At 35.9% G+C, this 72,089-nt stretch overlaps 1 protein-coding gene, 1 long non-coding RNA gene and 2 other non-coding genes across 4 annotated transcripts; 1 reads left to right on the plus strand and 3 right to left on the minus strand.

Moving 5' to 3' along the window:
• Positions 1-23,508: 23,508 nt before the first annotated feature.
• On the minus strand, positions 23,509-23,581 carry TRNAV-CAC (transfer RNA valine (anticodon CAC)). The gene has a single exon. It is a non-coding gene; the product is annotated as a tRNA-Val (tRNA).
• Positions 23,582-23,646: 65 nt separating this feature from the next.
• On the minus strand, positions 23,647-23,719 carry TRNAV-CAC (transfer RNA valine (anticodon CAC)). Its single transcript has one exon. It is a non-coding gene; the product is annotated as a tRNA-Val (tRNA).
• Positions 23,720-40,027: 16,308 nt separating this feature from the next.
• LOC149666691 (uncharacterized) lies at positions 40,028-41,202 on the minus strand. Its single transcript, XR_016368280.1, has 3 exons — positions 41,161-41,202; positions 40,999-41,076; positions 40,028-40,148 (listed from the first exon to the last, which is right to left on the minus strand). It is a non-coding gene; the product is annotated as an uncharacterized LOC149666691 (long non-coding RNA).
• Positions 41,203-55,858: 14,656 nt separating this feature from the next.
• LOC149666692 (uncharacterized) lies at positions 55,859-57,689 on the plus strand. Its single transcript, XM_089841720.1, has 2 exons — positions 55,859-57,195; positions 57,267-57,689. Exon 1 carries the CDS (start codon positions 56,063-56,065, stop codon positions 56,627-56,629), a length of 567 nt encoding a protein of 188 aa, XP_089697846.1. The 5' UTR covers positions 55,859-56,062; the 3' UTR covers positions 56,630-57,195; positions 57,267-57,689.
• Positions 57,690-72,089: the final 14,400 nt, after the last annotated feature.

Below are 72,089 nucleotides of genomic sequence, written 5' to 3' on the forward strand. Positions count from 1 at the left end.
AGAGCTTTCACCAAAGGTTCACGCAATTGCGCACTTTCTTACCTCTTAGTGTGAATCAATCACCTTTTAAACCCTTAATTTACAAAAGTTCTGATATAGGTGTTCCCTAGAAGTATAACGTTAAAGATAGCTATGTTGAAAATTATTTTAGGAATTAAGTTTCTTAAACCGACTTAACTATAATTAACGTAAAATACTGACTATTAAAATAATTAATATCACTTATATTTATTTAATTATTTAAGATCAACTTCTTTCTTTGGAATGACAAAAGTGAGAGTTTATATAGAACGAGTAATGAAGATTGCATCTGAATCGAAACGGTACACGCATATCAAAGTTAATATATAGCGAGTAGGATGAAAAGATATCTTACAAAACGATAATATTTTCTTTTTGCAGAATATTAAATGGAAATATTTTAAATATTTTTCGGCATTACGATTCTTTTAGTAGTTGTGTAGCTATAAAGTTCTGTTTCATCTCAGACACACAGATACGTCCAGTATAATACCTCTCCGTGACGTCATCGTCACTCGGAGAGATAAAAACCTGTGTCAAGGGGAAATTAAAGTATTTTTTATGAATTACTCTAATTCCAAGAAATTCCAGCATATTGAACTCTTCGAGAATTATTTTCCAATGATTGAAAATTCATAATAAGTATGAATTCTTTCAAATATTTAGTATAAGGTAGTCCAAAGCAATTTTTAAAATCTTTGGGATATTTTTGGAATGCTTCACTATGCAGGTAGAATTAATAGGTGATTTCCCTCTAAGGTCATATCAAAAACCTTTCACTTAAAAAAAAAACACCATATCAGCTAAATAGTGTTAAGTCAAGCCCAAAGGTGTTTATTCGCACCATTCAAACAGATTTATATTAAAAACACTATTTCCGTTTTTAAAAAATTGATAGGGGTCAATTAACATCTAAAGGTGTTTATACGTACCAGTGAATCACCATTTCCTTAAAAAATACCTTAAAAGAGTCAACTAGCTCCTTTTTAAGGAGAAAACACCATCTCAGCTAAAAAACACTCTAAAAAGAGTGTATAAACACCTCGAGGTATTTCCGAACACCCATGAAACACCTTTTTTTCTAACAGTGTACGTGAACTGACAGTCGCATTGATAATTCAATTAAATCGCATTTTTCTATACCCAAAACGGGCCAAAAGTAAAAGTAAAAATAAAACTCCAATTATTTTAAATTTTTTTCTACGCACGAAAGTAGAAGTAATATTTACACCAGTCAAATGTGGGCTTGCAAAAAGGATACGAGCCTTACCAAAAAAAACCAGAATAGTTTTCTTCTTCGCTGCGCTTGGGCTATCAGGCAGTAATAGTGCAGCAATGAATCCAATATATATAAAAAACTGCAACTCGGTAACCAGCTGGCTAAAATAAAGCAGAATCGGGGTCAGCGCTGCCTCTGCTAATTGTAGTCCAGTTGAAGCCCTCTCACTGACTATTGCCCGTACGAAAATTTTCTATGAAATTTCCATAAAAATATATAAAATTCAATAGAGTGTAGTGCGTAAGGGGCTCTATTCCAATTGATATTTCTATTGACTTATCTATATACTTTCTATATCTTCATTTTATAGATTTTATATAAAACAAAACCATGCGTTTTTCTGTAAGTGTTATGTTAATATTCTATAAGCATATTTTATTGAAATTTTATAAATTATTTTTTAACTTATTTTCCACAACTTTCTATACGATTTTTGCTAAGTTTCTATTAAAGTTTTAAGAAAATCTTGTAAAGGCGTTTGAATTGTGAATCTACTGTTTTCTACAATACCTTAATGGAAAGTCTATACAATGTGTATATTGTACAATTTATACAGTTTCTTAACATAAATTTATAATATGATTTACTTTTCTACTTAACGATCGCTCCAGCCCACTTTCAGTTCGCTACACACTGTAGAAACTAGATGTCTAAAAATGGTTTCTTCATGGTTTAAACTAAAACATCATACCAGTAATAGTTTAAATTTAGGTGTATTATGGTTTGAAAATCGATTCAGTCAAAATTAACCATAAATGGTTTGTCCATAAAGCTAGATTAAACCAACAATGTTCTGGAATTATGTTCTACTATCAGACCCTTTAACTAATGTTCTGCTTTATAATAGAGGATATATCTCGTTTTGTGTTTTATTTGAATTTTTACGTTCGATGTGGGGATTTCACTTCCTTGAGCTTTTTGTGCACTTTGCTTTAGATGAAAATTATACATAATAATACAAATACATACAAAATACGCATTTTTTCGCATCTTCCTAATTCATTAGACTTAAAAATCAATCCAATATGTTTTTGGTGTGAGTTTTTAAATTCGATTTTGGGATCCTTTTTCTTAATGACTTTGGAAGTTTTATGCGTTTGATGAAAACTCTTTTCCAAATGGAGATGTTCAGTTCTCTGCAGAAATTACTCAACAAACATTACTTCCTGGAGTCAATGATCGAAATTATGCAAAATTTTGAAAGAAAAATTGACAAAATTACTATAAATGAGGAAGTTTATTGCTTATGTAGATTCCGAGGAACCACTTCAAATTAAGAGTGTAGTCCCACCCGAAGATGTTAAGGGATACATTTCTATCGAAACTTACAAACGCACGTCAAACGAGCCATCAAAGTTATAGGCAATCTCAGAATTGGACAAAAGGCTGACACTATGGTGCCCATTATAAAAATGATGGATGTTTTGAGGGTGACCAAGGACCAGGTTCAACTTAAACCTAAACAATGGGTTCGATTTAAAAGAATTATCTATAGACTCGAGTTTTTGATATATACCTTTATAATTGAAATGTATCATTCATTCCATATTGTATGTAATTTTAAATTTTTACATCTGCTATGTGGCCCCTCGTTCCAACGTTTTTCCATAATTTTTTTCGATTAAAATACGTGAGCTTCGAAAGGTTTAGGGTATCGCAAGTACGTTTAATTTTTGATATCTACCTATTTAATTAAAATTTACAATACATGCAATTTTTTGTTTCATTTCGACTTTCTTCATCCGGTATTAGGACCTCTTTTCTAAGGGTTTCTCATTATATTTCTTATTAAGGTGTCGTACAACGCACTAAAATTTACCTATCATTTTTTGATATATACAATTTTCTTTGAAATAAAGAGAAAATTCAATTTTGGCTTTTTAAATCCGCAGTGGCAATCTTAGTTCCAAAGATTTTTCATGTTCTTTTAGTTTCTATTAATCTAGATAATTTCTTAAGTTATCAAGTAATGCACTATGTAAGAATCGTAATCCAGATATACATCTGTTTTTCTAAAATGAGAATAAATCACACTTTGTGTTTTATTTTAGTTTTTATATTTGATATGGGGACCTTTTTTCAACTGGTTTTCGTGGTCTTGCTTTAGATGAATATCACACTTAATCAAGCCAGGTATTTCTTCTATCTTCCAAATTCCTTAGACTTAAAAATCAATCGAAAATGTTTTTGGTGTTGAGGTTTTATATTCGATTTTGGGACCCTTTTCTTCATAATTTTTAAATTTTTTTTGAAAATCATTAAATCTCCTAAGGTACAACGCACTGAAAATAGCCTCGAATTTAATATATAAACATATTAAATTGAAATTTAAAATAAATCCATATGAAATGTTTTTTAGTATTTGGATGAAACTAGATAATTTCATAAGATTCTGAATTACGCAGTAAATTAGAATCATAATTTAGATATAATGTTTAATTGAAATCTAGAATAAATCTGGATCTGTTTTTAACTTTGACTTTTTACCTCCAGAATCAACGGTTTTTAGTTTTTTCATAATGCTATGCACAGAAATTTGAAATTTTGTTTCAAAGGTATAAAACATATAATATATTGTCTTGTATTTTCAATATCTTATTTACTTGAAATCCAGAAATGTTCCATCTCGTCTCTAACTGTTTACGTCCGTTATGCTGATCGTTGTTCCAAGGGTTTTCATATGTTTTAAGATTAACTAAATAGATGGCCAATGGTGTACTTAAAATAGGCTAAAATTTTTGATATATACCTCTATTTTTCAAATTGAGAATTAATCCCTTTTTGTGTTTAATTTTGACTGCTTATACGCGTTATGAGGACCCTTGTTATAACGGTTATACAATTTTTCGTCAAAAATTTCACGAGCTATCTCCTATTACACTTAAAACCGCTCGATTTTTTGAGGAATATCTAAAATTATTATTATTATTAATAAATCCAATTTTATGTTTAACAATTTTCATGTGGTTTTTTTCTCTGTTTAAAGGGAATTACAAAAGTGATAATAGTATTCAAGTGTATTTATAGTCTAAAAAGTATATCTGTTATATTTACGACTTAATAGTGTTCTTTCCTAAGGAAAGTAATTGAATGTATAAAACAGAAGCATTGAAAATTAAGAGCTAAAATTGAAAGTCGTTAAGGCTCGCCATAGAAATTTAAGGCGCGTTAAAAGCCCGAAACCAGATTTTGAACATGCAGCTAAAGGCTTGATGCTCGATAAGAAACTCGAGACTCGGCTCGAAGCTCGAAAACCGAAAAAAGAGAGGCGGGAGGCTCGACTCGAAACCAAAAAATCAAGACTCGCACAGCCCTTATATATAGTGCATTATATATCAAAAATCTTAGTTACGACACCTAACCAAGTTTACTATTATTCAACCAAAAGAAAAATAATGAAAAAGCGTTAAAAAAGGTCCTCATAGCGGATGTAGTAAGTCAAATTTAAACAGAAAATTTTATTTATCACAAATATCAATTAAACAGGAAGATATCAAAAATACGAAGCTATTTCAACTTCGTTATACGATATCTCAAGAAATCGCATTATTTTCACCTTAATCAAAAAACATGAAAAACCGTTGGGTCAAAGGTCCCCGTAAAGGGCTTAAAATCCAAAATTAGACACAAAATGGTGTAAATTATAATATTCAATTAAAAAGGTATATATCAAAACTTTTAGACATCATACCTTACGAAGTTTACTATTATTCATCCACAAGGAAAATGACAAAGAACCGTTGGAAAAAGGGTCTCCACAGCGAATGTAGTAAGTCAATTTTAAACTCAAATTTTATTTATCACAAATTTAAATTAAACAGGTAGATATCAAAAGTACAAAGCTCTTGCTACTGCGTTATACGAAACCTTAAGGAATGGTATTATTTCCACCTAAAGTAAAAAAACATGAAAAACCGTTGGGTCAAGGGTCCCCACAAAGGCTGTGAAAATCCAAAATGAGACACAAAATGTTGCAAATTATAAATTTCAATTAAAAAAGTATATATTAAAAATTTTACATACGACACCTTACGGAGTTTACTATTCACCTGAAAAATAGTTTAAAATGGGTGATTTTAAAATTACAATTCAACGGGAATATATCGAAAATTGATTTTATTTACTTACAAAGACTACTAACTAGAAACATAATGAAAAACCGCATGAAAAAGGCTCCCCATGATGGATATAAGAGTTCAAAACTGAACAAAAATGAGGTGTATTATGCATTTCAATGAAACAGGACCGGTTGATATCAAATATTCGAGGCTCTTTTAATGTGTTATACGATACCTTCGGAAATTATCCAGTTTTTATCTAAAGCATAAACACAAAACCCATTGGAAGACGGGTCCATATAACAGGTGTAAATAGTAACAATTAGACACAATACTGGATTTTATTAACATTTCATTTAAACAGGTTTACATCAAAAATTGTAATCTTTTTTCATGCGTTTTGTTGAGGAAGTTTTTTAATATTCAAAGAAAAAAGACGAAAAATCGCCATCTCGGGTATGAAAATTTCACAGTTAAACTCAAGATGAATCATAAATTCTTCAAATTTTCCTTTAAAGCAAAGAAAGTGAAAAATTGTTGTTACAAAAGTATTATAGATGTAATATGTCAAATGAAACACAAAATAGAATTTACTCACAATATCAACTAACTAAAATTTCGAAGAGATCCGTCTAATAGATTATTTTATAAAAGGTCAATTTGCTAAGGGTGGTTTTCATTAACATAAAATTAATCAGCCTTTTTGGAAAAAAACCCGAAACTTCCCATTGAAATAACATGGCATTTTTATAAAAAAAAAGCCAAATTCTGGACCGTATATTCCAAAACTTATAAATTCCTTAGGATTCAAAACGTTTTTAAATGAACATAAGATCTTTATATTAGGTCCTTTTCTACTTTTCATTCAGAAACTTTTATGTTAAATATATTTAGTTTTAATTTTTCAAAAATACCTCGAATTACGATTTTTTCAATGATGCCCTGTTTTATTAGAAATTGACAGCACGTTCGAAACTCGCATTTTTTAGCGTTTAGTGGTTGAAAACAAATTTGAGTAATTCTATATAAAGTTTTATGGATGAAATACTCCGTAGAAAGTTAAGTAAGCTTGAATCCAAGCGCTGTCTGTTCGCGAGTCGATAACCTCGGTTGAAATCTAATTAATTTTCTTTAATAATACAGTCTATGGCATTAAACTAAGGAATAACATTGATTTCTTACTGATTAAGACAAACAACGAAATTCTGATCATAGGGGACACGAACTGTAACCTCAAGGCCACCACGCTATCGGCAAAGGCAAGACTACCTCTCAAGACACTGGGGAATTTCATACAAATGATAACATCCCCGATCAGAATTACCCTAAACTCAAAAAGTTTGATTGATCATATTTATGCAAATCACCCGGAACGAATCACAGAGGCATGTGGAGCATCTGACCATGGATCATAAGGAAGAAAATGAGTATAAAACTGCATAAAAAATTACCTCGAAGTTCGTTCTAGAACTCCATACAAAATTAAACAAGGTTAAGTAATTCATTGACAGCCCAGAAAGGGGCCTACAGATGTTACAAAATGAAATAATTGACCACCTGGACAAACATGCCCCGCTAAGAGAAAATATGTATCTACTAAAAGCGCCCCGTGGCTAACCTCAAATATAAAACATCATATTCACATAAGAGACAAATTCAAGACAAAGACAAGAACAGTAAACCATGCTCATAAGGAAAAGTACCAAAATATGTACAGGAAACAGACAAACTTGGTCAACGCTCTTATCCATAAAGAGAAGACAAGATACTTCAAAATTAATATTGGAATCGGCAGTAATGAAACGACCAATATTTGGAAAACCATTAAGCCATACCTCAAGCAAAAGAATACCAAACTTATAACGGAGATGGAACACAAGGCCAATAAAAACAAAGATCCAGAAACTGTAGCAAACATGCTTAACGAATGCTTTGTAAACATAGCAGGGGAACTGCAAAACATGAAGAGTGTATCAAGATGATAGCTAAAGCGCAAAAATTTGACTCACTTACATTTGCCAGCGCAAAAGCTAATATTACGTCTCTGCAACATAATTACCACCTAGAACTGCTGAAATTCATGTACAGAATAACAATTAGTTATTACCCTGACTTTATTCAAGGATGGTTTCAAACAACAAATAATAACGTAAAAACTCGTGGCACAACAAATAACTTCCATACGGAAAACTTCTCCAGATATAGAAATAAAAGCTTGAAGCATAAGGGTATAGAGCTCGGGAATAGACTCCCAATGGACATCAAACAAAAACAATCTTATTAACTTGTTATAGAAAAGATAAACAATTATTTGAACAATCTTACTAGTCTTGAGTAATAGCAGAAAAATTAGAGCTTTTCTCTTTTTAATTTTTAATTTTAAAATCTTAACTTAAAAGCAGGACACTTTTGTAAATAAGAAAATTCTTAAAGGTATATCCTAAATAAAAGCCTATTATTATTAATATTATTAATATTATTAATATTATTATCATTAAACTAGATTACTGATTAAAGGAAGTTGAGCTAGATTACCGATTGCAGAAAATTAAGCTAGATTACCGATTGCAGAAAATTAAGCTAGATTACCGATGGCGGGTAATTAAGCTAGATTGCCGATTCGTAATAATTTCCTGTTAGTGTTTAAATTTCACTAACCACATCTGCTATGAGGATCCTTTTTCCGACGTTTTTTTATAATTTTTCATATGGATGAATAATAGTAAACTTCGAAGGTTGTCGTGTCTGAAATTATTTAAAATCCTTTGTAATTGAAATTTATAATTCACACCATTTTCCGTCTAATTTTGTATTTTTAAATCCTTTACGTGGTCCTTTGAGGCAACGGTTTTTTCATGTTTTTTGCTTTTGGTGAAAATAATGCGATTTATCTAGATATCGTATAAAGAAGTAGAAATATCTTCGTGTTTTTGATGTCTTTCTGTTAAATTGAAATTTGAAATAAATCACATTTTGTGTTTAAATTTGAATTACTACATCCGCTATGGGGACCCCATTCCCAACGTTTTTTATTATCTTTCATATGGATGAATAAAAGTTAACTTCGAAGGTTGTCGTGTATTAAATTATTTAATAAAAACGTTTTACTTGAAATTTATAATTTACACCATTTTGTGTCTAATTTTGTATTTTTAAATCCTTTATGGGGACCTTTGAGCCAACTGTTTTTCATGTTTTTTGCTTTTGGTGAAAATAATGCGATTTAATTAGATATCGTATAAAGAAGTAGAAATATCTTCGTGTTTTTGATGTCTTTCTGTTAAATTGAAATTTGTAATAAATCACATTTTGTGTTTAAATTTGAATTACTACATCCGCTATGGGGACCCTTATCTTAACGTTGTATTATTATTTTTCATATAAATGAATAATAGTAAACTTCGTAAGTTGTCGTATCTAATATTGTTTAGTCGTTTTATATAAGAGCTAGTTAAGATAGCAAGTATTCATGTGCTTATCTTCTCAAAATAAAGAAAACGGTGCGTTTGTGTTTAATTTTTATGATCATTGTTAAAATACCGCTTTTATGGGGCCTTCACTCATACCGGAAGTAGTAGTGTGTGCTTTTTAGTTCTTGCGAGGACCGATAAGGGGGCGCTATTATCAGTCCGTGTGTGACACAAAATCGGCAATGTGTAATTTACCGCCTTTGAGGGGACCACCTTAAAAACTAATTTTAAGCAATTAAAATCGAAAAATAATTAATTTGAGCATATGTTTTTTTTGGGTTTAATGGGGACCGGGGTGTGCGTCCCCATAAGTGACTACGGTCCCCACAGGATTGGTGTGTTTTCTAGTCGCGGTCCTCATAAGTATAGTAATGCAAACACACCCCCACAGACACGTCGAAATTAGAACCTCTCCGTGACATACGTCACTCGGAGAGGTAAAAATTAATGTTTCGGTTGCGACACTCAATGAAGTACGAGACGATTGGTGTTCATAATAGAGGATAACAACAAGGAAAGCTATAATGCGATCCATTTAGACCTCAAATCCCTAGAACTGCGAAGATTATTTAACAGAAATCGTGGTTTCAGTTTTTACCTCTCCGAGTGACGTATGTCACGGAGAGGTATTACACTGGACGTGTCTGGGGGTGTGTCTGTGTGTCTGTCAGACCCAACGTGACCGCGTTCGCAGTTTACAAATCGGAGCAAACAAATACCCGATTTCCGAAACGCGTTCGCGGTTTACGGAAATTGGCCATTCATCTACCAACACCAGTCTTTACTAATTGGCTTCTATGGACCACAATCTGCTAGTCTTTGTCCATCCCACATGGACACTAGTCTGTACTTGCTGGCTTCCAAGCACCACCATCTTCTGTTCTTCGTCTTTCGTCTATACCTCATAGACACCAATCTGCAACATTGGCTTCTAACACCACCATCTACTGGTCTTTCGTCTATACCACATAGACGACACCAATCTGCAACATTGGCTTCTAACACCACCATCTACTGGTCTTTCGTCTATACCACATAGACACCAATCTGTAACATTGGCTTCTACTCCATCATCTTAAGATGTACGCGGCGAGCGGCTAGGGTTACGAGAAACGTCTAGCCTCCCAATGGCAGGGCTTCCACCACAGGTTCACGCGAGTGCGTTTTTATCTATTATTATAATGGAAACGAATCGTATATATACCCCAAAATTTGAAGAAAGCGGGCAAGAGGGGTACCCTTCATTTTAAAAGGTCAATATTAGCAAAGTTTCGAAAGATAATAGGAACAACTTTATTTTAAACGATTTAACTTTTTTTAAAGTTATTTACTGGCGATTAAAATAATTAATATAATTTATATTTAATTTTTTATTTAAGATAAACTTATTTCTATGTACTGACACAAGTGAGAGTTAATATAGAAGGAGTAATGAAGATTGCATCTGAATCGAAACACTACACGCATATCAAAGTTAATATAAAGCGAGTAGGATGAAAAGATCTCTTACAAAACGATAACATTTCCTTTTTGCAGAATATTAAATGGAAATACTTAAATATTTTTCGGCATTACGATTCTTTTAGTAGTTGTGTAGCTATAAAGCTCTGTTTCATCTCAATATTCCAAGAACATCTTTTGATATTAGCATTTAAAATTTGGTGTTTACTTTTTAATTCATCTTTACTACATTTATATATAGTGTAAACGTAACTTTTAGCTTCATTAAATAATTAGGATGTTAATACTTCATCTCTCCATACGTGTTGAAACGACTGGGTCTATGAGATAAGATAACCAAGATTTTAATCAGAATTGACCTGTTTCATGTTCTCTTATAGGAGGTCTTAACGGTTCAGAGTGAGCCGAAAGTTAAATACACATTTAAGTGATAGATATTAGGGCCTCATTAGGATCATTGAGGATACGCAGGAAATTATTAAACGCTTTAAACTTTACAAATGATCATTGCAATATCTCGCCGGTTAGAACTAAGTATTTCCGGTTTGTCTCATTGGCTGGCTGACCGGTGTTTGGAAAGTAAATTCGACTCGGCTCGGAGAGGTTTATTTTGGTTTCCCAACTTGTTTAATCATGCTTTGACTTACGTTCTTGCACCCTATATGTGCACATACGCTGTTTTACCGCGGACTTTAATCTGATTTTACTCTCTTTCGTTGCAAAAACTGAATGATTTTAGGTAATTAAGCTTGACTAACGATTACAGTTAATTAAGCTTGACTAACGATTACAGGTAATTAAGCTTGACTAACGATTACAGTTAATTAAGCTTGACTAACGATTACAGGTAATTAAGCTAGATTCACGATTACAGGTAATTAAGCTTGGCTAACGATTACAGGTAATTAAGCTAGATTCACAATTACAGGTAATTAAGCTAGATTGACGATTACAGGTTATTAAGCTAGATTAACGATTACAGGTAATTTAGCTAGATTCACGATTACAGGTAATTAAGCTAAATTCACGATTACAGGTTATTAAGCTAGATTAACGATTACAGGTAATTTAGCTAGATTCACGATTACAGGTAATTAAGCTAGATTCACGATTACAGGTTATTAAGCTAGATTAACGATTACAGGTAATTTAGCTAGATTAACGATTACAGGTAATTAAGCTAGATTAGCGGAGTCTACCCATTCAGCCGAATACCATTGGAACGAATCCCATTCGTTCGAAAATTTCTAGCCAGTATTTTAAAATCTAGCCCAATGGCGGTTTTCTATTAAAAGGGAATATTTTCCCATTCAATCGAATCCCATTGGAACGAATTCCCTTCAACCGAAAGTTACAAGCTAGTATATTAGTTCATTTGATTTCGAAGTGGTCTGCGTCCCACCGTGGTCTAGTGGTAAAGCGTCGGATCGTCACGTAGAAAATCTTCGTTCGAGTCTCCATCAGGAAGGTGAGTTTACTAAAATCGAATTATAAGTATAATTCTGAATAATCGATAGTAATCGAATTTAATTTCCTTGCAGGTGCTGAATTTACAAGGCGAATTTATAATTCAGCAGTATTAAGGATTTCACAACGAGAAATATAGCATTGTTAGGTTGAGTTACAAATTGGATGTTATAGCTGGGGTATTTTTTTTTTTTTTTTTAGGTTAGGTTGGGTTATGTTAGGTTAGGTTTGGTTAAGTTAGGTAAGTAATATTTTATAAATCATTTAACAATGTTACGCCTTTTCCAAAATATTGATGTTTAGCTTCATTGACTTCTCAAATAATATGCCTTTAGTTAAACATTACTGTTATGTTAGGTTTGGTTTGGTTAGGAGGACGTCTCTTCCTCTTTGGAGTGGTTATACTCTTCAAGAAAGTGTATCCCTTATGGAATGAAAAAATAAATAAATAAAACTATCAAATTCTACTCTATTTGAGTATTTTTGGGTATGCAATATTGCGTTAATTGGAATAGGAGAACTGGGAATTGGGTTGAATGAGTTTTGGGTAAATACCATGGGAGAGATCTTCTTGCTCCAAGGGACTAGAAATTGGGTCTGTCATGAAGCCATTATTGTTTGGAGACTGCTTTAATGGCTTGTCTTCATAGCGAGGACAATATTTAGTATCAAAAATATTCTTTTCCTGTAATTTGTAATACGCTTTAACCCAATCCCCGTGAATTTCAGGGTTATCAACCGTTTTAACTTCGGAGTCATTGTAATGAACCCAGGTATTTGCAAGTAGCCTAGCGAAAGCCACATAGTGACTGCTACTTCTGTTGACTTCTCCACAGTGGACTACGCAACATTTCAATTCATACCGAGCTCCTAAATATTCTAGGAGAGCGGTCGCTCTCTTAGATAAGACTTGATACCGCTTCTAATGCTAAAGGAGGGTTCTTTGATTGGCCGTAACGTTTTTCGTATTGTGTTTGCTTAATTAAAGTGTGTAATTAACTTTGGGTCCACTCCAGACCGTTAAAGCCTCGATTTCGAGGCAGCAGGATTTACCTGTTCCAAGCTTAGGATACTGAGCTCGGTGCCGTGGAGATGATTTGGCTTAGTAAATATATCCATTTTGGTCTAGCTAAGTTAGGATCAAAACACATTTTGAAAAGCAAAAATTAACCAAAATTATCGTAATATTGAGTTAAAATTGTCTTTACTAGCTACAGAATTACATTCTGCCTCGAATTATCAAAAATATTCCCCACATTTTCATTTTATTCGATGAAAAACAGAGAAAATTAACTTTGTCCAAATACTATTGTTAGTACAATGTTGCATAGATCTGAACACAGTCCATACTATTATCTACGTTAGTATGTTGGCTGCATAATTTTCTAGTTGCCCCAGTTACTAAAGAAACCCCAAAATTACGCGTGTGTAAAAACTCTATCTTATATCGGTTCAAACAAAGGAACAGTCTCACAATGGATATAAATATACAGTGCGATGACCAAGTAATCATTTAATCCAGAAACAGTGATTAAAAAAATGTGAAATGGAAGGCAACGTGGGCTCACCTGATTGAGGATCCTTGCAGTCAGAAAAGGAAGCGGTGGAATTAAAAAAGGCAAAATCGCTGAGGAAATCAGTGCGTGGAACAGTCACGACCATAGTGAACAATTTAAACAAACTTAAAGACGCGCGGGAGCCTAAATACGATGACATAGAGGACCAATTAAGCCTCCTGACAATAAAACAAATTGTGTTGGAAAAAATAGACACCCAGATTTACGGGTTACTGGGCAATGAATGAAGATGAATTAAAAACTGAATTCGATTCAGTGGAACACTACCAAAACGGCATCAAGCAGATCCAAGGGCAAGTAAAAAGAACTCTTAAAAAAACCGGAATAGTGCTAGAAGCAAAGGAGTCGTCGATAGCGTCAGTGGATTCCCATAAAGAACTAGCGTCAATCCTTTCGGCCGCAAGTGAAGCAAGACTACCACCGTTAATCATACCAAAGTTCGACGGAGATATAACGGAGTGGCCGGGATTTTGGAGCCAATTCAACGCCCTCATGGATAGAAAGAAGCTACTCAAGGTAGAAAGATTTGCTTATTTAAAATCTTATTTGTCGTGACCCGCGGTTTAAAAGTATAAAAAATATGAAACCCTCGGACGAAAATTATGACGAGGTGGTTGAAATGTTAAAAATAGATTTGATAAAAATGAAGTAATATCTCATACTCATATAAGAATCTTGTCGAAATTAGAACCTGTAAACAGTTCAAATGATTTGGTCGGTCTGAGAAGGCTATATGACGAGTGCGAAACTAATATTAGGAGCCTTAGGTCATTAGGACATAGTACGGCCGAACACGGCCTCTTTTTGTGTCCAAAATTGATAGGATGTTTGCCCAAAGATATCACGCTAAAATATACCAGGCAGCTGGGAAGGCAAGGACAATGGCATTTAGATGCTTTGCTAGAATTTCAACAAATTGAGTTAGAAAATAGAGAAACATGCGAATTACTGGCAAACTGTCAGAGCAACCCAAGAAATAATCACGAGTTTAGAGACAGAAATAAGTACAGATCTCATAAATTCGGAAAAGGGATAAAGAACAATTTCCCTCAGCTAGCCTCCGCGGCAGTATTTTCTACCCAAATTGCCCCTAGAAACACTTTCTGCATGTTCTGTAAAGTTAACGGACATACTACCACAAACTGCACCCATTTCACGCTCGAGGAAAAGAAACAAATGGTCGCGGAAGCCGAGCGATGCACCATCTGTTTGCGATACGGACATAGAGGCTCACAATGCAACTCAAGATATCATTTTTGCAAAATTTGTAAGAATGACCATAATGCAGCGATTTGTGACAAAAATCAGGTTAACAAGAAAAAAGAAGGTCCGCCAAACGCTCAACCTCGCGAGTCGCGAGAAATTAGCAGCCAAATAGTAGCTTGCAAAAACACCCTCCCAGAAAAAGTGGAGATAAGCACCCAAATGGTGACTTTTAAGAATGCAGTACTACTACAACCGCTAAGGCAGTCGCGAAGAATCCATGTAGTGGCGCGGGAGCCTAAGTCAGCTGTCTCCTAGATCCAGGAAGCCAAGCAAGCTTCGTGAAGGAAGAATTAGCGGAAAAATTAAAATTGCCAGTCGTTGGTGAATGTGAAGTACTAATTCGTAGCTTCGAAAACGAAGCCCCAGTCGAATCGGTCAGAAATATAGTCAGAATAACGCTCGAAAACGCGACTAAAGAAAGCGAAATCGTGGAAATTCTAGCGGTAGAAGTACCCTATATATGCGAAGTAGTCGCGTCAGAAAAAAGTGAAACCGTCAAGATAATACAGCGGCAATTACAAGAAAAGGGGTACCATCTCGCGGACGAGATCCATCCCAAAAGGCCCAAAAACCAAAGTACGGAAGTAATGATGGGGCGACTACTACTGGGAGATAGCCACCGGAAAAGTAGAACGCTTCTCAAGAAGAATTGTCGCGGTCGAAACCATACTTGGCTGGGCAATTCAAGGACCAGTACAAATAGGAAAATCGGCGGTGGGAAGCTTTGCCATAAATGTAATGAAGGTGTCCTTGTACGAAAAAGATATATCAAGGGCGATTAAATCGTTCGCGGAATAAGTAGCAATGGGCAAAATGGATCACCCAGAAAATGAACCCTCCAAAACGGAAAGGCTAGAAATATTCCAAAACGAAATAAAAATGCAAGACGGAAGATTGTATTAATATAGAACCAATGGAAATCATGTATCGAACCTAAAATCCTATATATGGAAAAAAAGGCTTTTATTGATCATTTTTGTTGCAGTTTTAAAAGAAGATTCCCCATATTTGTATTTCCAATTGCACATTTCAACAAGTCACGAAGCATTACTTAAACAAAATATTTAAAATGACCTTCATTTTGCATATTCTATTCTAAAAACGTAAGTGTTTCAATTTAAACTTTAGTTATTGATTTATTCGTTACTACCCCTTTATTGTTAAATCACAATTATTGATTTATTCGTTACTACCCCTTTATTGTTAAATCGCAATTATTGATTTATTCGTTACTACCCCTTTATTGTTAAATCACAATTATTGATTTATTCGTTACTACCCCTTTATTGTTAAATCACAATTAAATGTAGTAAAATGTGCTATGTTCTCCACATCATTTAACGAAGAGTCAATTAAAAAATGTGCCACTTTAGGAACTAGTAAGCCTATTGGTGATTCTACGGTTGTATTTTTATCTCAGTGATCCGTCTTTAATGTTTCGAGCACCCCTATGTATTTAAGGGAAGATGCCACGCAAAAAGAATTAAGACAATAAAACTGTAACATTTTAATGGGTAGGAAATAGAGGGTCAACATATTCTTGTGTTTCATTATTATTTCTCCAACAGTTCCATAAAAGTTGGACATTTACATACATAGCTGGAGAATATCCGAATTCGAGTATAAGATAGCTAACAATTTACGGCATACTGACAAATGTCAAGTTCAAAACTGGGAATAAAGATACATTTTTGGAGTTCATGGACGTAACTGGTTCGGCCTCCAGTTTTACCGCTCTCCATTGTCGAAGCAGTCTTCTTTCATATATCGCCTTTCAAGATGCTCAATATCTTCTTGATCTCTTCCAACCAACAATCTTCCTCATTGACATCATTTAACCTATCTGTGATCCCTGATGTTTTATCCAGTTATCTTTCCTCTGCTGTGTGGTGTTTCGACAGTGAATGAAGTTATTAAAGTACATTGTCCCTGTATTGCTATCTTTAATTTGCTAAAATAAACCTGTTAGTAACAGAAGAAAATGAAGAGAAATTCCTACTATAGAGGTCAAAAATAGTTCCCATTCGGGTTCATGTCAAACACGTCATTACCACAAATCTATAATAAAAGAAAAGCATATGAATATTTCTACTTGTTAGACATGTGTGCAACATTATTTACCAGTTGAACATTAATGCAATAGTTGCTTAATAAAAGGTAGAAGTATTTCTTTCGCTGTTGGTGCTTTGATTATAAAATAGGTACAGTTCATGGTGCCAAGTGCCAGGGAAGATGGCTGTGACAGTCATGGAATATATATTATAAGCATATCGAATCAGGCTTTCATGACCCATAAGGATTAGGCAATCATATTTGTATCAAAACACAATTATCTTGGTCATGGCCAATGAATGGCGAAATACCTTCGCTATGGGATGGTGGTGCCTCATTTCATGTTCCAATCATTTACTAGCGTGCCTCTGTTGCTTGAAACTTATCTTACAGAACCAAACAATAAGTAAATAACAGAAACAATAAAATCTTTCTTTACTACTTACTACAGTCTACAGAGGACTTTCTTCGTCATAAGCCTCGGTATAAATCCTTTTCGACTTCGGGCAGAGTTTGACTTCATTTTCCCACAAAACAAAGGCATATTTTTTAAATTATAACAACGCAAACCCTTATATTTTGTAAACTAACAGTATTTAAAACAATAATTTAGTTGTCTTTCTTTCTAAAGTCAACAACACCAAGAACAATATAGTCCATTACCTGCCATTGCCGCCATTAGCAACGACGAAGTGTAGTCTGCTAAGTTCCGGTGGAAAAAGAAAGCAAAAAACCGGTCAATTAACCGATTCATGATGCTGAACGGTTTGCCGAGTTCTAAAATTAGTACTTTGTATTTGGTGTATATTTTGACACGTGTCAATGTCGTCTGCTCGAAAATTTCAACCTCTCACAAATCTTTAGTGAGTTTTGCCCCAAAACCGCCACCGCCAATGAAAAGCCATAAGTTCGATCCTGACCGACCAATCAGCGAGCTTAAGTCTGGGGGAGGAGCATACTTTTTCTGCAGAATGCGGCCCCTAGCGGCCTAGCTTTTTGGGTGCTAACAAGTTACGTTGATAAATTTCAAACGATTGCTTTTATGTGGAAAATTCCTAATTTCATAGCAGACGACAGTAAGGCAACTAAAATTAATTACTTTGGTATTTCATCCGAGCTTGAACACCTTTATTTGGATTTGCTAATTATCTATAACACCCTTAAGAACAAATACTTTGTTATCAGGTCGAATTTTCATCTAAAAAATTAATTTGTATAGACTAATGGCACTCCATGTTATTTCCCCATAGAGCTTAATACAGACGAATGCAGAGGGCTACCATTCCCCTATTTTAGTTACTTTATGTAATTTTAGTCTCATATAGTGTCTGTCTTTCCTCTTTAAAGATTATTAAAAAGGCTGATTTCCAGCTCCCATTTGTTTTGGAATCCTGTAGTCTGCTCAATGTTATGCTAGAAACAGTTACATAGCCTAACCGTGTTAACCCTAGGTTTTCTATGCTGTATTTGTTTTCGAGGTTTCAGTGCGAAGCGGGCTCTTACGTCCTCGGCAAGGATGCGATTATTCAGGTCTCAGTATGTGAATAATCAGGGAAGGAAATGAGGTTTACTTGGGAGGTGACGGAAGGGTTGTGGGGTCAAGTCACCTCCTGCGGACACGGGGCAGTCAGCACCTATAGGGTAGGATCGCCGACATGTGTCGTATTCCCTCAAACTTTGCCGCCCAGAAGCTTGGCTTACAGGAGTGCGCCACACTCCCGGCTTTTATGCTGCTAAAGCCCCGACACTTTTGGGGGCCGAAAGAGGGGTTCCTTGTGGGCGAGAGAATCTCGTCTGGCCTTCATTGGACGCTTTTTGCAGGTCTTTTTGCCTTTTCTCCTTAAACTGTCGCGATAATAGCGTACAAAGGCTCAAAATGTCTGTCCAACACTGAATTCAGTCAATTCCTCTTCCATTTCTTTATCACTGCGACAAGAAGTATGTATCTTACTCCTGGAGAAGAACGTGTTTGATTATTTTCAAAGCTCTTACAAAATATTACTGATAATTATGTTTCACATATTACAATATGTGTATTGGATGGAATGCTTTTCTTTACGAGTTTCTGTCTGCGTTTTTTCTCGGCTTTTAAGTGAAAGAAGCATGGAGTTATTAAAGGGGATATGAAAATGTAATATTAATAACGGAGATTGAACCCGCCAAATTCAGTTTGCACTTTGCAGTATAAAAGGACCGTCCATAAACTACGTCACGCAAAAAATGGAATTTTCTGACCCCCCGTCCCCCCAAATCACGCTGCGTCACGTTTTCTAACACCCCTCCCCTGAAAACCACGTCAAATTTCTTTAAACCCCCCCAAACAACTATGATTTGTCTTAAGGCCCTTTCAGACGATCCAACTTTTTGACCCAGCTTGATGGGTCAACTCGAGTTGAACCAACTAGTTGGATCGTGTGAATAAAAGCTGGATGAGTTGAGTCACCAAAAATTGGATCAGTGATCCAATTTTTGCTGACTCAACTTTTTGATTTCATGTCTTCTTCAGCCAATCAAAATGCATTACAGAAAAAAAAGAAAATAAATAATAATACCTAATAATAAAAAAATCGCGGGCTATTTCACCAAGGAAGGTGGCGTTTAGAAAGTTCCATTTGGATATTGAAGTGTGCTGTAGGTGTCTGCTGTAAAACTGAAGCTGCTAAACGGGGATTCGGGGAACACTATTTTATTTAACAATAAATTTAATTTTGCCGAACTTGAATTGCAATTTTGCAAATGAATTCAAAGCAGAAAAAGGTAAGTAAACGTTCAATAGTATTTGTTATCAAAATAAAATGGTACTAGAATAATTCTTTATTTTTTTAGACAACCTTCCACTGGACAACAGAAAAAACTAGGCTCTTAATAGAGTTTATTCAAAATAATGAGTTTTTGTACAATTGCAAAGATGAATTGTACAAGGATAAAGAAAAAAGAGAAATAAAGTTTCGAGCAGAGCTGTGCTAATTAATTAGTTAGCTAATTGAATTTCTAATTAAATAGCAACATTTACTAATTGAAAATGGTAATTGAATTTTAATTACCTTAGTGCTAATTGAGAAGTAATTCTAATTAATTAGTATGAATCGGAAAGGTAATTATCTAATTAAAATTTAAATAGATTTAGGATTAACTAATTAGCCAATTGAATTTTCAATTAATCTTTTACGCCAATTTGTTGTAAAAAAAATCGAGGAATTAACTCTTGATTCATCTATTTGAATATGAAAAAGCCTTATTATATCAATGAGGAAGCCTTAGTGCTACTCTAAATTTTTCAGCTCCTCAAACATGAGAAATTTCGTAGTTCGCAACTGCCCCATGTCGAAATTTCGACTGTTTTACCTACTGGAATTAATAGCATTGTGCATGTATTTACTACTCAGGAGTCCATTATAGGAACTGTGGCAAGAAAATGAAGAAATGAGACAAATTTTAACATGACGGTAGGCTCGAGGCTTGTCTCATTTTTCGAGAATAATTCATGGCTTCCGTACCCGTTTTTCAATGGCATTAAAACATTAAACTTTGCATTACCAAAGTACTAAATCCATGGGCACTTTTAAACTTTCATGTTTACTTATGGTTGCTTTTTTTGACCTTAATTAGACAAGTAATTAATTAGAAATTAGTAATTCTAATTAATTAGTTTGATAAATTAATGCCTAATTTCTAATTGAATTGAATTAGTTTCTATGTCTAATTGCTAATTGGCTAATTAATTAGTTCACAAATATTTCCCTAATTGCTAATTCTAATTCAATTAGTAGTCAGCTAATTAGCACAGCTCTGGTTTCGAGATATCTCTGAAATTATCGGATGTTCAGGTACATTCTTTTTTTTCAGTGTTTGAGACACTCCTGTAGTTATTTAACAAATTTTACTTATTTCATTAATAGTTTACGAGGCCAAAGACAAGTGGCAAAAGTTGCGAACATACTACAACAAAGAGCATACCAAGACCAAATGTAAAATAAGTGGAATGGGGAATGGGAACTGGGACCCTATTCTCTAAAAATCTAAATCATTTGGACGATGATCCAAATCTAAATGGGAACGTTTGGATCGGCTCCATTTGGACAAGGTGCTTAAAACTGTATTCTCTAACCCAAATCCAAATCGACATTTGGATCTCCCGCCAAACCTTTATCCAAACCAAATGTACGTCACTTCCGCTTTCATTACATAATTTTACTTAGCGTTTATTGGTCAATTCTTTTGCAGCATTTAATATAAAAAGTAAAATGTTTTTAAGCCTTGGGTTTTTGCATGTTAGATTGTATTAATTTTTTAAAATTAAGAAACCTCTTAATTTAGTTTAAGCTCATTAGGCCTAATTAATATTAAGTGGGAAATTAATTTGAATGAAAAATAGGTGGATATCTTTTATTAATTGGGAAACAATGCACACATTTTTACATTTGAATTTTAGAAGTTAATTTATTATTTATTTTATGTATATAAAATAAATTAACTACCTACAAGGAATTAACTTGTACATATGTTTATTATTAGAATTTAACTCGTTTAAAAACTAATAAGGTTTTGAACCGGCTTTTTGGAATTTAGTTAATAAAATTTGTGATTGCCGATTGGTCAATATTGTAAATTAACCAATGGTGGAACCAATATGTTTTTAAACTCAATGAAACTGAAATTTCTATCAATCATCTACTAAAACAGGTATTTTTTCCAAAAGAAGGTAAATAAGGATTAGATGGCTTGCTGCTTCAAACAAGATTTTTAATTATGACGAGAATATTTTGTTAATTTTGGTCAAATTTAGATGTTCTGTAATCGAGTTGATATTTATAAAGCACTTTTTGCCCATGTCTATTTTAAACTTTCACAAGCATAATAAACACTGCTAAGGGACGCAAATCTATCTGTGATCGGTAATGGTGACCAATATAGCAATTTTCCGAATTAATCGGTTTGAACTTCATTTGCACACTTCTTTTCGTTAATTTGAAATTTTTGCGAGAAATTTGATTGGAATATAAGTAGATATCTCTTTCAGTAGATAATTTTTTATGTTGATATTGAAGATTCATTGAGTTAAGCTTTGATATCAACATCGTTTAATTTACGATATGGGCTTATGATGGTAGTCTGTTTATAAGGTTAAATCGTTACTTTAAGTGTCACTAGACAGTATCTACCTCCAAAATCGAGAGTTAGTAACTTTATAACCATCTCCTCATCACAGGATATACGAGGGTCAATTTCTTATATCATTGATATGTGATAATCTGACGAAGGCTCACTATAACTCAGTCAACTTTTGGCAAGGCCTAATACCGTTTTGCTGCATGACTGTAGCCGTCAAATTCCTTTTAAAGCATAGATCATATAGTATCCACCCTTTATTTTCATTTCGCAACACACGTTGGATTCGTAAACCTCGACGGGCACCACGATTAAAAGCATTAAAATGCAAAAACAACACACTGACCGCACACATTTTTAGTAAATAACATTTCTCACTACATCTGTTTTCGGGGCTGAACGAGCGACCGGAAACAGTCGGCGATAAAGAAAAAGCTTCCGGTCCGTTAAAAGGGGTAGTTTCGAGGGAACGAAACTCAAATGCAAGGCGCGTCCCATCAACAAACAACATTGAATTCGTAAACACGGACGTTTTACGCAATTATAATATTGAAATTTTATACAATTAAGTTAAATTTAAGAAAACAAAGCACTACTTTCAAAGTCTAAACTTTAAAAATACGACGATAAAAGAAGCCGAAGTAACGGGCAACGAGAGGCAAACATTTAAAAGGCAAAAATTAACGGTAAGCCAAGGCTTAGCGCAATTTCACCGCCTTAAAAAAAGGGCCAAGTTTAGAAATAGATTGTGGGACAATAAAAAGGTGGAAAATTATGAAATTAGGCTTATATTAAAGCTTGAAACCTACTTTATATTATATAAAAACGTCTTGGTTTGGACCAAGGCCGAAAAAACAAACGATATGTGTGAGGTTTATCAATTGACTGAAGTTTCAGATATTGAAATTTTTTTCTAGTTATTTTTATCCACTTATTCCTTAATCAATATTTAATTCAATCAACTGATTTTACTGTTAATCGATCTAGTCCCTCTAAATTAATTGAGAAAATTACATATCTACGCTTTTTCAATAACAATTACATTTTCCGAAAACATTTTATCATGAAATTAATTGTTCTTGAAAAAGCGTAGATATGTAATTTTTTCAATTAATTTAGAGGGACTAGATCGATTAACAGTAAAATCGGTTGATTGAATTAAATATTGATTAAGGATTGAGTGGATAAAAATAACTAGAAAAAAATTTCAATATCTGAAACTTCAGTCAATTGATAAACCTCTTACATATCGTTTGTTTTTTCGGCCTTGGTCCAAACCAAGACGTTTTTATGTAATATCTGTCACTTCAGTCTTAATGTAATTAAATTTTGAATAATTATGTTTGCTTTACCATCATACATTTGCACTCACATACACCATATATGCTGATTTTTCCAGTGCCAAAAAAGACATCATTTAGGGTGTACTTTAACCCCATTTCTATCATCAATTCACGCCATTTACTAATATTATTTGGAAGTATTAAGGAAATATTAGGCATTTAAGCACCATTTACAGTGACTTTTAACATCTTTTTTTTTGACAATCTGTTGAACTTCTAATATTACTTAGTTTAATGGTTTTAAAAGTAGGGAAAAAGTATGCTACCTATGTCACATTATTAAACCAAGTGAAGTCAAATAATTGTTAAATATTTATTATAACCACTACACCACAGACACGTGGTAAGTTTAAGTTTTCCAAGAGATCTAACTAATTATTATCTCCAATAACTATCTTTAAAACATGTATCTACCTGGGCTCGAACCTGGGACCTTCCGCGTGTGAAGCGGACGTGATAACCACTGCACCATAGATACGTGGTAGCACTGAGTTTTCCCAGAGATCTAGCTAATTCTTATGTCCAATCACGATGGTCAATACATGTATCTACCAGGTCTCGAACCTGGGACCTTCCGCGTGTGAAGCGGACGTGATAACCACCACACTACAGATACGTAATAACACTGAGTTTTCCAAGAGATCTAGCTAATTATTATGTCCAATCACGATGGTCAAAGCCATACTTCTGTAATTAACTAAAATTAACATACTTAGACTTAATTGTTTTGATCAAACTGGCTGATAGCACACCCTGAATACTTAATTGTTAATTTAAGATAATTCCGAAAAGTATCTTCGCTGTAGTTTTTAAGTTATCGGTGGGGAAAAATCACGAAAAACCCATTTTAATCTCCATAGGAAATTAGCAAAAGAGGGTGAATATTAATTTAACGTTACAAAACGGTATCAAGTCATATCTACAAGGGCCTACCGGCCCCGTAGAATTTAAATATTTAAGATAACTTTCTTTCTTCGGAACCACACAAGTGAAAGTTTATATAGAACGAGTAATGAAGATTGCATCTGAGTCGAAACACTACACGCATATCACGAGTAGGATAAAATTATATCTTACAAAACCATAACATTTTCTTATTGTAGAATGTTAAATGAAAATATATTAAGTATGTTTCGGCATTACGATTCTTTAAGTAGTTTTGAAGCTTTAAAGCTCTGTTTCATTTCAATATTCCAAGAAGATCTTTTATATTAATATATCAAATTTGGTGTTTACTTTTTAATTCAGCTTTGCTACATTTATATACAGTGTAAACATGAAATTTAAATTTCCTAGTTTCACTAAATGTTACTTCTAAATATTTTGGTAAGCGTTGTTCGGATTGGATCCTTGAATTCGTGTGTCTTTGAGGTGGCTTTGACGGTTCACAGTGAGCCGAAAATTAAATACACATTTAAATGATGTAAATCAGGTCTTAAAATAGAACTATTGAGGATATACAGTAAAAGTTAAACGTAACCATTTCACACGCATATCAATTCTTACACGGTTGAATAAGGCTTACAGCAGAAAAAACGTTTACCCTTAATCCACTGGATTTTAGCAGCAGATTTTGACCAGCTATTTTGAAAGACTAATCTATGGTAACACATGTGTTTTTAAAAAATTTAGCTCAAAACACACCTTTTACAGAGTCTATAGACACCTTTCTGGTACAATTATAATCCTCTATTAAGGGTGATGGTTTAAACCTAACAAGAATTAAAAAGCACCAACGTCAATGGAATTTAAAAACACCAAATTAGTCTCAAAAAGACCTTTTTTTAAAGGGTTTATTAACACTTTTTCTGGTATTAATTAAAGTGATTAAAACACCTCACAGGATATAAAAAGCACCTTCAGAGAAGGTATTATTTTCTTCGTTTTCAAAGGTGCGTATTGATATCCTCTCGAATGGTGCTTTTAAACACCAATAGAAGTGCTGCTGGGGATGCATTAGGAAACACCTCCAAAGGTGTCAATCAGTTCCATTTTTTTAACAGTGTAGCGATTAAGTCATACGAAGAAGTGATATCTAGTTTATTAGGGAGAAGGTATAAGATGCCTAAGTATTCGCGCGCCATAGTCCCAGTCCCCCTTTCAAAATACAAGGGGAAACGTAAAAGGAGGCCGGGCTATTTCGCCTCTCCTCAGTCGGAAAATACGTTATTTTCGTCGCGCTGACGTGAGTTTTCAAGAACCAATGAGATGCTGGTTGTAATTAATTTAGAGGCGGCGGGGATTAACTCCGGACACGTCTACGTTTGGACTGGAGATAAAGCTGGAAATGTGGCGAATTTATACCTTCTCCCTAATAAATTGGATATCACTTCTTTGTCATACATAGCATATGTTTTTTGAAATTTAGTTTTTTATCGCAAAACAGTTGGAATATATCCTTCACTCGACGTTGGTGTGCAATTACATGGGCCTTGGCTTTTCCATAATATCTTATATAACCTAGTACACGAAATTATGAAATCCATAGGTTGGCAATATATTACGAAACCTGGATAGCCAAGTGTTTTTGAAACGAAAGTTTGATTTCGAAAACACCGAGGCCTAAAATATATTCTTATACATCCTTACATGAACCTTTTTCATATATTTTTCCAATTCGTAATAACATATAAGTCTGCCTTACATAAATTAAGGGGGATGTTAATTGTTCTTTGAGAAATCAATAAATTTTGAGTCGAAAATTTTCTATACTTCTATCTCCATTTTGTTAATTTGCCACAAGGGAAACTCACTGTTTTCGAATTAAGATTGCTGTTGGATGTGTATTTTACGGATGATCAATTAAATTTAATTATGAAACTGAATTAAGACAATGATTGCTTTAATCAAAAGTAAATAAAAACAGCAAAAAGTTTATTTCTATCGAAGGCGCTGGGAGCATCATATTCGAAATACGACCCCCTTTTCCAAGATCGCTTCCAACCCCCTTTACGATGAGAAAGTTTTGATGGCGTAGTTACCTCTGCTCTCTGCCCGGCGGAGAGCCGATTTACATGTTCCCTGTAGAAATACGCGGAAAAACGTAGTGCCGTCAGCCGCGCGTCCGCGTTAGCTCGCTGCTTGAGAGGCGCGGAAAGAGACAGACAGACGAAGGTTGTGTGGATCCCTAGTTTGTTGATTGACCAAGGCTTAAATAGTTAAAAACACGGATCATGTAAAAGAAGAATCTCTGTTAAATGGTTTTAAGGACGATTTTTTTTTAAGTTGACAAGACTGGAAAGCGGAAGGAACTAATTCATGAAGCTATGAGTAACGGATCTTTAACGCAAATACTTCAAGAATTTCATTCAAACTATGAAAGGTTGAAAACACAATTTCAAGACACTCACGCTGCTTCCTCTGGATTTGCATATGCTTGGTCACAATGGGTAAAAGAATATATTCAGAAAATTCCGCAGTTTCGTTTCGATTTGTCAAATAAGACTAGCATTGAGTCAAAATTAGCACTGACAATAATTCAGTATCTAGCCCTTAAATTTCACATATTGAAAGCATCGAGCTCGAGAGTTGAAATGATAGATCACAATGTTGCATATTCTTGGATTGACGACCCAAACGTGGATAAAACTAGAAATATACGAGATTTCAAGACAGACATACTGTATACAATAAACAGGCTTGGTGGAGGAGCATTAGGAGAAATTTGGGGATTAAATAAGGTAATGATGTCAATAAAGTCAAGATTCCTTAAGGGCAAACAACCAGGCACCAAGGAGCAACGAGATAGGCCCACACCATGTGTAAAATATCTTTATCACTGCGCAATATTGATCAGTTTTCTAAAGACATTCAACCAGCCCTTATCCGGATTAATAAGGGAGGTATGTTGCTTCCTCACGTTTCCCTCATCCCGTATGTCACTGAAGTCTGTAGGATTGTTGTAAACGAATTCCAAAGACGTAATAAGAGCACAAATTCTCCACAAGGAATAAGTATGTCAGCTTTAAAATTTTTGTTACTTTAGTATTGGTAATAAATTATTTGTTTGTTATCAGAAAAGACTATGGATCTGGTAAAAAACTCTGGTAAACTGAAACATATGTTCGATTCCGCTATCGCCGAAATTCCAGCTGTTGAGGAACACAACTTTACCAAAGACGATTTAGAATCATTTCGGCTTGTTTTCCAAAGAAAGATAGCTCATGGTAAAATAGCGGACTTGGTAAGGGGTCAAATAAATAAGAGAAACGAACGCAAAGGGAACCGAGGAACGGGTGGCCAAAATTTAAGGTGTTTGCTTTATTTTATGGGAGTTAAAGGTGCGGAAAAAAAGCTGCCAACGGTAAGAAGCAAATGAATGAGAATGCCTTAGATAAAAAGATAGTTAAAGGAAAGCCTGGAACAGTAAAAGCTGATGGGAAACTTGCTAGTGAAACTAAAGAAAGCGCAGCAATGAAGAAGAGAGGCAGGCCAAAAAAACAGGGTCTAAAGAAGTATCCAAAGACAAAACAGTCCCAAAGAAGCGAGACAGACCTAAAAGGGCAATGTAATAATTCTGGTCAAGTTGCTAAAAAAACAAACTCAAAGGCTGCAAAGAAAATAAAAATTACTAGGCATGAAAAGATTAGCAATGATGTCACCGAAGAAGAAGACGCTTTATCTAAGAAAAGGAAGACTAGATCTCAAAGAATAAAATTCTTGGATTCAGATTCCGAAGCAACTGTAATAAATTCCCCTGTCTCTCAGATTATTTTAAGACCAACCATGGCTGTATCAAAAATGCTTGAAAGCCCTGGTCACCCCAGCACCTCAAAAAGTGGGGTTTATGGAATACGTAAAACAAAATTAGGGGAAAAAATTGGGAAAAATCTCTGTGATGAATTTTTACATTTGTGATACTTAAATCTGTGGTAAATTTGAACACTTGTTATACTTAATTATCTTTTGAATTTAAACATTACAAGTCTGTGATGATGAAAATATTATTAATGCGACTAATTTTGAAATTAAAAGTACAAATGTTTTTCATAATTAATTGAAAAATTTATTTCTATTAAAAACTAAAATTACTTTCGCTATCTTTGTTTAGTTAGCAATGCCAATCATACTGTTATTATCAAAATTTCATGAAAAACCTAAAATTAAATTTTATTCCACTAACATATTTCGTCTATAATATCCAAATCAACTTTTCTATACAAAGCTTCTGCATTTTGAGCAGTGTTGGTGCATTTTTTAACAATAACATTTTTCATATTTACACTGGTGAGCTTTCCTGCAGCTAAATATTTCATCTGGCTAAAAATGCTTTCTGCAGCCGAGCCATTGATTCGAATAGGGTAAACATAAAAACCTGGGTTTCTGGAGCACATATCCTTGATAAATTCAACAAAACCATAAACCGCTATCCTTAGCAATTCAAATGTTTGCCATGCCAGAAATTTTTTGTTTGCTGTCAGTTTTTCACCAAGCCTTTCGGAGGCCCACTGTCCAAAATATTTTAATCCAGCTAACATTGACTTTACTGGATCAGATTCTAGGGAATCATATCAAAGATCATATTACAGGCATTAAGGTAATCGTAACTAGCTATTACAGTATCTTTATCAGAAGGAATTTTACCATTCATTGGATTAGCATATCCATAAAGCTCGGCTAATACAGGGTTCTGCTGCATGATGCGAGCGGGAGTGACATTAAGTTTGGTCCAGGAGTCCCTTTCAATATGAGATTGACGCAATCCTTTAACTTGTGCTAGCTCGTCACATTCTCTCCTATCGTCTTCTCTTTTTTTCATGTCTTTAATCTGCTGCCAGCCACATCTAACACCTTTTGCAGTGAAATCCCTGGTTCCTTCCTCCTGGGAATGATGAAGGGCATTTATGTTGTTCTTCAACTGGTGGCTGGGACGTATTATCCAATGCACGTAGCGGTCAATGATAAATGGATTTTTAAATTTAGGTATAATTCTAAAGTCATATTTCTCATTTCTGCTCTCTGATTATGGTATGTGTTCGCTCGTAACACCAAAACTTTGGCGTAAAGAAGATAACTTGGAAGAACCACCGTCGCATACAAGAACCATTGTTTCTATCCAGACAGTGTTTAAGGCCCTTATACAGCGCATAATTGTATTGGAATTAACAGAATGGTATACTAGCTTAGCAAACATGAAATATGGTCCAATAATATCAATTTTGGTAATTGCTGCACTCCGGAGGAACTGCAAAACATACTCAGCTTCAAGAACGATCGGTTCTTTGAATCTTTGTAAAGAACTTCCAATCTCTCGAATCTAAATGAGCACCAACGTATTGATCGTTTTTGAGAGTTTCAAATCAATTTGCCTCTTAATTTACCTCTTCAAAAATAAGGATGCCTTCTTTGGGAGGTTTAGCGTGTTCTGGGTATTTTTCACTATGCACCTCAAATCTGTCAGCTTGAGACTGTAAAACTTTAAGTCAATGCCCTGGTCACTTGGGATTTTCCTAGCCTTTGCCCTAAGAGTATGCACGCTTGGTAATTCGAATATTTCAAATGCAACTGGAGAACGACAAAATATGCTCTGGGCTATTTGGTACGTGAGTGGACTCCAGCGATTTCCTTTCGAACCTTTTTTTGCAAATTTCTTGATCTTTCATGAAACCATTCTGCTCAGTGTGTTGAGTATCCATTTTCAACGCCTTTCTCAATGCTATACCTAACATTTTATTCTTAGAAGAGGCCTCCACAAATAAGTTTTCGATGTCAGTCTGTCCCCTTTCTTTCATTGCCGCTACAGCTTCAAGCATTTCACGATGTAGGGTATCATTTTATGAAGGTTCGCTTCAACTAACTTCTTTTCTAAATCTTGGAGTTTCTTTCTTAACCAACTACGACACTGCCTATTTTCTTTAATATTTTCCTTCTAGATTGTGTTGTTAAAAAACTGATTTTATACCTAGAATTTGATAAGGTTCTTTTGAATTTCCGGACAGGAGTTATATTTTCGTTTTTACCTCTCCGTGTGACGTAGTCCAGGAGAGGATCTGTCTGTCTATCTGTCTGTCTGTCCGCTGTTACACCCACGTGACCGCGTTCGCAGATTGCGTATCGGAGCAAACGTGTTCCCAATTTCCGGACCGCATTGACAGTTCACAGAAATTCGGAAAATTGTATTTCTCTCCGTTGGCTACTCTATACTTGAGTTCTCACACCACCATGTTTGGCCTTCGTCCATCCCACATGAACACCAGTGTGGTACTTTTCTGGCTTCCAACACCATCATCTTCTGTTCTTTGTCAATCCCACATTGACACCAGTCTGCACTTGCTTCTAACACCACCATGTTTGGTCTTCGTCCATCCCACATGGACACCAGTCTGTGCATACTGGCTTCTAATCACCACCATCTTCTGGTCTTCGTCCATTCCACTTGGACACCAATCTGTATCATTGGCTTCTACTCCATTATCATCGTATGGTTATTTGGTTATAGGATATACGCGGTGATCAGTTAGGGTTACGAGAAACGTCTAGCCTCCCTAAGGTGGGATCGGCCACCAAAGGTTTTCGCAATTGCGCTTTTTTCTTACTAGGGCTGTTCGATACTACTCGATGCCAACTTGGTATCGAGTACTTCAGTCTTTCGATACCGGTATCGAGTACCGTTTTTGGGATCCGATACTGGTATCGAGTACTTTCGAAAAATCCGAAGCATCGAGTACTTTATCCCCCTATCTTTTCCCCCTGGAATCGAAGGAAGGTTTATTTTTGAAACTTGCGGCCAATCATTTGCTTTATATTTTAACACGTGAATTTTTCTCTCGTCGACATAGTTTAGTCTCTATACTCCATCCCTAGAGTAGACTGACGTCAGACGTAGCTTCTTCAACCATAGCCCATTCGATCGCGCACAAAACGACGCAAGCTGCTCGTGCTATAGAATCCCGTTCAAAGAGTTGGATTTACATATATAAGCGCGACTTTTGAAGAAAATTCGGAGTAACCGAAAATTAATATTAAGTTCTATAGGAGGAGGTATGTTTTTTGGCCAGTTCCTTCGTTCTTTTGACACAAACGACCTGAAATTTAACTTAGACGCGTTTCCACGTGTTTTTATTATACTTAAAAGGATTCTAGCTTTCTAGAGTGGATATTGTTTTATAAAAATTATTTTCCAAAGTCTAAATGTCCAGAAATTTTACTCTGAGGTGTGATGCAATCTATTTTATTATATTCCAAAGGATTCAAGCTTTCGTACCGAACTTAAAAGGCGTACAGAAAATTTATGTGAATAGCTCTAACTAAATTAAAATCACATCTTAAAAATTAGATTAAAGAAATTTAAATTAAATGTTAAAATATTGCAGCAATGGTTTTCCGAGAAAAAAAACTAATTACAAAGCTTATTATAATTAAATACGCAAAATCTATCATAGGTGGCGCTTTAAAAAAAAGTACTCGATACTTTGGGTATCGAGTATTTTTTTCTCCGATACCGATACCCGGTATCGAATACAATATTCAGTACTCGATACCGGTATCGATACCAAAAATCTTCGATACTCCCAGCATTATTTCTTACTATTATAAGGGAAACAATTTCCATATATATACCAAAATTTTAAAAGAATCGGGTAAGAGGGGTACGCTTCAATTTAAACGTCAATATTAGCAAAGTTTGAGAAGATAATAGGTATAACTATATTTTAAACGATTTAACTATTATTAATGTTAATTATTGAAGAATAAAATAATTATAAATAATTATATTTATTTAAATATTAAAGATAAACCTCTCGTGCAAAGAGAGAGATTATCATTGCCTCCTATATCTACCAAGGCCCGTGCATTGTGATAAATTTCATTCATTGTCTCCTATATCTATCAAGGCCCGTGCATTGTGATATATTTCATTCATTGCCTCCTATATCTATCAAGGCCCGTGCATTGCGATATATTTTTCAAAACAACAACAAAATTGGGAAGCTCCTTTCAGAGACATAATAATTTCTGTTCTCTGTATATGAAATGAAAATATGGATAATATTGCGCTCCTTCTTTAACGGTATGAATCCTTGCCTGTCTATTAATATTTTACGTAGGAGTTATACGTTTTTAGCGAAGTCTAGATAGGATAAACATAAGCGAGATCATTTCGGAAAAAAATACTGCTTCCACTAATGGGTTTATACTCCTTGTTACTGTTGTATAGAGTAATCATGATAAAAGCTTAAAAAATTACGAGAGGATAGACCTTTTTTATCCTCTTGCTTTATTCTTAATGAGAATATGAAACATTTATTTTGTATCAAAAAATATTTTTTGGTGCTGAGATTGCTTTAGAAAAATCCAAACGATTGGGCATTGGTAAAAAAGACATGTGTAAGCTATTTGCAGAGATGATAATTGTTTTACATGTTTTAAATAAGACTGAAGCTTCCACTATTGTGTTTATGCTCCTTGTTTGTTTGACTGAAAACCATCTAGGTGTAGATAACAGCCAGACAAAAATTTCAAAAATATATATTTTAAATCTAATCAGATACGCCCACCTAGTTGAAAATAGACCTTTAAAATTTGCGGGAGCCATTCTAGAGAATTTTTCTTTGCTTGTAGGTTGTCAATTTATCTAAAAGTAAATATTTGTGTTTGGAAGTTGGATATTAAGTCAAATTAAGTGGTTGTAAAGAGCCAGCAGGTTTTTTCCGCTTCTTTTTGTGTGTATTTGATTTTTGTATGTAAAATGGAGGAAGATAATGTTGAGGGTAAGGATGAAATGCGGAAGCGCAAAGCTCGGGAAAGGATGGGGGCAGAAAGGTCGACGTTTTCATTGGATTTTTAAGTTTGTATAATCTTCTCGACACGGAGAGGTAAAATTTTGGTTTTCCCAACTTGTTTTATTTTAGCTGGACCACTAACTTACTCATTTTTCTCTAAGAACATGCCATCCGCTTTACCTTCGCTTCGACAGGTCAGGCGATACCTATTCGAAGATCGAATACCGATTAAAGAAGGCGAAATTAGAGTAAAAGCATTATTAGACCATATTAAGCGGTACAAAGTGCCACACAAATGTGTTTCTATAAGTGAAGATGGGACGCGGATTTGTGAAAGAATTGATTACGACCAAAGTACAAATAGTTGCGTAGGTTTTGTGAAACCACTCAAGAGTAACGGCTTCCCCAATGAAAAAAACCATGATTTTATCATCCTACGATCGTGTCAAAGAGTATTTCAAAAAAACCAAAGGCCAGCACTGTTTATGTCTACGTCGCGCAACCGTTACATCCCAACACTCCGTCAATTTGTTTGTGCATAAAAGGGACTGATAATAAGTTTTTTAATATAGACGTGACTAACAGGTGGAGATTTTTAATTTCGGCATGCTCAAAAGTAGGAATAACAGTTATGTCCTTTGCCAGTGATGGAGACCCGAGGCTCCTCAAGGCAATGGTAAATGAGTCGAGGATCTTTGATAAAATCTTCACGGAAAACTCCTTACAGTTTTCGAGTGACTGGGATTGGTACCTAGGAATTAAAATGGGCCGCCCTTTTTTACCATATTGAAGCAAAACTTCGGAGTAGGATGCTTAAACCTTCTGTCGTGTTGCCTATGGGATGTGAAATCTGTTCAGTTTCGCACCTCAAAATATTGGTAACTTCCTGTTCGAAAGCCGAACACGGACTGAATGACAGCGATTTAAGTCCGAAAGACAAACAAAATTTTGCTTCAGTTGAACGAATGATGTCCCATACTACCGAAAAGATTTTATTGGAAAAGGTTCCCAACAGTAAAGGAACCTTTTTATACTTGAAGATAATGAGAGCAATTACGAGATCTTTCTTGAACAAAGAAATATCTCTAATAGAGCGAATACAAGACATGTGGTGGGCATATTTTGTTTTACGATTTTGGAGATACTGGACTGAAAATTCTGAGTTTTATAATTTGATGGATAACTTTATAACATCCAAGTGTTATACTTGCATTGAGCTCAACGCACACAGTCTTATCACCCAATGTTTGACGACAAATGACGGGAAGAAAACTTTGCAACCCCACCTCATTGGATCTCAACCATGCGAGAAGACATTTAGGGCAGCGAGAAGTATGTCAACCGTCTTCTCAACCATAACAAACTTCTCACTTCTGGAACTTTTAAATCGCGTGCATCGACTTGACGTGCAGGTTCAGTTAGGTTGCGAAGATATTTTCATATTTCCAAAACAAAAAAAAGATGGTAAACGCTTTGCGGAACAATCCTCTTCAAGCGACTTTTTGATACCTACGGCCAGAGAAATATCCGAAGCCATTCAAGGGGCTAGATTAATAGCCATAGAATCGGTTTCTTTACTTGGAAAGGGAGAAGTGGCCGTCGTATCAGATAAAGAGCTGGTCAAAACTGTATTTCATAAGCCATCAAAAATCAAGAGAAAAACTGTTTCACCACTGGCGACCCAGAGACATTTCTTAGATGACGACGAAGACATTTCCACTGACGTACCCATCACCACCTATAGAAGAAACGGCTGAAGATGACCCCAGTGGTCTCGCAGAATATTTGTAAACTATAGTTCTAGGCGCAACTAATGGTGGCGGTCTTAAGTTTGCAAAGAAATTAGATGAAAGCGGATGCACATCCCTTCCACAATATGAACTTGTAAATCAAAAGACTGAAGGAAGCAACTTGAACCAAAGACTTAGTGAAGCGTCACCATTTACAGAATTTATAATTAACGATAAAACTGTTCATATAAGGAAGAAAACGGCTTTATGGTTGTTAAACTCCACCGAAAATCTATCAAATGATAGGCTCCTTCGCGTGAGAGACCAATGTGCAACCGCAGTTACCGGAACTCCCAGCGATTTTAATAGATACGAGATATCCACAAAATCAGAAACCGTGCATATAGGCGATCTCTGTGCTTTTAAGTACGAAAAGAATTTTCTGATATACATAATTCTTCAGTTCTCCTATTTAATTGGTAAAACGAGAGTTTAAGTAGAAGTTACTCAAGTACATATGCTAACTTAAAAGACTCGAAAAAAATTGGTGTCCTGTGTAATTGGTATGAACCAACCGATTTTAAAGCAGGATCATCAGGTCAATCAAAACTGAAGATTTGTGATACTTTAAGTTACGGATATTTCGAATTAAAAAATTGCATATGTTCATTTCCCGATAGTAGCTTTCCATACGTTGGTTTTGACATGTATTTAGAGAGGAGAGTTGGGGGAAGTGGCGAAATTCTTTAAAAAATAAATTCGGTTTGATTTGACAACTACTTGACATTTTTTAGTTCTAATCTATACTTAATCTAATTCTATTCAGTTGAAAGCTCGAAACCATACTAAAAATACTAAATTAGTACATTCTCATAGCAAAACTTCGTTCTTATTTTTGCACACGCCATCTGGCGGAGCAAAAATTTTAGTCCCTAAACGGGACAATTGACGAGGGAGAAGCCACTCGGCAATAAAGTCTTTCTGAGAAATTAAAGAATGGCTTTGATATCTTTTCCAATGGATAATTGTTTGATGTTGATATTTTCGTTTCATTGATTTTAAATAAATTGGTATTGACATCGGTTAATTTACGATATTGGCCAATTGATCATCACTAATAGTTTAAATAATTTCAATTAAACGGTTCAAAACCTTCAGGAAAAGCTAAGTTTTATAATGAATAAAATTCTAATTTTAAAGTAATATATTAATTTATCGTAGGTAACTAATTTACTGCCTTAGTGTAATTTATGCTGAAATAAAAACATGCAATGAAAGAGGAAGTGACGTACATTTGGGTAAGTTTTTCGCGGGAGATTCAAATGTTGATTTGGGTTAAAGAAATAAGAGAATAATTTGAGACAAAATTCTTGGAACTTTCTTTTCGACAATATTTTTGTAAATAAATCAGCTAAATTATCGTTAGTGTTTACATATCCAATATTAAACAATCTTTTCGTTAAGCAATCGCGAATATAATGAAATTTTATATCTATATGTTTTGATCTGTTATTTTCTATACAAAAGGTTGTCACACTTGATAATTGGAAGATGCTCATCTCTCGCATTGCCAATGAGCTGTTCTATTTCCAATATGACACGATTGATCCACACAAGTTCTTTTGATGCTTCGGCCATGGCAACATATTCTGCCTCCATTGAGGAAAGCGCTACAACTGTTTGCTTAACTGATTTCCAGTATATGGGGCTCTCGCTGATGTTGACCAATAACCCACTTGTCGATTTCCGGTCATCAACATCTGAGGCCCATGATGAGTCGGAGTATACCTCTAAATTGAGCTTACTTGAAGGAATATATGTTAAGCTATACTCTGCGGTATCAAAGACATATTTCAATACATTTTCTAAATAAGTTAGATGCTTCTTCCCAGGACTTGACGTAAACCGTGACAAGCTTGATACAATGAACGCTATATCAGGTCTTGTATGTTGGGATAGGTAATTCAATGATCCTATTAATCTTCGATACGATTGTTCTATCGAGTCTGTAGTTGTGTGATTATCTTTCCTTGTTAAGATGATGTCCGTTGGAAGTGGAACTAGCAACTTCTTACTCGTTTCTTCAATCTTGAATTCCCCCTTGAGTTTCTCTATGTAATTCGCTTGATGTATTCGTAGCGAACCATTTTGTAGGAACTCAAATTCCACACCAAGGAAATAATGTAAATTTCCGAGAACCGTAAGCTCATAATGGTTATTGAGCAGTCGCGTAACATCATTCTTCTAGTGTTTTGGCCAAAATTATAATATCATCAACATATAATTAGTGCATCACATCCATAGGTGTATATACAATTACACGCTTTTAATCGCGTACATCCAAAGTTGAGTAATGTAGCGTCTAATTCAGAGAACCATTGTCTGCCACTCTGTTTTAGCCCATATAAGGCTCTTTTTAACTTCCATACCCAATCGTCCTTCCCGGGTTCCACAAATCCAATGGGTTGCGTTACATAGATGTCTTCGTCCAACTTGCCATATAAATAGGCTCCTTTTACATCGACCTGTATATGTACCCATCTCAAGCATACCACAAATATAAAAATGAACAATCGAACCAGTGTGAAGTTAACTACTGGAGCATAGGTATCGTAATAGTCTTGTCCCGCTTTCTAAGTAAATCCCCGAGCTACCAATCTTGCTCTATATCTGACAATCTTCCCTGATGCCTTACGCTTCACGTCAAAGACCCAGCGGCTTCCAATAATACTCCTATTATCTGGTCTCTCCACTAGTTCCCATACATTCCGTTCCTTTATAGTTGTTAGTTCTGTTTCCATAGCCTTTTTCCAATTCGCTTTTTCTTTACTGTTTGTAGCCTGTTCGAAGGTTGATGGAATTTCTATACAATGGGCTTCAATGACGTTTGGTGCAATTTACACTGTCGGCTTAAAATTAAAATCTTCGGGACTATATACTTCTCCCCTGTCTTGTAAGTATCTTCTCATTTCGTCCTGCAGCGGCAACCCAAAAAAGTAAAACATCAGGGGAAAACTATAGAATGCTTTAAATTCAGGGCTTTCACGTGTTTTCTAGTATATATTGAGGGGGTAGTAATCTGGTAATGCCAAAATCTTCTGTTATTTCATACACACCGATATCATAAGAATAAATAGACTTGACGAGACTAAACACAAACAAGTTGGGAAACCAAAATATTACCTCTCCGAGTCAAGAGGAGGACTACTAACAAACTTATTTACCCAGATATGGAAATGTTTTATCCTTAGACATTTTAAATAATCCTTGGGGGTAGTAACAAATTTTCTGTCTTGCCTTTCTGACTGGTTCACTTTACATACTTCACGTTCCAATGCCTTATTAACCATTTGCGCCACTCGTGAGGATGGTTTATATCCTAATTTATTGGGATATTTTCCCATTTTTGAAATCAAATAACGCTTATATTTAACCTGATCACAATGATCAGTTCTTCTATGTTTTAATTTGTTCATTCTTTAAAAGATTATCAAAGGCTTCTTCACATTTAGAAATTTTTTTAAAAGTGAATTTTAAACCAAGACAACATTATAAAATTGTGGCAGCCAAAATAGATTGATTTTCTACTTACTTTTTTGGTGGTGAAATTGGAAGGGTATTTAATGGAAGAATTTTTTTTTCGGGGTAGTGACAAATTTTCCGTCTTGCCTTTCCAACTGGTTCACTTTACATACTTCACGGCCCAATGCCTTATTAACCATTTGCGCGACTCGTGAGGATGGTTCATATCCTAATTTATTGGGATATTTTCCCATTTTTGAAATCAAATAACGCTTATATTTAACCTGATCACAATGATCAGTTCTTCTATGTTTTTATTTGTTCATTCTTTAAAAGATTATCAAAGGCTTCTTCACATTTAGAATTTTTTTTAAAAAGTGAATTTTAAACGAAGACAACATTATTAAATTGTGGCAGCCAAAATAGATTGATTTTCTACTTACTTCTTTGGTGGTGAAATTGGAAGGGTATACAATTGAAGAATTTTCTTCTTCGGTGTAGCAAGGATTATTTAAAATGTCTAAGGATAAAACGCAGAGGGGTAATATCGAAGGTAGATGTTCCAAACAGTACCTAGCGGGCGCAATCGGCAAACCGGAAAGCCATTTATTTCGAAGCGCCAACACGTGATCGGGTTCTTGAAAGTTTTGTCACTCTCGTCTGCTCTAGCAGATCTACTCAAACCTTGCCTATTAAACAAATGTAAACTCACCTCATATATTCTTGAACTGAATGTTTGCTTTAATCAAGGATTGTTGCTTTAATCTTCAAATAATATTAATAAACTTTTAGCCTTGGTCTTGTCTATTAATAAAATTAAGTTATGATCTTTAGAAACTCATCTCATTTTTGAACCTTGTTCTAAATTTTCTTAACGACCGTTAACAATTCGAACAAGAACTATACCGCATGCTTTCGAAAACTATTTCTTTTTCGTCTAAGCTTTCGCGATAATAAGATAGGTGGCGCCATATCGCTATTTTTTCCGTTTGACGCACCAAAACAGTAGGTGGAGAAGAGGGGGATGGGTTAAAATTTCGGAACAACTACAAAACATTGCCTTACTATAGAAATCTGTGTGTGCGTTTTATCTTTAGACATTTTAAATAATCCTTGCAGAGACGGGGTAGTAACCACTCTTAATGAGGCCGCTTAACTAAGGTATGATAATGATTTAAAACGATTTTCATGTTATAATAAAAGAAATAAGAGAGATTAAGCATACCCATACCCCTTACGGGTACATATGTGTAGGACATACATTGGCGGTCACTATACTTTCCTTCCTATGGGAGTTTACATTATGCAATAACTAAACATGACGATCATGCGGAATCTATTTTCTAAAAATAATTTTAACGATTTGTGAAGTCTTCACTGTTAAAAAAAAGGTATTTTGAAGGTACTACAAAATACGTCCGCGACCTTTTTAGTACCCATGAACGTATTCTATTAGTTGTCTCACAGTGCGGGTATTAAATGATTTCGAAAAAGGTATTTTGGGAAAATAAGGTATGTAATGAAACCTTTTAGAGTTTCAGCGCTTCTAGCGGTATTTTATCGTACCCTGGATGTAGAAAAGGACTTAATAGATCCCGTTAGAGGGATTTTTTAGCTCCGGCCTGCTGATTATTTCTAACACTACTAGAGTAAAGTAAAATACATGATATAATGCTTCTAGCCCAAATTCTCTAACACTGCTCACATCACCATTAGCACTAGTAATGACAGCGCAGAAGGAATCTCTGTTGGAATATTATATATAAGCATAAAGAAAAGTTTCGGTTAGGTTTAGGTTTATGTTTTCCACTTAATAGGGTAGTGGTTTTCTACCCGATATTTAAATTTCACTCGCAAGCATCCTAGCTAGTGGTTTTTCTTAAATATTTAAATAGATATAATTAAAATTAATTATTTTCTTCTACAGTTATGTACATAAGCATACGTTACATCATTTAAATGTGGTACAATTATGATATAAGGTATACATAATTAATATAAAGGTTTGAATCCGAGCGTACGCCTTGAGTCCCCATTCAGAAAATATCCATGAATATGTGACCCTCAATTACTATTATAATGTAACAGTGCCACACCTTCCTTAACAAGGGGTAAGCAAAACTTGGGGAAATCTATAGCGGTTGATCCCTTGCTTATAGGGATGTTAACTTCCCAGAAAAAAACCGGTTTTCGGTTAACCGGTATATTTAAATGGCCGGTTTAACCGATTCAAAAAACTGGACAAAAAAACCGGATTATCAAAAACCGGTTTTTAACCGGTCGTTTATGATAAATGTTGAAAAATGCGATACTCCAACGTAAACTCAAAGACCAAATATAAAGTAATATCTTTCCCATATACGGCAACGTCATAACCCTCTATCTCTTACCTTAGTGATATCCCCTCTCCCCTTCCCTTCCGGGGGCAAATAGTATTCTCTAGTACAAAGTTGCTCCTAACGTAGAGGATACACAGTTCACTCCCCCTCTCAACCTAAATTATTCTATTAGTACCGATTAGTTAGTACGTATTCCTGTTAGTACCAATAGGTGTTAAGTAATGCCGTTTTCCATTGGCATTCTAGAATAGGCCAATGAAAAATTACTCGATAGATGGAGTAATTTTCTTGGAGTGAGAACGAAAGTTCCTTTAAAATTGCATTATACGCATCTATGTCTCCTTTGATATTACTCCATGGTGGTAGATTGTTAGCAGCCAACCGAAGCTAAGTAACATTAAGTGACGGAAATGGAAAACTTTTAATTCTGTGAATTAAAAAAACCGATTCGGTTTTCGGTTTTCATTTTAAAAAACCGGTTAAAACCGAAGAATTAAAAAACCGGTAAAAACCGGTGCTCCGGGATTGAAAAAACCGGTTTTCGGTTAAACCGGGCGGTTTTTGACATCCCTACTTGCTTACTTTCATGATCCTGCAAGCCTACAGCACAGACACTAAAAGGCGAGATGGATGGCAAAATTTTACACTCGTACTGCGAGCCTACAGCGTAAAAGACGAGATGGAAGGCAAAATTTACCCTCGCGTCTTTCCGTCTCAGTAACATCGAAGTTGTCTATTGCCTACCTTGTCTGAGAATGATTCAAGCCCGTGGTAATTAAGGAAAAGCTTACCGGTTTCAAATGTGCCGCCAATATTTCTGATGGCGCGAAAATATAATTTAGACCTGTTCGTGGGTTTTATTTGACACCTAATTCGGTAGCTCAAAATACCTTTAAAAGTATATTTTTTAACCTTTTTGAGTATTAACAGGTACCCTTTTCGGTAATAAGGAGTACCTTTCAAAATTTTAAAGTATTATTCTGACCTTTGTTGCCTTGTTCGGGTTTAAATGATACCTATTTCGGTATCACAAAATACCTTGTAGTCCTCAAAAATACCTTGATAAAGAGGTATTTTAGAGTACCTTTACACAACGGTATTTTGTAGTACCTTTATAGGTACGTCTGGGGATGCATCGAAAAATACCTTTAAAGGTACTAGACAGTACGGTTATTTTTTACGGCCTGGTTCCCACTTGGCGAATAAAAGTACGCGAAATAATTTATCGCTGAGCGAAATTTCTTGGCGATAATTTATTCGCCAGAGCCTCCGTTCCCATTTGGCGCGAATTTTGAACCGATCGATCGGGCGCGCGCGCGAAATTTATTTTAAGCTAACGTTAAGCCTATTATTCTTTTCGTACGGCTTGAAAGTGGAAAACATAAATTATGAAAATGCTGCAAGGTTGAATTTAACGCTAATTAACATAATGTTAATTTACACTGTTTATAACAAATTCATCGCTTCGAAAGCTAGACGCTTTTGGGTTAGGGACATATTTCGCAAAAGGCCTGAACAAGGTTATTTTAAAAATCTCATTCGGGAAATGAGAGAAGGTGACCGTGAAAGCTTCTTCAGGTAAGAAATAATGAAATATCAGAACTTGAATTCGGATTCTATAAAGTTTTATTTCTGAATAGATTTTTCAGGATGTCACCTGAACAGTTTGATACTATATTAACCTTGATAAAGCCAAAGATAGAAAAAAAGAATACTAGGTTCCGAGAAGCTGTTTCTGCTGATGAAAGACTGGCTCTCACCCTACGGTAGTTATGGGTAATTGTAAGTTTTAGCTAACCTGTAAGTTATACACGTAATTCTGTCATTAGGTTTCTAGCTAGCGGTGATACGCAAGTTAGCCTCTCCTTTGGTTTTCGGCTAGAAAGATCAACAATATGCAAAATAATAAAAGAAACGTGTCAAGGAATGTGGGAGGTTCTTTCTCCTACATACCTACAATTTCCCAAGTCAATTAATGAGTGGCTCGAGATAGCACCTGGTTTTGAGGATACATGGGATTTACCACATTGTCTGGGAGCAATAGATGGAAAACATGTACAAATCGAATGTCCAGCTAAAACTGGCTCGAAATTTTTCAATTACAAGGGCACATTCAGTATAATTCTCATGGGCTTATGCGACTCCCATTATCGGTTCAAAATGGTTGATATCGGCAATTTCGGAAGCCAGAGTGATGCGGGGGTATTTTCTCTTTCTAATTTCGGAATTAAGCTACGCAATAAGAAACTAAATCTACCATAAGAAAGCGTAATGCCCAATTCGGAACTCAAATGAGTGAACTCATTTCCGAAGCTATCTTGCGCTTGTTGGTGGAACTTTTAGGGGCATCATATATCTTGCGCTTCTCACTTTCAGATGCGCAAGTTTCGTTTCTTTGTTGGTGAAAATCAGATGTTGTGTTCTCATTTCTATTATTTACTGATACGTTTGAATCTATATCAATAGTAACCCTAAAGGAAAACATTAATTAGAAACGTATGCAATAATGAAGTACCATAAAGCAACGCATAATTAACTCTCCATAGTAGGAAAGGACAGACTGCACAAAGATTGTGAAAAAACTCAAACCCCAAAGTATCTGCAGACATAACGGCGCTAATATTTTCCAGGTGATCCTCATTCTCACTGAGATCACTATAGTCACAGACATTTTCCATTTGATTCAATAATTGGTTAGCTAATTGGCTTTGTTCTTTGTAAGCTGCTTTATTAGCTTTTTGTTCAGTGGAAATATTGTCCCTTATTAATTCCAAATCACAGTTTGATGCTGAACTATATAAAAAATGTTTGCTTTGAATTAATTATTGAGATTATAATCCAAAATACAACTTACTCTCTACGCTGCAAAGACTCGCACAAAACACTCTCTAAAATGCTGTACATTCTCCATTTGGGATTTTTCATCTCATTAGTACCAGCTCCACTCCTAGTACTAATCTCTTTTTCCCGTTTTAGTTTCATGTAAGTGTCTCTCAAACCTTTCCATTTTTTCTGGGCTACTACTATGGAAATTTGTGTTTACATATTATTACACCACGCAAAGCGTTGACATGAATTGAGCGATTGTCAACCACCATGCATTAAAATGATTAAATAAACAAACGGGTTGAAATCCGAAACGAGTTTAATTAAACTCTCAGCTCTTACTTGTTATGTTGAATTTTTCTGCGATGACGTCCCAGCGATTGTCCTTCTTTCTAATATCCTTGTAATCAGACTCGATAGGGTCATACAAATACGGAGTTTTCCTAACCTCTTCCACAAATAATTCAGTATTTAGGGAAATTTTTTCTCTGTGCTTTTTAATCCGCGGTTGCGACTCCATTTTTATTACATAAATTGTAAATTACTCTCCGAGGGTTCGATTGAGCAAACTGTTAAGCCTTGAAGGTAAAACAAACCGAGACTGCGAGAATTAGGCCTAAAATAAAACCCGAAATGATTGAGCAGACGACACCACAAGAGTTCAAGAGAGAGGACAGGGAGGGATCTAGGTTTTGATTGGTTGTTTCAAGGACGATTTTTTTTTCCTTTTTCGCCTTGACTAAAAAAATAGAACAAGTCGCTCCGTTTCGCGAAAGTGATTTTTTTGGCGGCGAATATGAAAAATTCGCTCAATTCTATCGCGTTGATCATTTCGCGCTCAATTTTCGCCCTGTTTTCGCCAAGTGGGAACCAGGCTTTATGCGTTAGAGCGAATCATACTATGTTTCTTCATATTGAAGGTATTGGCCTATTTTTATCGTCAATGTCCATTTACAAACATTGTAAAAAACTGCTTTTTTTAATTCACTTATACTACTCAATGAAAGACTAACAGTTTTCTAATAGCTGTTTTGTTTGAAGGATAATTTTTCTCTGAATTTTAGCAGTTAATTCCATAATGAGGAAAGTAGTCTTTGTAAAATGCTGTTCTTGGAGTCAATTGAGTCACCAAAAGTGTAAATAATCACGACATTGAAACAGAGAGAATGTTAAACTTGTTTTGTTATGGTCTTAACTTTCCATAAATATAGCCGAAACAAACCATCTTTAACATTCATTCATTCTACTTCATAATGGCGATTATTTACGATTTTCTACCAATTCAATTAACTTCTAGCGCCGCACTTTACTAAGACTTCTCTCCTCATCCTGGAATTAACCTCAATAAAAAAACAAAAACAATCCTGATTGCAATCAAACAAGAGATGTTATTAAATCCAAACTTGTTATACAGTTCCGCTGTTCATTCTTTTATTCATCTCAGACATAGATATTATGAATGCATCAGTCGGTTTTGTGGCTTCAATTGAAGGAACTGCATTTGGGAGTTTCTTTATTATTTCTACCAAAGCAATTCAGAGAAAAACGATAAGGCAAACGAAGTGCTATTAGAAAACTATTATTCTTATATTGATAGAACAAGACATTATCTAGCAAAAGACGGAAGTGCCGGTATTATCTTTTTATGGCATCATTGCTCGTTCCAACGATAAATTTAAAACATTGTTTCCTAACGTTGGTAGTATTTGGAAAATATACATCCATTTCTGTGTTTCTGCAAAACCAATGTTCAAAAATCAAGCATTTTACGTTCGTGCCAAAGAGTAGATTTTCCCGCCATCTGCGTAATGCTGTTGGAAATAAAATATTTAGTTGTTATCGCGCATGTCAATGGTCAGGGATTCACTTTTCCTCATTCGTTCTATATCCCACTCTAGTAAACAGATCTTCAGGCTGATGTATATACTAGAATGTAAAAACCTCATACTCAATTATATACCTGTTACACATGTTGAGAATTAAAGCTTTGAATGACTTATCTTTCTTTTAGAATTTAGGGTAATCATTTGCTAGTGGCCATTTTTAAAGATGACGAATAATATCAATGTCATGACAGCATGAACTATTAAAACGTTAATATTAGGTAATGATAACTAAGATCTCATGTCACAGTTAAAAACTGTCGATTCTTATCTAACTTCATTATCTTAGCACATTTTCTTTTCTTTTCATTTCGGTTGGCATTTTTACCATAACTTTGTTGTTATGGCAAATATAATTTATTTTTCGCTTTAATAGATATGTATGCATGTAAAATAAGGCTAGGCGAATACTACTGCTATTTTACTATCGAGACGAATATCAATTACCCTGTAAATTACTTAAAGAATATAGAAGCGAATAATGGTTTTTGAATCGAATATCGGAAAATTACTAGGCTTAATGAAATGAAGCCTTATCGAATACTCGTCGTATACTAAGACCTAATATTAATTCTGCAGGAATAAATTTTACCAGTTTTTGGTACTGAGAAGAAGTTATTTTTATTAAATCTTTACCCTAACATTTGGTTATGGTTGTGTCTATTGTATATCATATTTTCGCAGTCCAAGGACTTCTATTCACGATCGAGTATGTTTACTAAATTAAAATTGTTGGTAATTATTTCAAGAAAATATTTTTATTCGAAAGTGAATAACTTTTCTTTTAGTAAACTATATTTATAATAGTTTAAACTTGACTTCATTACCTATTTTGGTACTTAAAAGAGTAAACCATTAAAATTTTCTAAAGAAATATCACGTTTATAGAAACTGTGGATTATCGGAGGAAGAAAGTAAATTTAATTTTCCTAATTGCCCTCCTACTAATAATTGGGTTTTTGCTTTGGAAGAGCTTCTATATTTTAATTTCTATCAATCGGACAGAAACAAGAGATAGTGGGAAAAACAAACAATACGAGTGAATTTTATCAATTGACTGAGTATTCAAATTTTATTTTAATCACTTTCTTTATTAAATCCTTAATCAAATGATCTATCTTTCGATCGATGTATTTCCTCTAAATTAATATAAAAAATTACAAATCTACACTTTTTCAAGAAAAATTACATTTTTTAATAAAATTTTTATTTTTATGTAAGTGACGATTCTCATTAACTTAAAGGAACCTTGACGAACATCGCAATAAGAGGATTTTATCGGTTATAAGTTGCTGAGAAGACTGATGTTGAAGAAAATGCGAAAAACGATTCCTATCTGAATTTCCTATCCGTTTTGAAGTCGATTTATTGTCGGTACAGGTGGTTGGTAGTCCGAATCGGTTAATTGCCCGTAAACGTCTTCAAACCACCTTAAGTTGGATATTCAACTCAAACCACGACGTAGAATGCCCAGCACCAAAAAACAGTCGGGCCGAAAGCGAATCTGATCAATCGGCCCGATAGAGTTATAGGACTGTCGGTCCAAAATACCCGTCGTGTTTCCAACATGGTACATAACACGCCTAACTCCTTATCACTGAAGTTAGGTTTACGAGTTCTAGCTCTACCTACGTTCGAACGTTTCATTGTGTCAACTTAACAGTTCAGAGTCAAGTTAAAGAATGAATGTGTTCTGCTTGTATAATGCCAATTTAAAACTAATGTCAGTAATAAATAAGAGGGTAGATGGCGCAGTACTATGGATCTTCCTTTATACAACCATTTCAAACGACATTGCAGGGGTTTTTTCATTAGTTATTTGTGGAATGTAAATAATTTTACTACTGATAATAGCTCATATAACATATTGCTCTTTTAAGAATGATCCCCGTGCAGGGTTTGTGGTGGGCCAAAAATGTACATAGAAGTTGAATATGCCCTTGAAATTGTAGAAAGTCATGTGGGTCAGTATGAACAATCTCAAGGGAATGGTCAAATACTGAAATGCGTAAAACAACAAAAAAAGCGAAGAGTATGTTTAATATATTTTAATCCGAAATATAACATATTGACATGAGACGACTTTCCAAAGTCAACCATTAATCCAACATGATCCAACGGTTTCACAAATCCCAAAACCAGTTCAAATTTCAACCGTAATAAATATTTGACTACATTTTCTTGCAATTAACTTTGAAGCGTTTTGTAATGAACAGCGATGACAGCGGATACTCTTTTCAAATGATACTGGATATTCACAGTACTTTCATGCTTCATGACGTTAATTATATGTCTTTCTCAAGCAAGGTACTGTGATAGTACGTGTTTTACTGAACCACTTGTAGGCACCATTGGTACGCTTGTCAGAAAGGCATGCTCAACAATTGTAAAGTGGTCAATGACGTGAATTCCTATCCAAAGATATGAGAAGAACGATGACCGCAAGTTGCGTCACACACAGAAGTATACGATGCATCATTATGATTCTGCGTCTTCTCCATCACACTTGCGCCATGACTACCATCTATCGATTAGTACAAATAATTTATTATTCTACCAACGTGTCATCAATTCAAGCAAGCATTAATCAATACCGTCATTGTGCAGGGTATGCGGTCATGTGTGGCACTTTGCGTTACCCGGGAAACACCACTTGGAGGTAGCCACACGTCGTTTCCCATGAGGAGTTTTGATGACGCAGGCCCTCTTGCCTACTGCGGTCGTAATCGGGTCGGGGAGTTTTGATGACGCAGGTCCCGTTGCCTACTGCGGTCGTAATCGGGTCGGGGAGTTTTGATGACGCAGGTCCCGTTGCCTACTGCGGTCGCAATCGGGTCGGGGAGTTTTGATGACGCAGGTCCCTTTGCCTACTGCGGTCGCAATCGAGTCGGGGAGTTTTGATGGCAGGCCCCCTTTCCTACTGCACACCTCAATGCCTACAAAATATAGGTGTCAGTATCTTACAAACACATCCATGTAATTAGACATTGATAAAGCTTCACGTTGAAACACACCTTCCTGTTAAAATGAATTATAACTGGTTTTCGCAGATGTTTATGAGGTGTTGCCGGACACGATAACCAGCCGCTGCAGCCTGCCCATTCGCAGGGGCATCATCGTCGTCCTGCATTGCGACAACTGCGTCATTCTCGACAGCACCATCTTCTACGAAAGAGGTACATATTGTTCTACTGATGAGGAGTATGCAAAGAAAGTAACAAGCAATCTCACATACCATTATCCTCAGGCAAGGGAGGGCCCTTGTGACGGCCTCCTTTAAGGATGAAAGCGATTTCATGCTGAAATTTATGGTGAGGGACTCACAGACGAATTTGCTCACATGGCCTAAGGTAACTGACGAGCGCTTTAACTTGTACCACTTAATAATGTTATATGCGAATTACCCGAGCCACAGGCTTCTAGCAATTCTAGAAGATACTATTAACCAGATGATGATTGCCCTAAGCAAGTTCAAAACATGTTTCATGCTCTTATCAAAACGTAATTTACCATTAAAGCAAATAAATATTTTATATTTTGAAGAAACATTTGTGTTTATTTAAATTAAATATTTAGGCTATAAGGAACAAAATACTCTAATATATGAATACACCGTTAGAAAGGTCTCTTCGAGCTCTATAATTCAGGATATTTTTTGAGATTTTTCGAGTTGGACGTTTTTCTCCATAGGCCCAAAAACGAGACCCCCGAAAATTTATTTTTTCTCAAAAATGCTTCTCTAACTCGTGAACGAAACTAGATACGCTAATTTTTAGTCGCATAATCAATTTCCTGGGTTATATTACGTATTGTATGCAAATTTGATTGAATTCGCACAGAAAACTAGAAAGTTATTGCAGATTTTCTAAAAGGTACCAAAATGACTTTTGAGAAACACCGTTTTTCTGGGGTGATACAAATTTTGACGTAAAAATTAAACCGCTAAATTGTTTTAAAAACTATTCCGGTTTCTCTTTTCTAATAGCCACAGGATCATTTGTGCCAAATTTCATCAAAATCCGCCGACCCATGGTTAACGACTTGACTCATATCACATGGAATGACCCTATCTTATTCGCCAAACACATGTTGTGAAGAATGCAACAAGCTGTTATAATGCGGCACACTTTGTCCGGATGGTAGCATAATTTGCCTCCTGAGCCAGCAAGGCAACGAAACCGTGACTTGAGGACGCCGTTAAGGCGCTCGATGACGTTTCGTCCTATATAAACAAACATAAATTTCACAGAAAAAACTATTACCGGCCACACAAGGAAATAATGCACAACCTACCACGAATATGCCGGGTGTTAAATTCCACCTCTGCCGGCGTTTGTGGGCGGTATACTGGCACCATGAGCCACGGTTGTAAGGGGTAGCCTCCATCACCAAGAAGGTAACCATGGGGCATGTCCACTTCCACAAATGCCTCAAACAGCCTGCTATTTCGCCAGATGAATGAGTCATGAACGCTACCAGGCCATCGAGCCGCTACATTCATGATGCGCAAGTCGTTGTCGCTGACCTATTGTAAACGAAACATTTTAATTCAAACAGATTTGTTATGAATAAAGCAAAATGTCTCACAAGTTGAACGTTAATGGAGAATGTCCCCTTTCTGTTCCTGTACGCATTACTGTTTGGTGAAGGGCCTTTGATTGGAACATGCGTACAATCAATTGCTCCAATAACGTTTGGTAAGCTGCAGGTGGCCATAAAAGACGCCTATGATCGTAACAATTACTATAAATAAACGTTCCTTGGGAAAGCTAATATATGAGTAAATTCATACCTTCATAGACCTTACTGACGCCTCATCTGTTGGAAACGATATCAAATCACTTTTGACATTAATTATGGCATTTTTGACCCGTTCAATACTACGACTGACTGACGCCTGACTCATGCCGTGTTCGTAGTTGCTGGCCAGAGCGTGCTGAAAGGTCCCCGAGCCATTAAAAAGCAGTGTTACGAGCACTTCATCCTCCACCCCAATAACATCCACACCACGGTCATGGTCTTTTTCCAATTGCGGCCTAAGAGCTAGGCATAAGGCGCGCACACTTAAAATATCCAAACGATACTGTGAAAGAAATAACTCCTCTGGTAACAAGAACGCATTACGCCTCTGTCGGAGATATTGCTCGTCATCGAAAACGACAGCAATCGCTATGTAGTTAGCTATCTGCGCCATAATTAATACTCTTAACTGATATTAAAGAGTGTACTTTTATTATGTATATGCGACAATAAATAAATCTTACTGTTCCCGCTGTAAACTTAATGTAATATGCTTCCCAGAGCTAAGATGAAACCTATAGCGCCACAAGCGTCAAATGTGCTGCTATCCTCACCGCTTGTGGCGCTGCGATTGCTCAAGGTTGAGTTCAAAACTTCAAATATCCCGCCATTTATGGTGCTGTTCTACTCTCCGTTTGTGGCGCTAGTGAGCCTAACTTGATAACCGGATATCACGTGACCCACTAATACGCCGAGGGGGCGTGGTCGTATTAGTGAGTTTTCAGCTGAATACGGCTGCTGTGTCCTGTAATAGAGAATTTCATTACTGGCGCCTAAAAAGAACATCTCGGGACGTCACAAGAGCGTTGCAGACGATGCGCCTCGAATTATTTAAAATTTGGATTTGCGATCGAGACCCCCTTGGGTTCTGGCAGGGCATATCTAGTCTCCATGTCAGAAGCCACTCCCCCTTCCTCACATGTGATCTAGGATAATTTAGTTTTGCTAATTAGTTCTGTTTATGATTTCTCCTAAGACGGATCGACTTTTGTATACCAGTTCGGTTACGGGTTTATCCCTATATCAGTTAACTGAAATAAAATTGTTGTTGAATTTGGATTAAACTGTAAGTTGTCCTTAATTTATTTTATGGCCCTCGGGAAGATATTCCCTTTCGTTTAAATATTCTATTGAGGGTTACATAAATGGCGCCCAACGTGGGGCTCGAAAGACTCGAAACATGTTAGGCCTTAAGCCTCGGTTTTGTCCCTAAACATTGTTGTTGTTACCGGTGAGATTTCAACGGCCCCCACGCGGGATATTAAGCCCCGGCTCTCTCGTTGATTAATAACGCAGTTTTACCCAATTTAATTATCATTCACTTAATCAAACTTCATCATTGACTGCAATTAAAATTAGTATTGTTATTGATTGTTTAACATAAGATCTATTGTTGTATTAATTAATAAACCCTATAATAATGGCCCACGGTCAAAACCCTATGGATAACCAAAAATGGAGATCGACCCAGAAGGAAGAAGACGACGGCGATCAACCGTCTTACAATAATGAAGAAGATTCGGAAGAGGAGGAGTTTGATTCCTTACTACTGGCAGAACGGGAGGAAGATCTTGCAGCTTCTTTCAACAACTTGCTTTACATGGAGGACTTAACAAGAAAGAAAAAGGAAGAGAAGACTATTGTTTCCAACTTAAACCCTTTAGCCTCGGGAGAAACTCCCTATCAACTCTTTCCGATGAGAGGCATTCCTCCTCCTGCGGGGTCTTCTACCCCTTTAACTATCCCTTCCTCTGCTGGGAATAATCCATCAGGTTCCGATACAGAAGTACCTAGTGTTAGGCCAAAAGTTCGCTTTTTCAGTACTTTACAGTCTAAGACTGGATCACGACGCAATCCTAATGTGGAGCAGAATACTTCCACTTCTAAGCCTACAGGGACTGATCCTCACCAACCTTCCTCAACTGGAACTACAGGGGATATCCCTCCAATTCCTCCTAGTACTTTCCGATTTGGTCAAAATACATCCCCTGAGGATAATGGAAATCATTTACTCCCCCTATTTCAGGTCATGATGAATAGTTTCACGGTAATAGCAAATACCCTACCTCAACTAGTACAAGCTAATGCAAATTTAGTAAAAGCTATTTCTCCAGCTCCTTCAGCTGTTAGAACCCCTGTTATCCTTCCTGAAAGGTTAGCTTTTTCGGGTTCACCAAATGAAAGTGCCGCAGAGTTTCTCATTTCTTATGAGGAATTCTCAAAGTTCCATAAACTGCTTTGCCTCTCTTGCTTAGAGGGCATGCCCTTTACTGGTTTAGAAATCTATCCCTGAGATATGATTCAGTACGCCAAACTAATCCGAGCCATCCTAAGCTAACATGGAAATGTTTTAAGAAACATTTTAAAGCTCAATTTAGGGACTCCGCTGAAGCAGATTCGAAACTTAGGTTAGAAATTTCCCTAAGCAGGCAGAAAGATAAAGAATTTGTTGAAAAATTTATTGGGGAAGTAACAAAATTAAATCTGGGAATGAATCTCCCGTTAACGGAAAAAGAATTAGTTAACATTATAAAAAGTAACCTTAAAAAAGAGTTGGAAGCTCCTCTCCTTTTTATGCCATTTACAACTCTTGAGAAGTTAAGAACAGCTTTAAAAACAGTAGAAAGAGACCTGCACAAAGAAGATAAGCCTACTGAGAAGAAGAAATCCCCTCCTAAGCAGTCAAATAGGGCTAGAGATTCCCGAAATAATGGAGCCTTTGCTCCACAGCCTTATGCCATGAATTGGATCCCTCATCCTATGTATTATAATCAGAATGCCCTACCTTGGGAATATCCTAACCAAAATATGGGAGACCAAAATAGATCAATGATCCCAAATGGAAACAAGGAAATAACTCTCGACCTAATTCAAGTTCCAGGTATAGAGCCAAATCCCCAGCTAGACAATTCAACCCGCCTACTTGTTACATATGTCAGAAGACTGGAAATTACGCTACCGACTGGCCTGATAAACAGCCCAGCAAGTCGGGGGAAGCCAAAGCGGGAAAGATCCCGCAGGGTCCCTCTCCCGATGCCCAATAAAAATCCCTATCAAGAAGCGTGTCGCGTTCCCTTTGAGGATTGAATCCGTGAAGAAAGGTTCCATTCATAAAAGTGTTACTATTCCCGTTACATTTGAACACGCGACAGTACACGCAAAACTAGATAGCGGGGCAGATGTTTTTTTGTTAGCTTAGATCAATGGCAAAAGATTTGTAAATTTAGAAATTCTTCAGAGCTACCTGAAGATGAACATTTAGATTGTGTAGTTTGGGGCGACGGCCGTTATACGTTTACCCAAGGTTCCCACGAACTTGACTTCTCTCTTAAAGATAATGGGAATGAAAACTATTTCAAATTTCAATTCTACATTGTTCCTTCCCTCACTAGTGACTTTATATTGGGACAAGATTTCCTTGAGGAATATAGGGTCAAATTAGATTTTGAATCTTCACATTGTTTAGTGGGTAATTTGAAGATCCCTTTTTCAATTCCATCAGAAAATGATCCAGTAAACCAGGAGATATTAGATAACATCAGGGAAGCGGATTCCGCAGCTCCTATTTCTAATGACCAACGTCTTCAACTAGAATCCCTTTTGTTAAAATTCCCTGAATTGTATACGGATAAAGTAGGAAGAACAGGACCAGTCTTCCATGAGGTTCTTACGGGAAATAGTCCGCCCATAAAATCTCAACCTTATCGTGTAAATGATCAGAAAAGAAAAATAATCGAACAACATGTTAGGGAAATGTTAGATGACGGGATCATTAGACCCTCAGTATCTCCTTGGGCTTCGCCCGTTGTTTTAGTTGATCAAACAAAACGGGGAAAACCCTATAGGTTTTGTATTGATTATAGAAAACTAAATAGTGTTACTATAAAAGACCCGTATCCCCTGCCTAATATAGAGGATATGCTAGCAAGAGTCGGAAGACCTAAATTTATCACTACCCTTGACTTAAAATCCGGGTATTGGCAAGTAGAAATGCACCCTAAGAGTAGACCAAAAACTGCTTTCGTGACTCATATGGGAAAATTCGAGTTTAACGTACTCCCATTTGGGCTTTGTAACGCCTCTAGCTCTTTCCAACGTTTAATCGACGAGATTTTTAGAGACGCCGATTACTTTCAGTTAATCGATTATTTAGACGATCTAATTTCTCTTAGTGAGGATTGGGATCAGCACTTAACGTGTTTGGAATACATCCTAAATAGATTAAAGAAAGCGGGTCTCATCCTTCAGTTAAAAAAATGTCGGTTTGCTCAAAAAGAAGCAGTTATTTTCAATCACATAGTTAATGAACAAGGAGTGCATATTGACCCTTCAAAGATTGAAGCCATTAAGAAATTCCCTCCTCCTAAAAATATTAAAGAAGTGCAAAGATTTTTAGGGATGGCAGGTTGTCATAACCGGTTTATTAATCACTATTCTCAAATAGTAGCTCCAATTAATAAACTTAAAAGAAAAGGTCAGAAATTTAATTGGGGTACTGAACAGCAGATGGCGTTCGATAGAATTAAGGAAGAAATATGCAAGGCTCCTCCCTTAGCTTCCTTTAGAAGGGATTCTACGTGCATTCTAACTACAGATGCTAGTGACGCAGGGTTAGGTGCCCTTCTATCCCAAATTCAGGATGATATAGAAGTCCCTATAGCATACAGGACTTAAAGATGCCGAAACTAGATACTCGACTAGCGAGAAAGAATGTTTAGCTATTTGTTGGGCAGTTAAAAAATTTAGACCCTTTTAAGAAGGTTGTAAGTTCACAGTTCTTACGGACCATCAAGCTTTGCAATGGCTGTTCAATATTAGGGAACCAAATTCTCGTCTAGTTAAATGGGCCACGTACCTTCAAACGTTTGACTTAAACATTAAACACAAGAAAGGAGTAGAAAATGTGGTAGCAGACGCGTTATCAAGAGCTCCGATTAATTTTAGCTTTTCCCCTTCCTCATCTACTAGTCTACAAGATCCAACTAGTAGTAATACAAGTTCAAATTCGACCGATAACAGTTCCTCAACCTCCTCTAGCGACTCTGTTGAAGGTCAGATACGTCCCCCAGATCCTAGAGCGTTATATTCAGTGTTTACATTGGAAGATGTGAGAAAATCCCAAAGGGAAGACCCTTTTGCTTCCCCTATACTAAATTCCTTACAAGAACCAAACCCTGTTAGGCATAAATTGTTTGAACTGAAAAATAATCTTCTTTATCGAAGAGCTTATAGAAATAAACCTGGGAAAATATATTTACCCCCTCGGTTAAGGTTAGAAGCCATGCGATTATTGCATGAGCACCCTTTGTCTGCTCACAGGGGCAAAGATAAAACCCTGAGCAAAGTAATATTTAGATATTGGTGGCCTACTATAGTAAGAGATGCTCAGGGTTACGTGAGAGGTTGTACATTATGCCAACAATTTAAGGCTAGAAATAGAAAGAAGCCAGGGCTAATGCAACCCTCCGAATTGACAAGTCCTTGGGACCAAATTAGTGTCGACATAATGGGGCCTTTCCCTCAAAGTAGACATCATTATAAGTATTTAATAGTCTTCGTCGATTGTATGACAAAGTTCGTGGAGATGATTCCACTTAAGACTATTACAGCTAAAACTTGTGTTCAAGCCTTTAAGTCTATTATTACCAGGTGGGGAGCTTCTAAAGCTCTTCCTAATGATAGAGGAGTACAATTTACTTCGAAACTTTGGCTGCAAACTTGCAGAGCTTTAAGAATAAATCCCAAGTTTACTACCCCCTACACACCTAAGGGAAATCCCACCGAACGAGTTAATCGTGTAATAGGCGAATTTATATCATTTTATGTAGGGAATCACCACGAAAGATGGGATGAGACCCTAGACCTTCTTCAATTTGCTATCAATTCTGCACCCCACGAAACCACGGGCAGATCCCCTTTCTTTTTAAATTTAGGGCGGGAGCCACGTCTCCCTTGGGATTTAGAAATTGAGAACCCATTCAGGACCCTGATGACACTGGTTGTACAAAAGCTTTAAAAGTTCTTAGGAACAAATAGAATTCAGTATTGAATTATCTAAATTAGCTAAGGCTCATCAAAAGAAATACTATGACCTCCGCCATGACCCTCTGGAAATTGAGGTAGGAACTTTAGTATGGATGGAAACGCATCCTTTGTCAAGTACGACTGGCCAAATTGTGAGAAAACTCAGTCCTAAATGGGCAGGTCAATTTAAAATAGTTGCTAAACATTCCCCCGTTTTCTATGAGTTGGAGAATGCTATCTCAGGACAGAATGTAGGGAAAGTTAACCTTGAACATTTGAAACTCTACTGGACGAATGTAGGGAAAGTTAACCTTGAACATTTGAAACTCTACTGGACGAATGTAGCTGTCTTCGACGATGCACTCGCTTCACAGTCAGAAGTCGCCGATGATCCTGAGCCAAGCTCACCTACGGAAGATAGTCATGCACCCCAACCCACGGAGACTTCCTCATCATCATCATACTCTTCTACTTCAACGTCACCTCCTCAGGACGATCAAGACTCAGATCAACAGATCCCTCCTGCAATACCAGATGATTCTCCTCACCCTACTGACTGTGACAGTGTACCGGGCATGGCCCTATTTGAAGACTCTCCTCTCCAACTCCGTACCAATCACGATATGCGAGCCTTCCAGCTCACTCATCCCTCATGTGACCAGGGAGGAGGAATGTTATAAAGGAGTGGTCTACGCACGTTGTAAAAAGAGAGAGAATAGGGCTCAGAGGCTCTTTTTTTTCAGGTGCATGCGCGATTTTTTTCTCCGGACCGTCGGCTGCTAAAATTTACTCTCGCGTGAGTCGCGTCGCGAGTCATTAGGCTTAGAAATTTGAAACTTGGTTTTTTTCACGTTTTAGTTATAATAATAGCGTTATTAGGATATTTCCATTCAGAATGAATCTGGTTTACAAGGGAGTCCCGGAAAATTAAATAGTTATATATAAACTAGGCATAAAGTTAAAAATGCCTAAAACTAAGGCGTGTTATTACAAAGATTGTTTGAACACTAGTCGTGCTATGCATCAAGAGTTTATGGAAGGGATATTTTTTATTCCATTCCCGAAACCCAAAACACAGCTTGAAAAATGTAAACGTTGGATAAACGCGTGTGGTAGACCAGATTTTTTTACTATTGATAAGATAAAACCACATCATTTCATATGCTCGGAACATTTTGTCGGGAGTCAAGGTCGCACCCAATAATATCCAGATCCAATGGTTTATCATCCTACGAAATATATGATTGTAAGTCAAATATAACTCTAAACAAAATATTTCACGAGTATACCTCATAATACTATAATTATATCTATTAGGATCCAAGAAAGGCTGATTTAGTTGATAATTTAGTGAGTAAGCACAATAACTCAACTGAAAATGTGCAAATGGAAATTAATTCCACGCGTGATGAACTTTTCATGCAACAAAATGTTTCCACAACGAATTCTGACGACCTGTTAGACGTTAATATTTGTTTTCCAAACCAACCCGATATTGAATTTTCCTCATTAGAAGAAATGTTTTCAGCATTTTGTCAATATCAGTTAGAAAATAATCCAAAGCTGTTTTGGGTCTTTTACCGAAAGGCGAATTCTCCGTGTTTAGTTGCAATTAGCACAGAAAGATTTAACGAAGTTGGGTTGAGCATTGAAATTAATGAGTCCTTCATGTTCGAAATTAAAACATTTGGAAGACACATTAATAGTATGCCTAATTGCGAAAGAAAAATATTCGAAACTTTTCCCAAAATCAATAACTAGTTGATTTCCTAGTATTTTTGGATTCATATGAAGCATGTGCTGGTAACGATGATGAAGCTTTCGTGTATTATTCAAAATCTGCTTTCAAGAATCCGTACACCAATGCATTACATTCGCCTAATTGCCTGGGGATCATTGTTTGTAATAATAAACAGCGAAGATGCCATAACTGCGTAGGATTACGAGCTCAGATTGGGAAAAAATATCAAGGGCTAAATTAAAGGATGGAAAAAATAAGGGAAAAAAACAAATCACCACAGAAAAACTGAGAAAAATGAGAAATGAGAAAAGAGCCCTAAGAAGTAAAATTTGTAAACTTCAGAGAAAAGTGGAAAAATCAATGAATAAGCAGAACGTTGAGCCATTTGGAGGCCTTTACTCAGAAATATGTGATGAAAACCCATTCTGTAGTAAGATCAACTTTTTGAAAATTCTAATGAAACAACAAATAGAATTAATTAAAAAAAACATAAGAGACCCAATAAATGGCACCCTGCTATAAATAAATGGTGTTCTTACATAAAAGCCAAGTCAACAACTGCGTACGAAGCTTTTAGAGAAGTAATCCCGCTACCAGCACCTAGAACTTTATACTCTTATAATTCAGTTTTTTCAAATAAAAGTGGCTTTGTTAAGGAAGTTATTCAAGAAATGAAAGATAAAATTGATTTAGATGTTGTTGATGAGCATCAGAAATATTTTTCTCTCATCGTCGATGAAATGAAGATAAAAGAGGATTTGGTGTATAAAGTCACAACTGGTGATATTATAGGGTTCACTCATTTAAATGCAGCTGGTGATAAACTGAAGTCTGAAGAGATTAAAAAAATGGGTGAACCATCAGCTGATCTACCAGTAGCGATGGTAATAATGGTTAGAGGGCTTACAACAAATTTTAAACATATTTTGGCATACTTTCCATGTCACGAAATGAAAGCTGAAGACTTGTTTTCTATTATGCAAGAAGCCATTGAAATATGTGAGAATAATGGTTTTAAAATTTTTAATGTGGTCTGCGATAAATCTGCCATCAATCAAAAGTTTATAAGAATGAGTACCGATATGGATACAAAAAAGGGTGTCGCGTATAAAGCAAGAAACCCTTACGCCCCAAGAAAAGACCCTCGTGATATCTTCTACATCTCAGATGCGCCATATCTTATCAAAACTGTTAGAAATTGCTTTTCCAACAGTGGGTTCAACAAAACAAGATTGCTAACTAAACAGGGAAAACATATCTTATGGTCCCATATAGAAGAGATGTTTAAAAAAGACTCATCTACGCAGTTAAGGTTGTGCCCTAAATTGACATTAGACCACGTTACACGGCAATGAGGGTAAAACTGGCCACCCAAATTTTAAGTGCTACAGTAGCATCTGCTGTCGAGCAATTAGTTGGATTCAAAGCTTCAGAAACTGTACAATTCATAAGAACATTCAATAAGTTTTTTGATATTTTGAACACAAGAAATCTCAACCATGCCAGACTAAAGCGAAACCCGAATTTGGATGTTTTTAGATCGGAATCAGACGATCGATTAAAGGTACCAATACTAAATGAAAAACGTATTCGAGTAAAAATTAAATTAATTTTATCTCTACAGTGGTTGAAGGAAGAGTTCATCAAGTATCTAACTGAATGGAAAGAAGAAGCTGAAAGCAAAGATTATCCAGCAGAAGCCAAAGCAAAAATGCAACTTAGCCGAGAAACTTTGGCAGGTTTACATATAACAGGTACTATTCCGTCAATCAAAGGTTAAGTGTTTCAATATTAATATTGATTTTTCTTTAGTATATTCCATTATTGGTGCTATTAAATTTCTACTATCAAAAGATGCCCCATTTGTAATGACAGATAAATTTAACCTGCAGGACCCGTTAGAAATACACTTTGGGAAACAGGCGGTCAACAGGATGCAACGAAAATCCAGATTTGTCACACGGTTTTAGCGAAAGAAAGTTTAAAATTATGCGGCCCCTTATAAATAAAACCAAAGTTGGTAACACAACTAAATTTAAGAATAAAAACCCTAAAATTAAGAAAATGGCAGGAACCTCAGAGGAAAAATCTTAATTTTATTGGGAAAAACAGTATTTTTAGCTTGATCACATTTGATTTTATCACGCTAAGTCATAGTAATTATCTTTATCACATTTGAATTTGTCGTTATTTGAGGTCAGATCTTTGGTTTCATTGCGCAAATTTAATAAAGGTGCAAGTTCTTTTAAAACTAGTAATATTTTCTAACTAATTTAATTTTAAACCTGATTAAATTATTCAATTTAATTAACCTCCCTTTAATTAGTTTTAATTATTCTTAAACCCGCATTTGTTGTTTTCAGGCATACAATTGCTTGCAGAATTTTCCTTCATTGACCTTCGAAGTCCCTTTTTTTAGCTAAAGCGGCTCTTTGCGCTTCACTCATTTTAATTTTAGCAAAATTCTTGAGGGCTTTCCCTCGACAATTTATGTAAGTATCCATCAAAATGGTTTTGGCTCTCTCCCTGCTGCTTATATCATTTTGACCCCACAGTCTGTTAAATGCCTCACTGACATCACTTTCCTTTAGTCTTTCTAAGAGTTTATTTTTCTTGTTTACATTTTCATGCAACAGTGAAGTTTCAAAATATGGTTAGGCTAATTCGTAAAGCTTTTTGAAGAAATTAAACCCTTCATTAGTTAGGAACTTTAAACCACCCCTGCTAAGTAATTCTGTCCAATTTGAAAAAGAGTTTCCCGCTGATACTTGTTTACCAACGCAATTAGCAAAAATAACTGTTAATTCAGATTCTTCAAATCGTTTCGATAGTTTTTTCATAATATATCCACCAATATGATAAATAGTCATTTCTTCTTTGTGCATAATTTCCCTGGTTGTTAAGAGTCGTGACTCATTCGACCCAAATTTCGTGAAACTAAACTCTGGCAGAGAATTGTCTGGCTCTAGCGAAACCCACTTACAGAGAGTTTCTTCTAAAAAAAATCTTATCCAGTTCGCAACGACTAGCTCCAGATTTTGCTCCGTTAGATTCTGAAACATCTCCATCTTTTGAAAATTATTGAATAATTCGTCCAGAAGCTCAAAATCATTTCTTAAAACTTTAGCTTGAACCATGAATGTCGCCTTGTCTTTTCTGTGCTTTGTGTTAAGTGAAGCTAGTTTTTCCAAAACATTGTCGCTAAACTTAAGAAAACCATTCTGGAACAAATTACTCAACTCGATGGGCAAGAAATGAGAGTTTTCCATATTTTGACGGGTCTTCTCAACAAGCTTCTTTTCATTAGTTTTGAAAAACTCTTTGTCGAAATCTGTGGGAAATAAATTTAATTTCCACTTTTTATGCCTCTCTTTTACTTGTTAAGTTCATTAATGAGTTCCTACCATGTTGACCAAAGTTCTGGGCTTTATAGAGTTTTGGCTTTTCAGGCTTTTTTGGGGTCTCAATTGGAATTTCAACAGCATTTTTGACAGATAAATCTAACGGCGAATTTTCATCATTCTCCTAATAAGAAAATCCATTTTGAGTAACTACGTTAGAAATATTTTTGCCTTTAGAAAATATTTTACTTACATCAACAACACCAAAGTTAGCTAAGGGTTCTACACTCCCGTTAAAGTGCTCTGAACATATGTAGTGGCGTTTATTTTTTTTTTTCAGGCACCAAATCACTTCTTCCAGTCGCGATAATCTACTTTGTACATTGTTCCAGTTTTGTTTTAGGTTTGGGAAACGGGTGGAAAGTAATGTTTTTACGTTCAATTTTATCCTTCAACTTTGTGCTGATTTTGCAGTTTAGGTAAACCATGATTTTAAAATAGCCTCTGACCTAATTTGAAACGTAAATTACACCAAGGCCGACTATATTTATACGAACACGAGTTGAGACGAGCAGACGACACAACACCCATAAAATTCTCTCTCTAACGTCAGTTATGACGTACTTGCGCACCGCTGATGCGTAGTAGCTACTAGTCGGCCTCGGGTAGATCTCTCTCTCCAGACTGCTAAATAGAGACCTCTTCGTAATACCTTTAGCCACTCCTCCATATTCCTCCTCCCTGCTTTCACAACGGCCATGCACCATAAGGCAATTTTCCCTTGAAATACCAAGGCTTAGCAATACACTAAAAGGCACACCTTTTCAGCTTCGAGAGTCTACCGCGACGGGCGCTTTTTATCCTTTCGACCAATGAGGTAGTCAAGCCACTCAAGCGCCAAATTTAAATCGTTCAAAAACTTTTTACTACGTATTTGAGTTTGATATGAATGTATCAAGACACCTATCTTCATGTTTTTCACACCAGTCTTCAATCCTCGCACACCTCAACCTTATAGTATGACAGCACACCTATTTTTTTAGTTTTCACGCCATTCTTCATCTCCATATCATAGTATGATAGCACCCTTATGACCCTCACCCACTAGTCTTTGAAAAAATAAACCAGGAGTTCAGGAGGGGAGCCACTTTCTGTGGATCAACCAGACCCACGCTACCCTTAAGTTTTACGCTTAATTAAAAGTAATTCTACTTTTTACATGAACTTTAATTATTTTAAAAATTTAGGAAACATTTGAAAATGTTCAAAAAGGCAAAATTGGTATCACAAATTTTTCTGAGTTTGTCACTTATTGCCCACACGTGTTTTTTTATTCTATCACACAAGATAATTTTAAATTTTTAATTCTAGGTTAAGTTTTTTAGCTAATTTTTTAATCCACGGCACAATTTTGACCTACCCGTGTTTTTTTTTTACATTCTATATCACTTGTCACTGCCATTTAAGTTTTATGCTTTAAGTAATTATACTTTTTACAAGAACTTTTAATTAATTAAAAAAATATAGGAAACATTTGAAAATGTTCAAAAAGGCAAAATTGAAAATTGGTATCACAAAGTTTTCTGAGTTTTGCACTTATTTCCCACACGTGTTTTTTTTTTCTATTCTATCACACAAGTTAAATTAAAATTTATATTTCTAGGTTAAGTTATTAGTCCACGGCACAATTGTGGCCTACTCGTGTTTTCTTATATTCTATATCACTTGTCATCACAAGATAATTTTAAATTTTTTGTCTTAGTTGAGTTTTTTTGAGGTATTTTAAGTAATTTTTTTGAGGTATTTTAAGTAATTTTTTTGAGATTTTTTAGTTCAAGGCACAAATGTGGTCTACCGGTGTATTTTTTACATTCTGTCTCACTTTTCATCACTAGATGATTATAAATTTTTTCTCTTATAGTTTAGTTTTAGGTTCTTTATAAATCGTCACGGCACAATTGTAGCCTACCCGTGGCTCTTAATCTTTTATTAATACGTCCTCCTCCTGGGATGACATGTCCCCTTCGCTACAAATTTCATCATCACTTTGTTTCTTCTCTTTACTGCTTACTTTTTGGGTAATTATGTTTTCTGAAATGTTCCCTTCCAAGGGAGTCCTCGGATTAATTGCGCATTTCTAGAGTGAAATTAGAATATTAGTATATAATAATAATTAATTGGATATTTAATTCACTCGTCTTGAAGAGTCCCTTCACAATTATATTAGTTTGAATATATATTTTTAAAAAAAACCGTCAATGACGAGTTATCAACTTATCATCATAAACAAAATAATAATGCTTACCGATATCATCTTACTGAGATCTTTTAACTTGTCAACAGGCTTTCTAGTTTTGTTTTCTTGAGGTTCATTTTCTATTTCATCATCGATTTTTTGTACGGGAAGTTTTGAAAATCTTTCAGATAACTTTATTTTAGGTTGTTCCTGAAAGATATTTTTTAAAACATCAACAACACTACAAGAGGTTATTGGCATTGCAGGCTAAAATACGCGACTGAAATGAACCTAAGGAAAACCAAGCCAAAGCAGAGAGATAAGACAAGAAGAAAGATATTTACTTTTCACCATCGCCAATTAGACTCAGGACATGTGCAAAGACCTTTAAAGTAAACCTATACCTAAAATTGTAATAATTGTAAAATTTTCACTCACTGCAAAAGGATAGTTCAACTTTTTCTTAAACGTTAGTAGTTGTTGAAAGGTTTTTTTGTAGCATTGATAAGTTCTTCCCAACCTTCTTTGGGCACGCAATAATCCGCCGAAAACGGAAGAGGAGGTTTCTACAGAAGAGAAATTTCATTAGTCATTTAGAAGTTCTACATCTTCGCTAAATTGCACACTCACTACTTAAGATGATTTTTAAGGAGAATCTTATTCACTTTCAGAACTGTTATTGAAAAGTAACATATTGACAATTATAAGAAAACCGGACAAAAAGTTAATAGCTCGTATTTAATCTTTTAAAAGTAATAACCATTTGAAATAAGTCATTTGTGCCAACCCACATAATGAGATATTCATTTTTAATCTTAGGAATGAAGCTGACTAGGGATTTTAGTGTCACGTCCGACTTTGTAGTAGTTGTTGATTGGTAGTATCTATTTTCTATGGTTAAGTATTAAAGATATGTCACTAAGAACCCCCCCCCCCCCCGCAAAGAAAAAAAATTAATTCTTAAAAGACTTTCATTCCAAAATTCAACAAGTGGTGCATGTACTTGGAGGTCACCAACAATTGTAAATCTGTAAAACTCGGTTTCTAATAGCAACAAAAGAACAAGTTTTGTAAATTTTTCCATGAGCCTTAGAGGTTACATAAAATAATAAAGTAGGTTAAACGTAAAAGGCAAAATTTTATGACATTGAAAAATTTGCGAATAAAATTAAAATATTTACTTAGGCCTTTTTTTTTGGCCCACGTGTGTCATCTAAATGAAGAAGGATTTTTTTTATTGAATAGAGAGAAAAATTTCTATATTTGTAGTAAAATTTTTGCCCAGCAAGGTTGGCATCCCTAAAGGATTGTTTTGCTAATGCTAAGGGCCGTAACTTTACCATTGTGTGGAATTTGACGGTCTTTAAAAAACATTAACCATTATATTTGGGACGCCAATCATGGCCCCCCGCTCTATCCCCTCTTTGAACTTCATAAGGTTCTGATCTTCTAAAACTTCTCGAGGTCCGTCAGGGGCGGACTGGCAAGCTGCACAGCCATCTGGCACCATTTTAAAAAAGCCCCCCCCCCCAAGCCGATCCCCAAATGAGAGGAGAGTATGTCGATAATGTCGTTATAATGCACAGGGCCGTCGAGGGAGGGGGGCAGTTCGGTCCTTTTTCCCGGGCCCGGCCGGGCCTCGACCTTGGTTAATTCTAGTGGATAATGGTTGTAAAAATATAAATATAAAACTTAAAAATAAATTTATCTTCAACTAGAGCTTAAACAGTAAAATTCAAAAAGTGATGAAGTTTTCAAACTTTAGCCTTCTCTTAATTTGCTCTCAGTCCCTTGTTTTCTCCTTTTTTCACTAGGCATGAAAGTAAAATATAAACGGAGCTTTAAGTTTTGTTTCTCTCGCGATAGGCCACGGAAAAGCTTCAACATCTTCTGGGCCGTCGAGAGAGAGGGCAATTCAGTCCATTTTCCCGGGGCCCGTACCTCTCGGGGGGTGTAACTCGGAAGAGCAGTTCTCGAAATAGCAACCGCGATTACAAAAAAACAGCGGCGTTAATCAAAACTACTTTTCAAGAAAGAGCAGCTGCTGTTTTAGAAATAGCGGCTGCTATTTTGGGAAATAGCAGTGTTTGTATTGAGTTTTGAGCATTTCTTAACAATACAGTTATGTTCGTTGGTTTTTTATTTTAGTTTATTCAGTGATCATTTAATCAGAAATGTGACCTAATTTTTTAAAAAAGGCATATTATTATTTGGGAAGTCAATGAAGAAAAAAAAAATATTTTGGAAAAGGCGTAACATTGGTAAAGTGACCTAATTTTTAGAAAAAGGCATATTATTAATTGGAAAGTCAATGAAGATAAACAAAAATATTTTGGAAAAGACGTAACATTGTTACACTATTTCCAAAATATAACTAACCTAACTCAAACCAAACGAAAAAAACCCTTAAAATCCCAACCCAACCCAACATGACCTGACCTAATACTATTGAGTTCAAATAATCAACTTTAACCAATCCAAATTATCCGTATCGGACCTAGTTCTATTTGAGTTCATTTAACCCAGCCTACACCATAATAAATAACTATAGTTTTTTGCATCCCCGTTTTTTTGCTCTTTTGAGAACTGCTGTAACGGTACGCCGCCTTTACGAGAACAACTGTATCGGTAACTGCTGTAACAGGTAAACTGTCATTTCGGGAAAACTGCTATTTAAGGAACCGCTGTTATGAGGACCGCTAGTTTGGAATCCGCTCATACGAGAACCGCTCATGTGAGGGCTTCCCCCTCTCGGGGCCCGGCCGGGTCTCGACCTTGGTTAATTCTAGTGGGTAATGGTTGTGAAAATATGAATATAAATATAAATATAAAACATAAAAATATATTTATCTTCAACTAGAGCTTTAACAGTAAAAATAAAAAGTTATGAAGAGTAGAAGTTTTATAACTTGAGCCTTCTCTTAATGTGCTCTTAGTCCCTTATTTTCCCCTTTTCTCACAAAGCATGAAAGTAAAATATAAACCGATTTTAAGTTTTGTTTCTCGCGGGATAGGCCAAGGTATAAATGTAGAGTCGAAAACAATAAGACTACAAAACTATCTCTTTCCGCTTTATAAATTATTAAATGAACATTAACTTATGAGATTCCATTTACCAATGTCCGATTTATGGATACTTAACTATTTTGAGTTAGTGAAGGACCAATTTTGAAAAATGCAAACCCCAAAAAGGAAGGCCCCCATTGACTGGGGCCCCGCTGCCAGTGGCAGTTGGGGCCCTATGGCCAGTCCGCCCCTGAGGTCCGTGTTGGACCACCTTGGCTATATCCTACTGTTAAAAAAGATAATTGTTTGTAATTCCTAAATTATGTTATTTCTTCTAAGGACCGCGCAAAGGGATTAATATGCGAGTTTCAATTTTATTTCTCGCGGAAACTCTATTATTCCCCATTAATTAACAAATGTATATATATATAAAAAGAAAAAGAAAATTACCATATCCTTTTCGAGTTTGTCTATCATTCTCCATTTCACGATAATTTTCTACCGCTGCTTAAAAGAAAACGTTCATTACATTTATGAACGCCTAGCAGCAAATTGCCTAGTGAAACTTAAGCACGAAGTAAAACTATGTTTATCTTCTGTAGAATTGAAAACTCTTTCCGGCACGTAAAGATTTCAGTTAGTCGAGAACTACGCGGCAACCTCTTAAATCTTACCACAGTTCAGGGCGCCTTGCAGATGCGTTTCGGCTTTACAAAATTCCAACGCCCACAGTAGAGGACGTCCTAAGTTTTTTTTCAGATTTGGCCAGCAAACGACAAGGGAATCCTAGAATATGGGCGACACAAAGCAATTAAAATAATTTCTTTAAAACAACATATTAAAGCATAGCGCGGGTCCAGCGGATCCTCTACAAGTTTACTTTCCTTGCGAAATTCAGTTTGGCTTAGCAAAGGCAGGAGGCATTTGTGGGCGGGATTTATAAGTGGACCTATAAATCCCGCCCACTAGCCTTTCCCAAGCCAAAACTGGGGTACAGGAGGAAAGTCAACTTGTAGGGGATCCGCTGGACCCGCGCTTTAAGTCAAGCTAAAATTTTCAAAATAATTACAATTATTACCGATTACTTAAAAAAAATTCGCCAAAAACATTAAAAATTGCTACAGTTACTGATTTTCTACACGTTGGGGCACGCTCCGAATATGGCAACTTCAAACAAGTTTTATTTTTAGTTAGACCACGTGACTAGGGAATACTAAAAAATGCCGACACAAAGCAATTAAAATAATTTCTTTAAAACAAAATATTAAGTCAAGCTAAAATTTCATAAATAATTACAATTAATGCCGATTTCTTACCAAAAAACCGCTGAAAACATCCCAACGCGCTAAAGAAACTGTGGAGACCACAACTTGTCAATTGCCACACTATCAGCCGAGGTTAAATGTTGGGAACATCAAGACCGAAAACACAATCACGATTCACGAACGATAACCACAACCACCGATCTAGAACGTTCGCGGCAGTGCGGCACAATGCGGCGCCGCGCCGGCGTGCATCACTTTTCCTATTCGTCGTCGCATAGCCCACTCAATCACGCGCGTCACGACGCAAGCTGCTCGCGCTATTATTAGCATTGTACGGGTTGCAAAAATAAATTAAATAAACAATCTATAGTCTTTTCCATCCTTAGAAGGCCACTGAAAAAATTATTAGGCGCAACTGTTTGATTCAAAATACCAATGGGCGTATACTTTTTTTGGACCCTTTTTAAGGGTGTAAACTAGTGCTATAAATAAGAACTCTTTAACGTCATTTTACCAGGGGACTTTGTCATCTTGTTTTCAAATCATGTTGTACCGCCATCTTCCGTACAAATGTTTCAGAAACAAAACCTAGACCAAAACAAACCGCGGCCATTACTGTTACCGCTTTTGAGTTATTATGGCTAGAGTTTGTTGTGTCGCAGAAGCAGTAAAAAATATCCTGAGCTTCGCATTTTTGATATTCCAAGTGTGATTAGTAATCAATGTAGTCAAACTAAAGTATTGTCCGAAAAAAGACGCAAAAAATGGATAAAGAAGAAAATCAGAGGGCTTTCTGGTAAATCTAATGGCCGCCACGACACCTATTTTGGATCATATTAAGAAATTTTAAAATAGAGATAGCGCTGCAAACCGTGGCAAAAGAATGTTGCCCTAACGTGACGTAATATTAATTCAAAACCAAGGCTTCTGACAGGACTCTATAGATCATAATAAGATATTTTTCAATTATAGAACTCTGTCCCAAAGTTCCATTTTTATTTGTTTAAACCACCAGTTTTTTTAGTCGATACTTCTTTGTTGTACTGTTGCGGCTAAGAGATGTGTTTAATCAGGGTTGGAGCTTTATTTTAGTGGTGGATAATCTGAATGTAGGACATAATCCCCCCTGGACATAATCCCCCGGACATAATCCCCCCATTTGAGAAGAAAAGGACATAATCCCCTCAGGTAGGAGACAAAATCCCCCGGACAATTTCCCCCCGAATGGATGCCGAAAACAAAATACCCCCAGCCCCAGGACAAATTCCCCCCAGCCCCGGGACAAATTCCCCCCAAACTGTGTTCTTCGGAAGAAAATAAATGTAAAAAATAATATTTTGGAAAGGGCGTACCATTGTTACAATATTTCCAAAACCGAACCGAACCGAACCCAACCCAACCCAAACTAACCTAGCCTAAACCTAACCTAAACCTAGCCTAGCCTAGCCTAACCAAACCTAACCTAACCTAACCGGGGACTATGACCGGGGAATTTTGTCCAGAGCGTAGGGGGATTTTGACTAGAGAGTGGGGGGATTTTGTCTTGATAGTGGGGGGATTTTGTACTCTTAATTTGGATGGGGGGAAAATGACCGGGGGATTTTGTCTTGAGAGAGGGGGGATTTTGTACGTTTTTAAAAATGGGGGGATTATGACCGGGGGTCTTTGGTCTTGGGGGTATTTAGTCCGTATACCGAATAGAATAGGAATAATTTGAAGTATTTGTAGTTGAGGTATAGTTGGGCCATCACTCACCAGTATTTCAGGTAACTTTCATTTCTTTGTAATTTATGTTTTCAATTAAATTTTGCCTCGTTTTTTTTAGCATCACATGTCTTAAATTCATAACTAAACAGGACATGTTCCTCAGTGCTGGTAAAGACAAGAAGGTTAACCAGTTACTTAGTTTTCAGTTTTCAAAATACTAAATGAAAAATAAAAACTATAATTGTTCCTATGTTCTTTGTTACTTTTAATTTTTTATATCAATTTCACAAACAAAAAGATATGTGCTGGCTTATTATAAGAATGGTGTGTTAGGATTGAAGAAAGGTGTGAAAAACGAAGATTGGTCTGTTGTTATATTTAGGAATCTTAAATTTGGGCTTTTTTACATTGAAAAATGACTTTGAAATATTTAAATTTGGAGCTTGAGAGTGGCTGGATTACCCCATTGGTCTATGTTAAATGAGCGCGCTCCTTGGAAGTTGAAAAAGTTTGCCTTTTAGTGTTTTACGAAGCCTTGATTCCACGGGTATTCCAAGCAAAAATTGCTTATGGTGCATGGCGGTTGTGAAAGTAGGTGCGCGCACTCATAACAAGCGCGTCGCTTACGCGAAGCCTGGCCTTTTCATAGGGATGGGTACCGGCTAAGGGCTTGCTCAAGTTCAGGCCGTTGTGAAAAAAAGGTGTGCCGGCGCGGATTTTCCAGCTGTCGCAACACTTAAGCGAAGCCTCGGCCTTTGGAGGATTACTTTACCGGGAAAGGAGAGAGTTTTTCGCCGGAGTGATAGGAGTTTTGCCGGCTTGTGATTAAAAGTAGACAGGTGTGCTGGGAGTGTATGAGATAGGGGTGCTAGTATAGGAAGACGTTGTGAAAGAATAGACAGGTGTTCTGGAATTGTATAAGAAAAAGGTGTGCCAGGTGTGCACTGCTAAAAGAAAGAGGTTGTGAAAGAAAAAACAGGTATGCTGGATTAGTAAAAGAAAAAAGGTGTGCTAGAACAAAGAGGTTGTGAAAGAAAAGACAGGTATGCTGGATAAGTAGAAGAAATAAAAGTTGTCCTAGTATGGGAAGAAGTTGTGAAAGAAAATACAGGTGTCCTGGGAGTAGAAGAAAAAGATGTGCTAGTATCGGAAGAGGTTGTGAAAGAATAGACAGGTGATCTGGAATAGTATAAGAAAAAGTGTGCCAGGTATGCTAGAAAGTCTAGAAAAACAAGTTGGGAAAACCAAAATATTACCTCTCCGAGTCAAACTTATTTACCTAGATATGGAATTATTTCTCTTTTTTGAAGTAAACATTTACGAAATATTGAAGCAGTATTCCAAGCATAGCGAATAATACAGTAAAGCAGACGACATTTTACATCCAATAAGGATAAATCTTGGACACATGGAAATCAGTCAATGGGGAAAAGAACAGGGAATGAAGTCTACGCTTCAGCTGTTTACCGTATATTCTGATAGCTACATTCACAATTGGTTTGGAGTGTAAACACTATCGTCTCGTATCACCTCAACAATATTCTTAGTTTGCCAACATGAATGTTAACGTTAAATAACACCAAAGCTAAATTGTAGCTAGACGCACTAATAGTCAATGCGCACCATAAAGAGAATAAAAAGTCTGCAGCTACTACCCGTTTACCATTAGCCCTTTTACTATTCTAATTGCCACCATGATCTTTTCTTCTATTATAAAATCTTAAACTGATTATTTAATAGTGTATTTTACTTTCGGCTCACTCTGAACCGTTGATGTTCACGAAAATCAAAGCCCAAAGTTTACTTCACCTCTGGCCTCAATTATTTACTCTTTGTTTCACTAATCCTATTGCGGATGATACTTAATATACCCGCCGGAGTCTAGGTCTTAGTTTTCTTCATGAAATCACTAAAACAAGGATTATTCTATATACAGATGTAGTAAATCTTAAGTAATATATAAACAGCCATTTCAAATAACAATATTAAAAAAATCTTTGGAATATCAAAATGAAACAGAGCTTTTAAGCTACAAAAGTACTAAATGCATCATAATTACGAAAAATACTTCCACATATTCACTTTATATTATGGAAAAAGGGAATATTAAGGTTCTGTATGATTTCTTAACACATCAACACAAGGCTAACTGCTAACGCGACGCACTAGTGTAACAATTGACGGACACACACAGACAAAAACATAGACTGTTTTTTAACTCTTTCCGTATTAATTTTGAGTTGAGAAACAAGATTATCTTTAATATTTAAATAAATATAATTATTTTAATCTTCAATAATTAACATTAATAATAGTTAAATCGTTTAAAATAAAGTTATACCTATTATCATCTCAAACTTTGCTAATATTGACGTTTAAAGTGAAGGGTACCCCTCTTGCCCGCTTTCTTCAAATTTTGGGGTATATATACGATTTGTTTCCATTATAATAGTAAGGAAAAAGCGCAATTGCGAAAACCTTTGGTGGCGATCCCACCTTAGGGAGGCTAGACGTTTCTCGTAACCCTAGCTGATCGCCACGTATATCCTAAAACCAAACGATGATAATGGAGTAGAAGCCAATGAGACACATTGGTGTCTATGTGGAATACACGGAAGACCAGTAGATGGTGGTGTTAGAAGCCAGAATGTACAGACTGGTGTCCAAGTGGGATGGACAAAGACCAGAAGATGGTGGTGATTAGAAGCCAGTATGTACAGACTGGTGTCCATGTGGGATGGACGAAGATCAAAAGATGGGGGTGATTAGAAGCCAGTAAGTACAGACTGGTGTCCGTGTGGGATGGACAAAGACCAGAAGATGGTGGTGTGAGAACTCAAGCAG

This window comes from Phalangium opilio, unplaced genomic scaffold (assembly GCF_054372755.1).
Source record: "Phalangium opilio isolate 3A_F unplaced genomic scaffold, DU_Popi_V2 ptg000060l_1, whole genome shotgun sequence".
In the NCBI taxonomy this organism is placed as follows: Eukaryota; Metazoa; Arthropoda; class Arachnida; order Opiliones; family Phalangiidae; genus Phalangium; species Phalangium opilio.

Excerpts from the sequence above, each read along its gene's own strand:
- LOC149666692 (XM_089841720.1), top strand. The coding sequence starts at position 56,063 with ATGGAAACGCATCCTTTGTCAAGTACGACTGGCCAAATTGTGAGAAAA.